Source organism: Tympanuchus pallidicinctus, unplaced genomic scaffold (assembly GCF_026119805.1).
Source record: "Tympanuchus pallidicinctus isolate F22 unplaced genomic scaffold, pur_lepc_1.0 scaffold3, whole genome shotgun sequence".
NCBI classification, from domain to species: Eukaryota; Metazoa; Chordata; class Aves; order Galliformes; family Phasianidae; genus Tympanuchus; species Tympanuchus pallidicinctus.
The window spans coordinates 85,435,234-85,507,322 of NW_026294747.1; the positions used below are offsets into that span (position 1 = coordinate 85,435,234).

Here is a 72,089-nt window from a genome sequence, read left to right on the forward strand (position 1 = left end):
CCCTGGTAAGGCCTCATCTGGAATACTGTGTCCAGTTCTGGGCTCCCCAGTACAAAAAAGACAAGGATCTCTTGGAAAGAGTCCAGCAGAGGACCACAAAGATGGTGAAAGGCCTGGAGCATCTCCCCTATGAAGAAAGGCTGAGTGAACTGGGTCTGTTTAGCCTTGAGAAAAGAAGTCTGAGAGGGGACCTGATCCAGGTCTATAAATATCTAAGGTGTGGGGAGCAGATTGGCAAGGCCAGACTTTTTCAGTGGTGTGTGGAGACAGGACAAGGGGAAACAGCCAGAAACTGCAGCATAGGAAGTTCAGTGCAAATGTGTGCAAGAACTTCTTTACAGTGAGGATGATGGAGCACTGGAACAGGCTGCCCAGGGAGGTTGTGGAGTCTCCTCTCTGGAGATATTCAAGACCCACCTGGACACCTACTTGTGTGACCTGGTGTAGGGAATCTGCTTTGGCAGGGGAGGTTGGACTTGATGATCTTGGGAGGTCCCTTCTAACCCCTACGATTCTGTGATTCTGTGATACTTTTTTTCAGTGAGAGTATTGGAGAGATTCCAGATGTGCAGAATTTAACCCAGGTTATAATTTGAATTTTTTAAAAATATTTCCTCTTTGCTTGTCACAATCCAATACACATTCTATAAATTAGCATCTATCAGCAGTTCTGTTCAACTGGAGAGGTTCCAGATGACTGGAGACTAGTTAATGTGACACCCATCTACAAGAAAGGTCATAAGGAGAATCTGGGAAACTACAGTCTGTCAGCCTGACCTCAGTGCCAGACAAGGTTTTTCAGAACAGACTATCTTGAGTGCCACTACATGGCAGGTGTGGGACATCCAGGCCCAGCCAGCATGAAAGATCCTGCTTTACCAACCTGATCTCCTTCTATGATCGAGTGATCATAGTGATGAGGACAGGCTGAGGGAGTTGGGCTTGTTCAGCCTGGAGAAGAGAAGGCTGCGGGGCGACCTCATTGCAGCCTATCAATACCTGAAGGGAACCTACACCCAGGAGGGGAGTAAACTCTTCAGAAGGGCTGACAACAGCAGGACTAGGGGAAATGGATCAAAGTTGAAGGAGGAAAGATTTAGGTTGGATGTTAGGGGGAAGTTCTTCACAAGGAGAGTGGTTAGGCCCTGGAACGGGCTGCCCAGGGAGGTTGTGGATACCCCATCCTTGGACGTGTTCAAGGCCAGGTTGGACGGGGTCCTGGGCAACCTGATCTGAATGTGGATGTTTGGTGGCCCTGCTAGGCAGGGGGGTTGGAACTACATGATCCTTGAGGTCCCTTCCAACCCAGGTGATTCTGTGATTCTGTGATTCTGTGATTCTGTGATTCTGTGATCCACCTGTTGGGTAAGGGAAAGGCTGTTCCCATAGTCTCTACCTAGATTTCAGCAGTCTTTAACACTGTCTCTAACAGTATTCTCTTGGAGAAGCTGGCAGCCCACGGCTTGGACAGGTACACACTTTTGGATAGAAAACTGGATGGATGGCTGAGCCCAGAGAGTGATGGTGAATGGAGTTAAATCCAGCTGATAAACAGTCACAAGTGGTCTTCCGCAGGGGTCAGTATTGGAGCCCACCTTGTTCAATATCTTTATTGATGACCTGGATGAGGGTATTGAGTGCACCCTCATTAAGTTTGCAGAGGACACCAACTTGGCAGGAAGACTCAATCTGTTTAAGGGTAGGAAAACCCTACAGAGGGATCTAGACAGGTTGGATCAATGGGCTGTGAACAGTGGGATGAAGTTCAACAAGATCAAGGTCTGGGTCCTGCATTTTGGCCTCAATAAACCCTTGCATTACTTCAGACTTGGGACAAAGTGTCTGCAAAGTGGAGAGGAAAAGGATCTGGGTGTGTTGATTGATGATTGGCTGAACATGAGCCAGCAGTATGCTCAGGTAGCCAAGAAGGCCAAGGGCGTCCTGGCTTGCATCAGAAATGATGCAGCCAGTGGGAGCAAAGAGATGTTCATCCAACTGTACTCTGATTTGGTGAAGCTGCACCTTGAGTACAGTTTTCAGTTTTGGGTCCCTCACTACAAGACATCGAGGTCCTGGTATTTGTCCAGAAAAGAGTAATGAAATTGATGAGGGGTCTGGAGAAAAAGCTTTATGAGGAGCAGCTAAGGTAGTTGTGATTGTTTAGTCCGGAGAAGAGGAGGCTAAGGAGAGACCTCACCTCTCTCTACAACAACCTGAAAAGAGATTGTTGCGAGGTGGGTGTTGGCCTCTTCTCCCAAGTAACAGTGATAGGACTAGAGGGAATGGACTCAAGTTCTGTCAGGAGACATCCATGTTGGATATTATGAGAAATTTATTCTCTGAAAGAGGGAATAGACTTTGGAACAGGTTGCCCAGGGAAATGGTGGAGTCACCATCTGTGGAGGAGTGTAGAGCAGCAGAAATTGCAACTGTGAAGAGAAAATTGAGAGAGTTCACTTCCGATAAGGAGTTATTACATTTTATTCAGATTGCCTAGTTCCAAATAAACAGCATAAGTTTAAATTCAGCACTACACAGTCCTTTCAAACATAGATTATGAACTGCATGAAATGAGCCCAGCCCAGGGAAGTTATGGGCCTGGAAGTCTCTGGGATTGCTTGCATTAGAAGTCCCTCCCCTGTCTCTTTTCTATTGAGTAGCATAATTGTCGGCATTGAGAGAAAGAGAGATCTGCCTGGACTATAAATCTGTTTGCATTGTGTACATGTTGCTGGTCTTTAAGTAATGCTCTTGTATTATGTTTTTATATGTTGTATATTATTTAAACAAAGCTGTCATGTAAATATAATAAATGTTACACATTACAAGAATAGAAAGGACAGAGACTAGGAGATGACCTAAAGGATGATTGAAAGCATTTATCTTCAAAAGGTCTTAGCAATAGAAATGATTTTAATGTGAAATTTCTTGTTTGTGTTTTCCCTCTGCCATAAAATGTGCAACAGGGCTTTGCATGAAAGGTGACAACCGTACCAGTTTGAAGCATGTTTCAATACTGCTACTGGAAGAATGTAAAATTTAGAAAAGCAGAATTGGGTTTACAGGCTGATTTTTTTCCAATTAATGCTAAGTAATTTCAAAATAAAATTAACAACTGATATCTGACGTAACTGATTATCCTGCAGTATGTCTTAAGGGATGACAAGGCTACTGATGCTTTCTTGCAGACTATTTATTTATCAGGTGTCGACAGTTTGCTTTCTTAAACTTTTGTGTATTTAACACAACACTGTCTGAGGCAGACTGGACATCAGTCTGATAGGATGGTTCTTGTTTTCTTCACAACAAGCACTAACTTTTGGCTGGCCTCTTTGTTCCCCTTTGCTATTCCATTTGGGATTCCAAGGCATGGCATGAAATGAAATACAGAAAAAAACTACCAGATTTATTATTTTTATAAACTAGAAAAATAAAACAAAAATTCCTCTTATTAAGAACTATGTATTAATTGAGTACCTAATTATTCTATGAACAAAAGTGCTTTCTACTTCCTAAATTCTCACTGTTTATACTTGATTTGTTCAGTTGCACTATATTTGATTTCATCTTAAATTTTCTAATAATTTTATCTCTTCAGGTCAGAGGCTGGGTTTGTCTGTGGTTTGGAGATCCCAGAGAAATAAGGCTGAGAACCACCAAGTTCTGCAGTATAGGAAGCAATTGATTGGGCTGAAATCAGGTCAGTGCTTTACTCCCGATCAAGGGAGAATTCCTTGTGTTCTCATGTTAAGCTTCAATGATGTATAGGAGACCTTAATCAGTAAATAACTTTGCATTTCATACTTACTGGAAATAATACTAGATGTTGCAAGGAAAAAACAGAGAGAAGTACTCTGTTAATCCCTTTCCTTTGCAGCAATTTTAAATATTTACAAATTTTCTGTTATCATCTTGAAGAATGTTTTAGTCCAGCAAATGATGCTCATCCTTTCTACTTTATACAGGTTTTATAAGTAGTTCCTTCTTTTCTATTTTCTACCAAACACCTAAGTGACATAAATCATTGTGCTGTGCTTCTAACAATCACTTCTAATGCTTTAATAACAAATGTATACACTGATTAAAATGACATGGTAATTCAGAATTAAAGCAGAGAGTTCCTCAGAGATAAAACCCATTAATACCTAATCTCTGGCTGACTTACAGCAGGAGACAGAATGGCTAACACTATGCAGTATGCTGCTGTGTTGTGAGAAGGCAGACAACTCAGGGTATATTCATATCAAGATTGTTCAAATATTCATAAAATTATTTGAAAATTATCTGAGCACTAAAAAGTTGAGTTATTTCCCCCTTCTTTGTGCAGGTGTATTCTTAACAAGAAACCTTTGACAGGTTTGTAGCAAAAGACCCACAGCAACTAAGCTTTCTGTATCCTATTCTTGTTCACTGACCTTATGTAAATGTAATCATTGATACCCATTTTTTAATACTAATTTATTGAATGTAGACTTGATATTGTCAGACATACAACAGAATAAGCTCCAGGAAACCATCCATCCAGTGGGAAGGTGACAAATGAAAAGGAAAATAAAAATGGATTTTGCAATTTAAAACATGGTGTGCTCAGCAAATAATGCATGGCCACCAATAATGTGATATGATTCATTTCTATATATGCATAGAAGGGTTTTGCACAAAAGATTTATGGGAGTTATGCAGAATATTTAAAGTAACATGAACACTGTTCTGCATAGCGGGACTTGTTTAATCTATAACCAGCTAGAAGTAATCTTTGAATACTTTGTGTTTGCCCTCTCATCTTTCAGTACAATGTCACACTATGCCTTGTCCCATTACCTATTTAATCATCCTTGGTTGTGAGTTACGCATGTATGTTAGTAGGGACAGTTTTAAAAACCCACCTGTCATCTAGGTGATTATGTAGGGTGGAAATTGTATGAAAACTCCTGGGTGTTTTCATTACTGGGGACATGGCTTGGAACAGTTCTGTTGTTAATAGTGACATGAAGTGGTAAAAAATGACTCAATTTGTCCCTTTCTTGCTCTACAGCTAATGACACAAAGATTTCACATTTAGGACCATCACAGGCATGGTTTTTCCTCCGTAAGACCTTCTCCATAGGTTAAGCCTGAATGTAATTAGTAGTATTCAGAGTTTTCTGAACATTATTTTAGCTTCATTGAGTTTCTTTGCGTGATAAAAAAGTCACAGTTTCCCCAGTAAAGAGACTGAAACATAGATATATTGAGCGGATGGGTAGGAGTGCTTGATACTTTTTCACTCACCATTCCTCTCAGTAAGTTGGATTCGCCTTCCAAAGACTCCTGATCTCTCTTTGAATTGCATGGGGAGCTGAAATCCCTGTATTTTGCCTAATGAATTGCAAAAACAGTTTCCATGTAGTCAGTGAAGCTCACCCAGTGAGCTTCTAATCCAGAAGGAAAAAGAACCCAGAACCCCTGGTTTCCCCTGGTTTCTAAATCTGAGCTTTAATTTTGAGACCAGATCAAGCTGTCTTTGTAATCTTCCCAGTCTCTACTGGCTGGATTTAAAATATGGCATACGTCAGTGGGTTGGGTCTTGTGCTTTTTGAAGCATTTCTGTTATAATGTATTGTACTGATTGTTGTTGGGACATTTAGAGCACAGCAAATGACTAAATCTGATTATATAATTTACTATTACATATTAAGCTTTTAAACTGATTTTTCATCATCTGAGAGTACACAAATTGCATTACTGAATTTGGGGGTTGAACCCCTAGGGTGTGACTAGCAGCCATGACCAGATATATTCTTAAATGTGTTGAATAAATCATTAAAACTAATGACAATGCACTCTCTATGCAGGATGGGAATTTCATACTAATGGAAGTTACAATCACTTGTTGTATCCTCAATTAGTGCTGCTGGATATACATCAGCCAAGGCAGGCAACAGTGAGTGAGAAACACTGTCTCTCAATTCTCTGCTGTGAGGGTGACTGGAACAGGCTGCTCAGAGAATTGTGGGATCTCCAACCCTGGAGATATTCAAAAGACATCTGGACACAATTCTGGGCACTGTGCTCTAAGTTACCTTATTTGAGCAGGGAGGTTGGACTTCTATTATCTCCAGAGATTCCAACCTCAACGATTCTGTGATTCAGTGACCTGAAACTTGAAATATCTCCTGAAATATTTCTTAATATTCCAGACTGTGGAGGGTGGAAGTGATCTCTTTTGTATCTTGTTGAGTCCATGTAGCCTCATGGAGATATTTTTTTGTTATATGAATCCTGAGTCCATCATTATAAAATTATGGTTATGGTAGTGAGTTAGAGGATGAGCAGCAGAGATTGTGATATGCTGGAATATCACACTGAGACAATGAAACATTGAGGCTCTCAAGTGTGTCTAGAGAAAGGCAACAAAGCTGGTGAGGGGTCTGGGACACAATATAAATGGAGCGTCTGAGGGAGCTGGGATTGTTCAATCAGGAAAGGAGGAGGCTCAGGGGTGAGCTTATTGCTCTCTACAACTACTGGAAGGGAGGCTGTGGTGAGGTGGGAGTCAGCCTCTTCTCCCACATAACTGGTGATAGGACTAGGAAAATCTTCTCTGAAAGAGTGGTCAGGCACTGAAGCAGGCTGCCCTGGGAGGTGGAGATAACCTACACAACCATTACGAGGGTTCAACTTCCCTAATATTTCTGTTATATGTTGGGCAAATATACTTGATCCTGGAAAGCACACAAATGGAAACTCCTAAGACAGATAATTCAGATAATTCTGAATGGATGAATATACTTTGCATTACAGCAAATTTGATTATGCTTCTTCATCACCACCGAGAGACAAAACAAAGAACAAGTACTTTGGTGTTACATAAATGTTGTGTCCTGATTCTTTTCTGCCAAGAGCACTTCAGAGTAAGTGCATAGCTATACATTAGGTTTGAAACTCCCACTCAATTTGCAATTTTTATACTTCAGTGCATCTGTATATGAACACAGTTTGTGCTTGCTCTTTGCTGGACAGTGTACCAAGCTGGGATATGGCTCTTAATACAATTGATTCAGTTTTTCTTTAAAAGGCAACAACAAGGATGCCCAGAGCAGTCTTTGGCTTTCTGTGAGTTGTATAAAGCCTGAAAGACATCTTCTGCTCAGTTGCACAGGATAAATTCATCTTCCTCGAACTTGATTTTTAAGACTATTATTTACCCTGAGAATTCCTTTTGCTCATTCCATACTCCTTCTATGAATAGAAATTTAATCAATCTCAGTAGGATTTCTGTGTTTTAGGCATCATCAGAGTATACTGCAGAGACCAATTATACAGATAAGAGATGCACGGTGCCAACTGGAGAAAAATATTCATCCGAAGATTACTCATCATGAACATTTATCTAACTTTATACATGGAGAGTGGCACTGAGCAGCTTAGTTTATGCCTCATATCACATTCAAGCTCCATTCATCTATGCTTCTGTGCATACTTAAGGTCCCCTTCTGCTTCCTTCAAGCGTTGGTTCTCTGTTTAACATCTGCTGAGACAAGTATCTAAGGCTGTGTGCTGTTTAAGCGTGTAGTAAGGCTTATGAAATTTGTTGTAGAGACAGAAAGGGACATTCCATATGTGCTTTAATATATGTGAAAAACATTTATATTCTTGGGTCATCATATTCTGAAGATAGTATCATGTGAAGCTACTGTGTATGCCTGTGCTGTTCCAGTACTGCTATGTAAAAGACTTTATAATTAGCTTTGCATCAGTGCAAGTAGATATATGTTTTTTTAAGCACAAATAAATGAGAATAGGGAAATTTAGTTTGTAAATTGAAGATGAAATAGTGGCTCTCTGCAGTATTATTTCAGACAAAGCATCTCATACTCTGCAATGTCTGAAGTATTTTGATGTGATTATTTTGCTTTACTTGTGTTTAAAGAATAATCCATTCTCTTTCCACTGTCTTTGTTCATCCACAAAAAACTGTTTAATAGAGAAAGATCAAAGGAGCTATTAGGGATCACTTTAGTGTTGTGGTGTTAGTCTCCAAGTCTTCTCTCATGTAGAGTTTATCTCTCATTAAGGTCTTTTTTCTTCTAAAAATATTTTTTTTTTATCTCGTTTTGCCACATGAGATAACATATCAGCAAGAAAAGCCATTCCTAAGAATACAGACCATTAATTGAGACAAAAATTGATCTCTCCATAGCTGCTGCTTGTAAAGCTCCCCAGTATGAGAAAGGCACTAAATAGAAGGTAATATACTTTCCATCTCTCAAGCATTTTTACATTCTGAAAAATGCTGGTTTTGGATTTTTGTTTTCATTAACTGCTTACTGTTTAAGAAAACATTAGAAATATGTTTCTCCCACTTTCTTTTTCAGTGCCAGATTTTAGAAACTTGCACAGTTACTGGGAGTCATCATTCCCTCTAATCAGCAGTGTTGTTGCCTTGAAATAATCTCTAGAGTGGTAGAAAAAAAAAATCTTTTATTATGAGCTTAACTGTAATGATTGTCCTTTACAGTTCACTCTGAACTGTACCATTACCATTGACTTACCATATTTCCTGCTGTGTTAATTGTTGTTACAAGTACAGCTCAGAGAAGTTGGATAAGTCACCATACCGATTATCACAAAAAAAATATCCCAAATCAAGCCTCAAAAACAGTTGAAGAAATTGATCAGTCTGATTTCTGTTACTATTTCTATTTCTCACTTGTCCACATGGTGAGGATAGTTTACATGGAACAAAACAGACCAATCAAAAACAAATAATCAAACTCTTTTTAAGTTCCTCTGTTTTGCAAAGTAGAAAAGGCTGAAAATAGTCTTTCATTTTGAGTGTTCGTACATCACCATGTCAGAAAGACACCTGTTAAATAATAAATTAATCTAACAGTTGTATAACCCAAATGAAGAAGAGAATGTCCTTGTATATAAGCACTTTCAAATAATATAAAAGAAAGCTGATAAACATACATAGACCTGCTCTTGCTAACACACAGATGCACATGAATGCACGTGTGCAGATCTGGTCTTATTACAGTAGGGCAACTTGACACGATATTGGCAGCATGTGCTGTAGGCCTTAGTATGAATCAATAGCTTCAACTCCTGCCATAGGAGCAAACTCCTGCAAGCAGCAAAAAAATCAGTTTTTCTTGATAAGAATCATCAACTTCTATGTGCAAATCATTATATCCTACTTTTATAATTGATTTTATGATTTAACTTTCCCTTTTTCTTTTCTACCTATTTTTGACAAGATCAGTATGTTCAGTAAATTGAAATCTTGACAGTGTTGACATTTAAAAGGATTAGGAAAGATCATTTCTCACTTATTTTCCATGAACACCTCTATGAATAATAGTTCTCGTCTTCAGACCAACTGACTGAATTTAGTCACCACACTGAATGTAGAATGTAGACCACCTGGTCTCCTCTTTCAATTAAGAGAGAAATAGACACTTTCAATTGGTTGTTCATCATGTCCTGGGATAGGCTTTTTTTTTTTTACCCTTGATTTTTTATAAATGAATCTCAAGAAGATTAGTTCACGTTTGTATGACTAAATGTGAAAGAAATCTACCACAAAAGTAGAAGTTCAGTAATATGAGGAGATCTTGTTTAGTAACCATGGAATTCATGTTAAAAGACATCTTTATTTTTGGTGTGGCTCTATCATTTACTCTGTAAGAGTTTAGCTCTGAGAGGGCATCATCACTCAGAAAGTGAGTGTATGAATGTAATAGAAAACATGATTTTTCTAGGTGCGAAGCATGCTCAGAGATTGAAAGTCCATCTGCCATTCATCTTCAACAGTTGTTTCTAAATCTACTTAATTTTGTTTAGGCAGAGTCCAGCAGAAGTGGGCAGTCATAATTTCTGTAACAATGAGTATTGTCTAGAGAAACCAGCCTGAAACAACTCATTAAAGAAAATGAACTCATTGATTTGCTATGCTAAGTATTGCACTGGTATTCAAAGAGTGTTACTCTAAAAAAAGATATCGTTCTTATTGCATAGAGCCAGGTTAGTAACATCTTTTCCAACCTTTGTGATTCTATGATTATTTTTGCCAGGTATCTTAAAAAATATCCTGGGAGCTAACCTGCCAGTGCCTGAAAAGTAACTCATTTTAATATTAAGACTATAAACTGAGTGGAGTGAAACTTAAGAAATTATTACAATTCAGACTGGTACAGCAAAATTTTTTATTATGTCCTTAATCGTAATAATGGTCCCTAATGGTTCATTTTGGCAAAATAATGAAATCCTCCCTTTTCCTCCTCAAGAAATCCAAAGCACAGATAAACATGCTGAGCATAGTCTAATGTCACAGTTTATAACAAAATATACAATAACATGGCATACTCGGCTTGGAGTTGGCAGATTTTCAGTAATTAGTACTATTTACTTACAAAGAATACAAAAGCCTTGGACTGAATGGTAGTGTACTGTTATGGTAATATGCTACTGGTTCTAGACCAGCCTCATTTCTCTCTTGCTGCTACCAAATATATACTATAAGCAGAAATAAACACATACATAGAATGTCTTTGCATTAATATAGTGGAATAATAAACAACTTTTTTTCTTACTTGGTAGGATGTGCCAGTATAGAGGACTTACCAGAAAAATACTGCAAATTGTTTATATTAAATATATGTTATTTTCTATCAATTTATTTGCAGATGTGCAATTCAAAGGCTGTATTCTTTTCTCAGAATATTGCCTCCTGAATGAAAACAATGGTTTCTGAACCATCACCAAAAAATGAAACCTCAGTGTTTCTCAGAGGAGAAAAGTAGAAAATTTGGATTTTGTTTAATTGTAATTCCTTTTATTAATATATATATATTTATTTTGATGAAGTTTTACTTTAATAAAGTAATACTAGCCTGAGATAGTGGAACTGAGGGAATAGGTTTCTATGTATGTAATATTCACTCATAACTGTACACAAGTGAATGAGCTTCCCTTAGGGCAATCAAAAATAAGTTTCACATTTGCCAGAAATACTACGTTTCCAAAAAGTGTCTAGAGAAAAACACAGGGAAAAATAGTGCTTAGAAGAAGAGTGTTGCATGAGAAAATATACAGAATCTCGACAATCTCTTTTTGGTAAGATACTTCAGAGATTTGAGATGCTTGTGCTCTTTTTCAGAAAGCAAAACATCACTTCAGAAATGCTAAAAATTCTATTTGCTCACCTACCCATTGATTACTTGATTAAATCAGATCTCTTTCAGCTATAGCCAGAAGGTTGAATTCTATTTAAAAAACTGGTCTTTTCACTGCAGTTTACTGCCAGATTTTTATCAAGAAAGAGCTCCCTTTAGAATATCACCACTGTGATATTGGTACTAATCTGTGGGAATTTCCTTGACCTTATGTGCATAAAAGTACCCCAAATTGTGGTTTATTATTGAGTGTGTTCCTAAACAATAGAACAAACATATGTAATACTTTGTATTTACTTACCAAACTGAAAAATACTGAGGTCCAGTCATCTTGATATGGAAACAAAGTAATGGAAATTTCTAAGTACGTTTAATTCCGCTATACTGACTCTTTGATTATTCAAATCCTGCTAGAATATTTTAATGTTTAAAAATATAAAGTAAATGAAATATATGTCTTCTCAAAATGAATTGTCAGTGGTAAATATATACTTCTTTCCTTACCTATTATCTTTTTTTTTTTTTTTTTGTCAAAAAAGTTTTCTTTGTGCAGTTGAAAAGCATGTAAAAGAAAGAAGAAAAAAAAAAGTCAGTGCTGTCTTCTGAAAGAAGACTAATTTGTACTTATGTAAAGGGAAAAATAACCAAAGCTAAAATAACCCAAAGCCACCCCCTTTCTTATTTTTCAAAAATACCTAAAGCAAATATTTTGCTGGCTTATGTATGTGAGAAAGTACAAAGTCCTGCTGGTTTAAGATAAAAAAAAGAAAGAAGAAAGCCCAAGAACTTAAACTATTAGAAATATTTTCTTAAGATTTATGTTCTGGATCTTTTCTATTTCTCATCCCAAGCAATGTTTTCTAATGTAACTTGCCTTTTTTCCAATATATTCTCAGTACTTCTGCTTAGAGTAATCTCTGGAAAACAATCATTTCTTTTTTTTTCCTCCACGTATACATGCTTAACAGAGCGATTCTGAACCCTTGGCAGTAAGATCAAAAAGATTTTCTACAATTCAGCTCTCTCGCTTAACAAATAACAAGTTCACAGTAACTTCTGAAGGTTAAGTACTAGCTCTGCCTAATAAAAGTACAGACATAGAGAAAAGGAGACTGAGAGTAAATAAACTTGGTTCTGTTTTTTTCTCTTAATTTTCACAGTGAGAGAGAGCTGCTAACAAAGTTATCAGGTTTTGCCTTTCCAGAAAAAATACTTAGCTAAAATATGTTCACATTATTATCTTTCCATCTTCCTTCTTATCCTCTCTCTCCCTTATTTTGCAGTAAGAACACAAAGTAGTTTGTGTTTTGTTAAATGCAGCTCAGAAGTGGCTTGTGTTCTCATGTCTATTTCTTGCCTTAAAGAAAATTGCAAGCAGTCTTCTATTTTGCTTCTTGTTCTTTGTCACATTTATTTTATTCTCCTTAAGAGTTGAAAGTAATTTCTGTTGCCCACTGTCATATTCTCTATTAAGTACTTTTTCTGATAAAATATGTCATTCCTCTGTTATCAGCTATATCAAATCTTTTTATTGATCTCATTAAACTAGTTAAGTTAACTAATTAAGAAGCCTCTGTTATATGGAACCTGAATTTTGGTATTATGGGATGGAGTTGATTAAAATCCTTGAATTTTTGTCAATTTCAGAAGCTTAAAGTAGTGTTTGAGTACCTCCTTTAGATATTAGACTCCACAGTGTCTGATTTATTACTATACTGCAACTTGGAAATCCTAAAAACCTGTATAGATTGGATGCCAAATGTCATGGCAAGGTTGCACATAACGCAATTCTTTTTCTTCTTTTGCACTATGGTGCAGCTTTAATGGGACAAAAAAATTGACTGTGTCTTCTTCAAAAGATCTCGTGTTTTAAGGTACCAACATCTATAGAGGGTGGGATACAAAAGCATCTGTGTTTAACAGCATTTGTTTCTGATAATGATAGTTATTTGCTTCAAGAAAATGCTCATTATCAGCTCCTGATTGACAAGCCCAAAGAGCAAATGAGAGCTCATTCAGTAGTTATAAGTATTCTAGGAAGCCTAGAATTCTCTTACTGTACAATTTTTTGCCTAGCTCCTCAAGTGCTATCTACCTGATTCTTAGTTTTTTACAAAATGGCTCTCTGCCATAGGATTTTGAACAACTTCTGTTAGTTGCATTCTGGTCTAGGCTGTATTCTAATAGTAATGTATTTGGGAGTCATGTATCATAGTGTCTGAAAAGATGCATATACCGCAAAAATATAGTTGAAATTGCAGTAGAATAGTAAGTAACGACACATTCCACTTAAGTTTTGGTTCCAGTCTAGAACTAGATAAACTCTATCAAATTTTACACAGCAAAAATTAGAAATTTGATCAAGTTTGTTACAAAAACTAACTTTGTAGTCGTAGTTGGAGAAACCTGGAGAGAGTGCTTTGTCTTAAGATTGTCTAAATTACTAACTGGAGTCAGTTGCAGAGTCTAAACACAGACAGATGTTGCTCTGAAGTGGCCTGGGCTCCTGATCTCCTGTTTGTCTAAATAGATGATTTTGTCAGAGAATTTTATCTCTCTCTTTCAGTGCCCACACTTGAGTATATACCCTGTGGAAACAGCATAAAAGGTGTGACGACAGAGATACAGACCTTATCCTAATCAAGAATTAGGGCACAGAAAAGTGGTGCATCCAGTCATGTTGATTATGTTTGACCAGTCTCTGTTACCTATACTACTTTGGTTTAGAATAGATAGTTTTTAAATCTTTAAACCTATGTAAAGTTAACATTATTCTAAATAGTAATCTCATGATGTCTTTTCCTTTGAGTTATGATTAAAATTTGGAGCTAGGATGTATGTTGTACTCTTTTTGCCTTATTATGTATGAGTATGAGAAAAGCTCTCTTGAAGATCTGACATCTGATTTCAACTCTCAGTGTAATCAAAGTAGATTCAGATCTCATTGTAGTGAGTCCCACCTTTGGGGTCCTTCAATGAAAAGCTTGGTTTCTGGTTCAGCTGTCTGATTAATTCTGTAATCACTTCATCCAGACGATTATGATCCTTGTTTCTTCAGGTTATGCAATACAGTTGTCATGATTTTTTGTACTTAGCTTTTAAATACTTGAGTGTTAGGTGTTATCTCTGTACTGGTGGGTGGGTTGATTAAATATGTTCCGAAGTAAGTATCCACTTAGCTGGCCATTTCCCTCCTTCAGAAACAATAGCTATGAAATATTCTCCAAAGCAGTTGCATACAAAGGGGAAATATAGTAATAATAAATAATTACCTTTTCCAACTCAATTTCTTTGTCTAATTTCTGTGCCAGTTCCTTTTGCTTTATGTCCCAGGTTTGAATATAATTATTTAAATTTCTGTATATGCTGTATTGAAAAATTCAGTTTATTTCATGAAAGGATTCTAAAGAATGACCTTCTATTGTTATTTTCCCCAACAAAGGAGGATATCTTTTTTTTCACCTTTCTCTCACCACTGTTTACCATGATTTTAGTTGTCTCATTGTTTTCCATGTTTCTCTCCATTTTTTTTTTTTCTGTCATATTTGGCATTTATTTCATGCCGTATTTCCTTTTTATTTACATGCTACCTGTTGCAATTTCTTGAACATCTCTGTCTCCTGTTCTCGAGGCATACTACACCGAAGACAGATTTGATTTTTTTTTGATATATGTTGTTTTATATTTTCCTGTGGATGTGGCCTAACATTTACTCTCAAAGTTCAAAGGCCACATATGGCAGCCTCATAAAGTAGCTTACAGGTTTATTTGGAGATGGCAAAAACCCCATGAATTTTTTTAAAAATTATTTTGCATAAGAAAACATATGACTGAAAATGACTGTGTGAAGAAAGTGGCTACTTCATGTGTTTTTATATGACTGTGTGAAGAAAGTGGCTACTTCATGTGCTGATTTAGTGACTGTGTCATTTGCAAGAAAAAATGTGACCTCTACTACTCTTTTTCTTCTTTTTTTTTTCATCATCTTGGGTAAATATTAAGGAAAGGTTTTCTTCCTCCAATTATCTATCTTTCTAATCTAATTTCAAAAGTGAAATGTTTGGGGCATTAAGACAGTTTCCCAGTTTCCTTTGCACAATAAGGTAAAATAAATTTTAATAACATTCACTAGAAAATGGCTATTCAGCTTCACTGTATCTTATTTTAGATTGCCAATTATTATCCACCAGTTCTTATCCAATGTTACCATGACCTGCAGCTGACTTTCCTTCTTTTTATTTATTTAATTTTTTTGGGTGTGTGTGGTCTGTGTAGTGAGCCGAGTCTATTAACTTCTAATTACTGTTCAGAGTCCCAAATACAACAGTGCAAACCCTGTTTTTATTCTGTACTTGTAGGAACAGAACACGCTTCTCCTACCTGTACATCTAACTAGAATTTAATTCTGAGATAAAGAACATACAATGTAAATAATCACTTCATTTTGTTGACTGCTCCTGAAGTTTACTATCATCCGATGTTTACATGCAGCTCATAGCTTCATGTTCATTTCTGCTACTCTTCTGTAGAATTACATATTGAAGAGAAAAGAAAAAAAATTGTTGTTTTTATGTAAATTTCTCTTTCCCGTCTCCATATCTTTTTATACTCTTCTCTATGTAAAGATGGATTTGAGATTTAGCTCTTTTTTATTTCTCTGTATGTGTGTGCCGTCCAAACCACTGTCTTTCTGCCTGTCTTTGTCATTCTATCTGTCTGTCTTTCTTCCTGTCTTGTTTTGCTGTTTGTTTTGTTATTCTTTTGCAAGTCCAGTCTTTTCATGTCACAGAATGTCAAATATGCATCTATTACCTCCATATACTAGAAATAATATTCTTCGCAGCTGAGTCAAGAATGACAAATAGCAACCAAGCACTTCATTCTCTTGGGATTCAAACATAATATATTTCCTTACTTTGCTGTACTCTGATGAATAAAGTGAGTTGGTCCTGCATACTGTGCATGTAATAGTCATAGAATATTGAATCAAGCAATTTGAAGGAGTCTCTGCGTAGATTCCAACATATGTGATTTCTGTATGAAAAAATATTTGAAGATAAAAAGATTTGAGGGCCTCTAAAAGAATGAACATAGTCTGCATTGCACAAATAATCCTGTCTTAGTTGTTCGCTAGAAACAGGTAGTGCAGTCTAATGAAGAACTTTATGCTGTTACTTGCTAACAAACACTCTAAGCTATCCACTTAGTCAAGTTGAAGTGATCAATAAATATCTACCTACCAAATATTGAACATTTCTTGATTTAGGCTTAAACTACTAGAGAACCATTAGACTGCTAAAGCTAAGAAGTCTACAGACAAAACCAATTCTTTGATTATATTTGAATTAACTTCTCCCAGAAGTTCATTTTTCTTAATTTCGCTATTCTTACATGCATGAAATTAATAACACTTTTATGTGCATCTTAGAGGTAGTGCTATCCATAATTTCTCAAATGATAGGTGAGATGCTTGAAATTCAGCACAGAATGATTGCAGAGCATGAATTTATAAGCGACTCTATCCAGCTATCTGTCTTTGTTTTAAAGAATCAAAGCAAAACAAAACAAAAAAACAAACAAACAAGTCCTTCAGAACACTTAACTTAGGAAGAGTCTACCTAATGAAGAGTATTTATATTCTAGACACGAATGGTTTCATTAAATTTTCTATGATGTGATGCTAAAGAAAAAAACATGTCTTACTAAAATAGTGAGTGAGTATGCAAAGGTCTTGTATACTACGTCATGTTTGCAATGTTAAAATGAACTTCTGCAGGTATGTAGAAATGATGAAATAACACTGGAGCTATTGGAAAAGCATATTGTGAGTTTTCAAAAGCAATATTATGAAGTCTAAAACGCTGGAGTAGTTTCTAATTTCATTGCAAAATCATGAAATAGCTGAAGTACAGTTTGCATAGAAACTTTGGAGAACATAAAGGAAAGGGTCTTTGCGGGGGTGGAAAGGAAGTCTATCCCATCTTAAAAAAGAAAAAAAAGAGAAGGTTAGGATTGGAATTTAAAAAAATAGTGCAATTTTGATGTGAATTATGTTTGCAAGAAAATATAAATAAGTTGTGTTAATAGAGATTTTTACAGCATTCAAAAAATATATTAATCTCGAATTAGGACCTTGGCTTGGCCCCTCTGTTTTCAAAGGAAACATCCACCTACATTATTTTGTATTTCCTTATTCATCTTACCAATTTATATTTTCTTGACTTGAAAGTAATTTTTTAAAAAGTGAAGTTACCTTTGTTTATTCATGTAGGCATCTATGACCCTGAAAACTTGAAAGACTGGGGATGAATTTTGAAAAGAAATAGGAAAAATAATAATATTAATAGATGAATTTTTAGGTGAAACAGTGCCTGGAACGCAGTGCTCAGAGCAGTATTCTGATGCAAAACTTAAATAGAATTTTCTCCCAAAAAGGACCTGTGTCTTGCCAAATTTCCTGTTATACATCATAGGAGTCCAAGCTAATTTTTTTTATACTTCACTTTTGTATGACTAGGATAGAAAACAGTTTAAAAAGCCTGTAGCCATTTCCTTCTACACACTTGCTTCTTGTGTCTGTGACCATTTCCAGGGACACCTTTCACCTATATATAATACGAATTGATGCTTTGTTCTCCAAGCCTGAGATCTGCATTTATTTTTTGTCCCAGTGAGAAACACAGATGTTCTCAGCGGATTATCATAAATGTAGTCTAAACTGCTCTAAATCTTAATCCAAAAAATACTTGGATCATTATGAACAGCACCGATGCCCATATTTAGAGTAGCATGGTTCCCACATTCAAAGTATCCTTTTTCCATTTTCCGCTGCAAAAAGCTCTTGTATTCAATTAAAGAATAGGCACATTTGAGGCTTAAAATGTGCTTTCTTGCTTTATAAATTCAGGGAGGAAAAAGTTGTTATTCATTAACTTCAAGTTGCTAACAGACTTTTGGCCAGTTCTCTTTGAAATAAATAATTGGTTGAGGAATCATGCTCCTTTGCTTTGAAGCAGAGACTTAAATTTTAACTTAGTTAATTTTCAGAATTTTGATTGTACTGATCTCAAAACATAGTCCCTGAAAAATCAGAATTGTCAAAGTGGGATTCTTGAATTATATTAAGTACTAGATTTGCACTCAGTTGCCAATAATAACTTTTTTGGTTGTTATTATTATATTTATGGGCATAATGTCTCTTTACCTTCCTTGTGATGTAACCATATCTTAAAAGAAAAAAATTAATACAAAAATAATTAACTTCAGCTGCAATGAATGTTTGAATTGTTTGCTATAAGTTAAGGTTGCACAGCATGTAAACAAAATTTGAGATAGGCACCCAACTAAATACAATTCACCTCACCTGCACAATGAATGAGGCAGACCCATGAAATATTTTGTGGTCACCTAAATAAAACTTATTCAGTCTAATACAAACAAAAAAAATTAATTGATTGTTTTCTCAGTTTCCCCCATTTGCTAAAGTTGTGCCTGTTTTTTTTTTAAACTTAATTTCTTGTAATAAAACTTGGCTGATTTATACAATCTCTCTCTCTCTACATATGCAGATCTGTATACATATTGAGATCCTGTACATATATGTCCTCCTAATGCAGATTTATATTTACATAATGGAGATTTATAAAATGAATATGATTTTATAGTTTATGATTAGTGTGATAAATATTTTGAGCATACAGTGTGTTCTTTCTATCTCATAGCCATATGAAGATAATTAGCATTTTACCTTAGCAATATCACAAATTTACTTTGGATTTTGTGAATTTAAATGTAGAAGTAGTATTAGTTTTACTAGAATTTTATACAACTTAATATATGTGAATGGGAACATGATACACCACTCTTGCATAAAACATTTGCTTTCAAATATATTTCATTAGATTCTATGAATCTGAATTTTGGAAAAAGAATTCTGCTGGAGTATAAAGTGCTTCAGTTTCTATAGGGAAAATGCAGTTCCCCAGTTCACGTAAATCTATTGACATATGCATCAGTATAGTAATTAACCTAGTAAAGTAAATCTAAGAGTTAGTCTTTTTTAAAAAAAAAAAAAGAAAAAAATTGCTGTTGGAGGGCAGACCCCTCTTTCCTCCAGTAGATTGTAAAAACCCATGTACTGTTTTGGAACATGATGGAAAAAATCCTCAGCTTATGTAGTCAGATTTAAGCTCTCTCAATTCCTCCACTTGATTTGATAAAGACTGAAAGAGTAGCATGAACTGTTGAATAGTCATTATGCTGACTAAAGAGGAGGGAAATTTTTTTGTATTTTTGATTTAGATATTTCAGCTTACCTGTGGCTGGAATTCAGGTCTCCCATATGCAGGATGAGTGATCTTAATACCATCTGTCTCAGCTCTTTGGTTGGAAGGACTCTTCATCATAAACACGTGTTTATTGGGTGAGATCTTATTCGACTTGTGTAGGCTTGTATGTTGAACGTGCATTGTATTCAGTAGACACAATTTAGACTCAACTTTTTGAACATCAAAGAGTAGGTTGGAAAAGATACAGATGGCTATTTGGGGAACAGAAAGATTTAAAGCATGCTAACCTTTTGTTGTTGTTTAAAAAATATACATAATTTTCTAGAAGGAAAATATAGTTGTACACTGACAACTATATTTATATGTTTTATATTTGTTTTTATATTTGGTTTCCTTCATTTGTGTTAAGGATGGGGTTGGAATGTATTCAGTCGGATGCTCAGATCTTTCGGTCACTAGCAGTGTTTATAACTAGCTTCTTCAGTACCTAGATTTCTTTCTTCACAAGAAAACCCTTAAATCAAAAAGTCCAAAAGAATTAATTACCATACAATTAAGATCAAATCTGTCACTTATTTTTTTCTTCAGAATTTAGAGTTATTTGTTCTTCAGCCTGTTAAGTAACTGTTCTTGAATGTATTCCAGATTTAAAGGGCTATTCTTAGGAATGTATTCAATATTTACTTGAATAAAAAGATGTTAGACCTGGTTCTTTTAAAAAATGTTTTTTTCATATCCTCATACTTTTGAAAAATTCCAATGAAAATAAGCCACTAAGATACAGGGCAAAGTCTTGTTCTATAAACAGATTTGACCAGTGAGCCAAATGATCAATTGGAGGGAGAAGAGTCTGAGTTTGTTTGCTGTTCTCTGTTTTCATAATGAAATGATGGATCACACACTGAAATAGAGGTTCACATCAAAATCAAGGAATATCAGTTCCTGTTATTTGGTCAGCATTCTATTTGTCTATGTATATTAATTCTTTCCAGTTTCTTTTTTGCTTTATTCCATTACATTTTATTATTGAAAAAAAATAAAAACTGGAACTGGATATGTGAAAAAGTTTTTTATGATGAGAGTAGTGAAGCACCGGATGCTCAGAGGATAGGGAATGCCCAAACCTTGGAGATGTTCAAGGCCGGGCTGGAGGGGGCTATGAGCATCTGATCCAGTTGTATAAGCCCCTGTTTGCTGTTGAGGAGTTAGACTAGATGACCTTTAAAGGTCCCTTCCAATTCAAATGGTTCTATGATAGTCAGCTATCAATGGAGAGACCAGAGAAATCAATGAAATTTTCTTGCCTCTAGGCTGGATGAAGATCTAAGTGCCAAGAAAGTCACAGGTGTTAAGCTACTACAGAAACTAACTATGGCACATACCAGGGGTGTTGGAGCCAAATGATCATTGTGGTCCTTTTCAACCCAGGCCATTCTATGATGATGATTCTATGTATCTTCTGCTTTGTAGTAGCTTTCTGGTCCAGGAGTAAATTAAAGAGAGCTTTGTTTTTTTCCAGTAGTAGGCTGCCTTGTATTATCTTGCAGGATGGAAAAGGATAATTCAAAAATTACAGAGTTTCCTTCTAGACATAAATTCCCTTTTTTTTTTGTTAAGCCCCTGTTCAGCATGCTCAGTGTTTAAGTGCATCTCTCCTAAATATACACTTTGAGATACTTTGGGTTCTTTCATCATCAATCTGTACAAATATCTTCATATTCCATCTGCGAAAGTATTAACATTTCTTGATCTATTTCAATCTGAGTTGAAGGTTCATTAAAGGGAGAGAATTTGGACTCGTGAAAAAAAGACAAGCAAAAAATATCTCCAAAAAAAGGACAATGATGATGAAGTAATTATTCTCGAGTATAATTCACTATTAAGAAAACTCTGTACACAGGACATCACTGTGCTTAAAAGCTATGGAAAAATTCTTGTGGCCTAATCTGTTTTTGAGAAATCATAGTGAAATTTGTGTCTGTGAGGTCTTACACTCATGACTTTGAAAGAAACTGCATGGTGTTTTTTTTTTTTTTTAATTTCTTTGGTTTTGTGATAGAAAAACAAACTTTTAAATTGCTATGGGGAAAAGCTCTGTTTATTTATAATTGCACCTGTTCTTGCATAATAGGAAATACGGTTTGAGCCATGCTTTCCTGGAATTGTTGTCTGACTGGTGCAGTTGTTCACTAAATCTGATACTCTTGTGCTGTCTTTCAAGGGATGTTTTATTTCTTCTACTATATTTATTTATTTAAAACCTCTGGCATGTTCTTCTTTACATTAGTATCCTACTTATGTTTCCTGATCTTCCTTTGTGGGTGTCCTTCATGCCTGGACAGTAACATCCCAAGTCCTCAAATTTGCATGCCTTTATAATGCTGTCTTAACAGACAAAGGGATGTTATTGTTGGCCGACTTGAAGGTAATGAAAACAGTGCTGTGCTTTTTTGGTTATTTAGCCTCTTTAGAATATTTTGTTTACTTTCAATCATAAGATCTGTAAATCAACCACATCATTTTAAACATTTACAATAATATACCCTTGCCTAATAGCATTTCCTTCCCTCACCCAGGATGTTTCAGTTTTGGAAGGTTTCAAGAAATATTAAATATAGTTCATGATGTATATTGCCATGACCAAATAAACTGAATTTAAATGTTCAACATTTAACTTTTAAATCTAGAAACTTTAATGCATTTACCTCTGCATGGGAGAACTGCCCATGTTTATTCAAACTCTTATTTAATTCCATTAGTAAGAACTCATCGAGTCGCGTTGCAGAGAATTACTTCTAAGTCCTGGTGGATAGAAAGCTGGACACGAGCCAGCTTGCAGCCCAAAAAGCCAACTGTATCCTGGGCTGCATCCATCCATAGAGGAGTGACCAGCAGAGAGACGGAGGTGACTGTATCTTTATCTGTATCTATGCAGTATCTGGAGTTACTACATCCAGACCTGGACTCTATCCCCCGCACCCCTGCTTCCCCAGGAAAGGCACAAGCAATTACAGTGGGTCCAGAGAAGGAGCACAAAGATAATCAGAGGGCTGGAGCACCCATCCTATGAAGAAAGGTTGAGGGAGCTGGTCTTGTTTAGTCTGGAGAAGAGGAGGCTCTGAGGAAACCTCAGTGTGGCATTCCACTACTTGAGGGGAGCTTATAATTAGGAGGGAAATTTTTTTCAGGGGCAGATTTGTTGTGACTTGGGTTGTAACAAAATCAAATTTATTAGTGTAGAACAAAAGCAGCATTACCTATTGGTCAGGCCTTTGAACTTCTTTGTCAGGGAGATGAACACTGTTCTTATATTGCACAACAGCTGCTAAGTGAAGTTTCTTGACATCTTTACTAGGCAAGCTTCTTGACATCTCTTAACATAGCATGTAATGATCTTTATCTCCTTTAAAAGACAATTTGATGAAATTCTACTGATGAATAGATTTACTATTTTTATTTAATGTTATATTAATATTAATAAAGGATAGTATTTTCTTCTCTTTAATTAAAAAATAAGTTGCATTATTCTTGATGTTTTCTTTGAAAATCTGTTTCGCTGTAAAGTAACACAATATTTAGCTTTTTGCACCTTTGTAGGTTTAGGGGGGAAAAGTGTACACTAAACCATTAATTTAATCTCCATTAACTAGACAGTCAGACAGACCAAATGGAGGATAAATATGGAGGATAGTTAATAGGAGGAGTATAGACTAAATAATTAATGTTAAGCAATGCAATATGCATTAATGCAATGCAATGCCTAATTTAGCATTGAAAGACTGCATTTGCTACTATACTGAAAAAGCCAAAGTACTTTCTGTTTTGTAACCAAATTGCTATATTGTTGAATGAGGAGCATGTTCCCTGATGTGCTCCCTCAAACAGCATCCAGTTGGAGAGGAGAGATACATGACAGTTAGAATTCCCCCCAAAAAACTTGGAAGTTGCAATAGTACTCTGGGAAAAAGCTAATAAAAACTATCATGTTGCTTTAAAGTTTATGCCATACTTCATATCCAAAGTTATTTGACTAACACCATCTGCCTACTATATATCCAGCTCATCAGAATTTCATGCTTATGATACCAACATTTATATGGATTTATTTGCTGCTTAGAAAGAGTCCACAACACTATGTTGCTGTCAAAGAAATGAATTCTCTTCCTATTAGGGATAAGGGTGTGTATGGGAACTGTTGAGTCTTAGCCTGAACTCCTGATTGATCACTTGAGGCAAGGACTCTACCACGGGAGCACAGGTGAAGGCAATTCAAATGTGTGACCAGAAGAGGTGGAGCCTGGCTGCACTTGTCCTTGACCCCATTTAAGGTCTGACTGTCAGCAGGGAAGGATCTCTTTCTGGAGATCCCTTCTTTTGGAGTTTCCTACTGTGAGCCTAGGATGTGGGTGAGCATTTCATTTCTGATTGTCTCTTTCCACCATGGTAATCTTTCTAACAATAAATCTGTAAAATACTGTCCTAACCACGCCGCTTTTCTAACTGTACATTTGTTAATCGAGCAGTGTGTTTTAGAGTGTGAAATGTTAATTGGTAAAGTGAGTCCAGTCTTAACAGCGAGGTATAGCTGAACAGTACCTCACAAGGCTAAATCACAAGTACATAAACTTTGCTTAATTTTATTTGCTCATTGCTGTTCCATTGATTCTATCTGGCCAGGAGGGCAAATGATCTCAAAAATGACAAAGTAAATGAGAAGCAGTGATTTTCGTGTCAAGGTGAAACTTAAGAGTTTTGTGATCTGCTATTATGGGCTCTACTATCCTATCTGGAGACAATATTGCTACAGAATATATTTCTAGAGAGGGAAAATACCTAAAAGGCATATCCCCTGTAAAAAAGGCATATCCCTTGTAAGTGCTGGAGAACTTTGCCTGTGTAGATCTTTACCATTTAGCTATGATCTCTGGACAGCTGTTACCTGCTGGTCTACTAACCAGTGAGTCAGTGGTAGAATTCAAGCAAGTCTGGAGCTACTGTGGACTCTCAGTAAGTTCAGTGTTCTCAAAAGAAAATTCTCTGATCTTTGATCACAGTAAGTGAATGGCTGTCACTCTGTGAAGCTGGCTAACAATGTACTACAGAGAGTTTTTTGCTGGGTTTTGGCAAGGGTAGCCCAAACTCACTAGACCCACCGTCTTGAAACAGCTGCTTAGGCCTATCTTTATTTCTGGATTTTTTTTTTTTTCCCTCTACTTCCTAAAAAGAAACCCTTTTTCTCCTTCATCTGAATTAGGTGCTGTCTAAAATCTTGACCTAGAATCCAGAGTGATTCACTGCAGAACAGTACTGTTCTCTATTGCAAAGTGTACTTAGCCCTTTCCTCCAGGGCTAAGTACAAGAGCTGTGAAGTTGATTTTCACATAGCTAGTAGTCATATGTAAAGAATTTCTGAACATATAGTGTCCTTTTTTGTAGGTATGATGAGGCTTAAAAATCTTTGCTAAATAGCTCCAAACCTTAAACTATACCTGCGTAACATTTTCGCTAGAAAAAATATAAATATTCAGGAAAATTGAAAACCAAGTGCATTAAATTTCTTTAGCTTCCTAAGCTGAATCTCTCATTGGAACATAAGAACAAACTGATTCTTATAAGACTGTAAGTCTACATACCAGAGGGAAGAGGATTTTCAGAATGATGTCTTGGCTCAGGACAAATCTGCATCAATTTTTTCTTTTTCTAATATAAACACAAGTTGTACCTCAAACGTCTGTTGAGCGAGGAATTTGCTGTAACCTCAGGCAGGGAATTTTATCTTGGTTTACATAATGTTCAGAAGCTCTGCACTGAAGTGCCTTGAATAAGTATTGCAGCAGTTCCCATGTCTTTGAAATATTGTGGCTTTTCTTCGTGAAGGAAGTAGACTGAAATTAGTAAGAAACTGCTGAAGGCAAAAACATATCTTCAAATTGCATTACAGTTTTCTGAAACAAGCCCCCTCTCCCCTCTGCTCCCTCCCACAGCCCTAAAAATGTTACAGCAATAATTCTTTTTAAATGGGAACATTTTCTTATAATCAGATTATTTTACTCCTTAGCACTTAAAGTTTAGTTGACCATATTGGGCCTTGTTTTCTCCTGATGCAATCAGGCTTTAATGTGATACTGTAGCTAGTGAAGTACAAAGTCCCCTGCATTGCACACTGAATACATGCTGAAATGTTAAATTGTCATGTCTGAAGTGTGAGATGAAACATTGTGTTGAAGTGCTATAGGTTTGAGGAGAAATGACGCCATAAGACAAATTCAAGCAAGAATGTAGAAGTTATGCATTTCTTGAATTTGTGTGATATTTGTGGTATTTCAAAATGTGTGGCCATATCTTTAGGCATCATCCCTTTATCAGGGCTATTGGATACTAATTGAGAGTCTGCTTATTTGAAGAAGCGGGAGAAGAGAAAGAACAGTGCACAGAAAAAAGAGTTCTTGTATTACTACTGGAAAACATTATATCACAATGTGCCTTCAGCTCTTGCATTATCTGAGATGGTGGTTTTCCTGTTTGGTGGTTTTCGGATTTTAAAAACTTGTAATCTTGGAGAGAACTAAGAAAATTTGAAGAGTGATCAGTTTTGTCATGTTGATCTGAAGAGAACCAATGAAAGATGGAGCTGCAGGTATAAAATGAAATAAGGGTTCTATTTTCAGCAAATAGTGCTGAATTACAAGCATGATGTCATAAGCCAGTACCAGTTTCAGAATCTAACTATTCAGTATCACATCACAGATCATTTGTAGTGTTTACTATAGCATTCAAAGCAACAGAGTAGTTTTTTTTTTTGTTTGTTTGTTTGTTTGTTTTTTGCCTTGTCATCATTATGTAGATGTGTTTCTAACAGCTGAGGAAAGCCAAGTCATTAGAGTTCAAGATGTCATAGGCTTGAATTATAAAAACAAACAAACAAAAAAAACCCCAAATAACAACAACAACAAACCAACAAAACAAAAATCCTATTTTCTTTATTCTTCAGGAAAGACTATTCTTTTAAGTTATAAACAGATTTGAAATTGTATTTTCTCATCTAATGAGAAAATCATAGTAAAATACATTTCATTGACTTGAGGTGTACTGGCTTTTCTTAGATTGTCTTAGAATTAAGTCCTTGGAGAGAATCCAATCTTTCTTAACATGAATACTCTGGAAATAATACCTGTTTCTTCCCTATACATTTAGCTTTTAAATTGTGATGTACTTTCTGTCTGTGAAGTAAATTATAAATGTTCTTTTGTAGGGATATTTCTGAATAGATTGTCCTTAGATCTTTTATGAATGTCAAAAGATTCACTGGCTTTTCTATACAACATTACTTGAATAAGAGACTCTTAACAAGCTGAATTCAAACAGACTGAGTCTTCAGAGTATTCATGGCATTACACAATTACCAGGAATTTCCAAGATCTTTTTACTTTGCAACTTCAACTAATATGCAAAAACAGTGTAGAATTCACAAAAAACATAAATTAATTTCACTACTGAATAAAGTTGCATTACTTTAGAGTATTAGTAGTTAGAAGTTAGCCAGGCATCAACTATGTGCTATTCTCATGCAGTCCAGTCGCTCCTGTGATTAAAATATATCAGATAAAATAAATGCAGTCATGAAAAAGGTGGAGAGAAATATTATTGTATAAAAGCCAGACATAAGACAAACAGTTGTCAGAGCATGCAAAAGCATCCTGATTCCTGTCTGCTTGGCACAAGTCATAGCGAAGGTGGGAGAAGCCTAATGGTGTGATGTAGTGCCATAGAGATGCCAGTCAGAGCTGTGGGTAGATAAAAAAGGGAAGGGGGAAATGAAACAAGGAGAATCAGCTGTGCTAGGAGGAAGATTGTCTGAGTGTTGCAACGAGCTGTAGATATCAGATGCAGGATGGGGTGTCTGATGTCAAACATGAAAGTAAGGCTTGAAAGAATGATCAAGGGAGAAATGCACTTCTGATCACTGCTGATCTGTGTCCTGCTCAGTGCTGTAATCAGATGTCTGTAAGAGAAGACAGAGTGAAGTCTGGACTTCTCACATTTTATAGGTCACTACAGCTTGTTTCAAAGGGCTGGAGAAGACTAATAAAATGTGTTGGTGCTGTTTTTGTGCTAGTGGCTGGAGCAGATGGAAGATGTGCTGTGCTTTGGAGATAAGAGATAAAGGAAAGAACAAATAGCTTCTGTGAAATGAAATATTTTATGTTCTTGCATCTGATCCTATGCTGATGCATTGTATCATGAATAATTTTGCCAAAAAAACAAACAAACAAAAAAAAAAAAAAACAAAACAAAAAAACACCAAACAGTTCCAATTGTAACTTGAGTTTCCATATAAATTTCCATGTAAAAGTGCTGGTTTCTGCGTCTGCCAGAATGTCTCAGATTAAAGATGTAATTTCGGTCAAATCCAAAAATCGTATGCCTGAGAATAGTAATGAGAAAGTTGAGAGAGTTAGCTCTACTATTAAACTCCTGGCTTGAATCCAGCATTGTGAAAAATGAAATCCAACTTTATTTTATAAGAAGTACTTTGACAAGTGATGTAATCACCTACTCAAGGATGGGATTTCCTTGCTTTCTGTTTCAGGAAACAGCAATCTCAGATTTGTGCAATGCAGCATGGAAATGCTCCTTTCACTGTTTTTGCACAAAATGTAGAATTAAGCAACAATTCCAACAGAAATAAACAGGACAAAGAAATGTGAGAAGCCTATTATTATTTGAAAGGTAGGAAGTAGCCTACCAGCTTCTCTAACTCTTTTTGAAAGAAGTACCTTGTAGACATGTATATTCAATAATAGATGAAGAAATCACTAAAAAATGAGTTTTCGATAACTTTAAGTAGCAGAAAATTTCAGTATTAGAATCTGTCTGGCTTTGCCTGATTTTCCTGCTTAACCTATCTGCAAATTTAAATAAGAGTCTGCCAGTTACTAACATTTTCATGTGTTCAGTCATCATGATGTAGCTTTTATTTCGCAATGCAACATTGAAATATGTAGTTTAAAAAATAAAAAGCAAGCTCTGAAAACTTCCTTGCTCCACTCTTGTTGTCCAAGGTGACAGGATAATCATGATGAGACCTGCTGATACCTGAAAACTCATTTTCATTTTTATTCGTGCATTAGGCTTCTGGGGAAAACATAAGAGATGTGATGATCCTAAGTAAATCTGACACCAATTTCTGATGGTGCAGATAGCAATTCTTCTCATTATTATACCCTTATATGCCTATAATGTCCCTGAGGAATGTCAACAACAAAATTTTTAGAACATTCTGGGAAAGAAACACTGTCTTTTGAGCAGTTAAGATTGTAGAAAATTCCTGCAAAGCAAATGTTTCTAGCAATCTTCAAAAGGGTTTGTGAATGTGCTAGAAATCTCCACTGTTTGTTATGAAGTACAAGATGCAGCATTTCCATTCCATTACTTAGCCTTTGCCTACCTCTTCATCCTGAACAATCTTTATTCTCTCTCTCCAAGCCTTAGTCAGTGATATGTCATTATGTTTTGAGGGGAATATCTTAAATCACATTTACTAGAAGTGATTTTATATTTCCTTACTGAACTGTTACAATGCTGAATGTCTTCCAAACATCTTTTTTTTTTTTTTTTTTTTTTTTTTTTTTTTTTTTTTATGAAGCAAATAAAACTTTTGCAGCCAGATACTGTCATTTCTGTTATGAGGATTAAAGAGAAAAGTTTTACAGGTTGGCCAACAAATATATGTTGATGAACTATTTTGAAAATAAGGGATTCAGATTTCTTTGCAGTATCAAGGTTTGTCATCCAAGGAAGCACAGACTAGAAGACAGTTTAACGAGCTTCTGCTAGTAATGACAATGGGAGTCAAGTAAGTCTACTGAAAAGTTAGATCACTGTATCATTGTTTCACCATTGGAGTACAAAACACAGTTCAATGGTCTCATGACCATTCAAGACAAGTGAGGAAGTATATGGTTAGAAAATACTGCAACCCCTCCCATCCCTAGCTTTATACCATTTTTAATTCTGAAAAGACCTTACTTTTAGCCCTACTTACATATTTTATCTTACTGTTGTTTTAAGTTTGCTGCAAACAGTAAGGGAGCTCAAACTAATTTTTAATGAAAATAAGAGAAACTTTAAGGGAAAATTAGCAAGAAATTTAGTAAGAATAAATGAGAAGACAAAATATTTTGTCAGAAAAATCCAATTCCTTTGTAATCATGCCTAGTTATTAATTTACACAATATCAAAATATATGAAGGAAAAAGAGGATTGTCTATGCACATGACTGAGTCCCTTTAATGACTTGTTTTGTCTATAACCCATATAGCAGCAACAGAGACTTGGAAATTCCCAAATGTTGAGGGGAAAGGATGTATTGGAAAGAGGTGAATTATCCTATTTATATTTTATAATCAATGTTGGACTTCAGTTATATAGAGTATTAATATCTCACATTCCTTCAAATCCCTAAGCAGAACTAATAAACCAATTAACTCAAATCATTCTGAATACTAGAATAATCAGTGCTCCAACACTTTGAAAATAAAGACTTTCACTTCTGTCTTGTGCATTTTTTTTTTGTGTGTGTGTGTGTGTGTGTGTGTGTGTGTGTGTATGCATGTGCATGCAGAACAACTTTAATATAGGATCCCTGCTGACTTCATTTTTTAATTTTAGGAACTGCTAGAATCCAGCAAACAAATCATGCTGGTATACCTCCTAGAGGTATCAAATCACTGATTTCTTTATAGTCACAGGCTATGGAATTGGTCCTGATCATTACCTATTGACTTAAGATTTGAAGTGGGATTGTCTTGTCTGCCATCGTTATGACAAAAAGTGAAAAAACAGAAGGTGTATGTACATTTCATAAAGATTACAACTTCTTTAAAAGCAGGAAAATAATAAGGAAAATGGCTGTCATGAAGTGCTGTGGAAATAGCACAGGAAGGGAGGCAAAGGCTGGAAAAGCAGGAGAAGGGTCTGATTACTCTCTGAAATGAGTTTAAGTCTTGCATTAATCAGCGTCTTTATAGCAATTTTTCACTGAATGTTGCATTGAAGTGCTTCAAGATTATACTTTTGCCTAGTGATTGTCATGATATGGATTGCTAAATCAAATTTGAATTACTGCCTACTTTACCCCATCTGTAAAGCCAGTGAGCTACACACCAACTTTTTTAGCAAAACCCTGGAACTCTGTTAACTAGTCTCAGAGTTCCTCTCATTGCTACTCCTAGTCATATGTAAACTACTTTTTGTGGCTGTTGTCTTCTGAAAAATGTTGAGATAAGAATCTTGGTGAAAAGGACTAATTAACCTTATTCTAATTAGTCAAGAAAACACAGATTTTCTCATTTGCTAGCAGGCAGCACACTCATTTCTTTAACTCAGAATTACAAAGCTAAAAATACTATGCTCTTCTGCTTGTCCATCCTGTTCTAGCTGCTCCTGGGTCTCTCCACTCTGTAGTGGCAGGTTTCATACATACAGGGGGCTTCCTGGCTCTGCCCCTGTGATATCAGAATGCTGTTGCCACGTGGAGCAAAATGGCACCATGCAGCTTCTTCCTGTCAGGGCTACCCCTCACCCAGCCCAAGCAATTGCCTACTTCAGCATGGCATGCATCTACTTCACTACGGAGCTTTGAAATGCAATTTAATCCATGAGCAATATCAAGAAAAATGAGCAGCCACACCAATGAGGATATGGAGCAGAGGAAACACTGGAAGATATGGAGATATGTTAAATTAGTATGTCATCAATAATTTTAATTAAATTTGAGGAAGAAACCACTCAGTAGCCAGCAACTGTTGTTAGTTGTCTTGTCCACGATCTCTATTTGTATCTAAAAAAATTAATTAAAAATCCTGACAACAGTTTTGTAAAGCTTTAAAACATTTAACCACATGCACATGCAGAATTCCATATATATATATATATATATATGTACAGTGCATGTGAGATAAACAATCAATTGCTAAATGTTTTCAGTGCTCTGAAGAATCATAAATAATATACTGATTAAAAAAATAAAAATAAGTAGATTGACCACAAATATTGTTGAAATATATTACCTCTGGGACTTCTAAGAAAATCACTGATATTATTTTATAGACCATAAACTGTAAATTACTTTCTCCTTTGGGCAAGAGTTTTATCTTTTTTCATTATTATCAATTAAAACTAACAATATTTTTGGAGGAAAAAAAAAAAAATATGTGGGCAAACTATGAAATACCATTTCCTTGGAGAGGATTGTATAAAAATACTGCCTGAGTTATTTCCCTTGAGAAGCATTTTACATATATGAGAAAAGCCAATGATTAGAAATCAGTGACTTTATTAACTCTTAAAATGTATTTTATAATAACAGCTTGAGAAAATGTGTACATATGCATGTATGAATAGTCTTGTTTTTCTTTTAGCGGACTTGAGACTTGACTGGGCCAAGTCAAGCTTTGATCAGCAGGCTGTGTTCCTGTGGAGCTTCTCCTGAGATAATACAGTTCCAGAGAAAGAGAGTATATATTAGGATATGTTCAGTGATACACTGATATGGTTATATGCCTTGAACTGCCACCTGATAAAATGAACTCTGTGAACTCTAAACTCATCTGTGGAGTCTTGCTGTTGAAGTCCAAGTTAGATCAGATGCCCTATTACATGGGTTATGTGATGCTTAAGCATTGTAAGTTAGGGAAGGTACTAGTATATGCTCTGTACTTATTACAATCTTTACCATTTGGTAAATGTTAGATTACCCTGTCTGGGAAACAATGAATTAAGGTATTATTTTAATAGGAAGAGAATTTTTAACTGTAGGCCTTTAATTTTCTGGACTGAAGGTGAACTTTAAATTCTGCAGGTGATCTGAAGGGATCCTCTGCAATGGAGCAAGGTATAAGTTTGGTATAGGCATTTTCCATCAGTTTTTTTTTTTTTTTTATAATTAATCTCTGACTTTACAGAAGACTTCTGTGGGGGAATTGTTATTGGTGATCTTTATACCATTTTGGTCACTTGTTAAAATCTGATAAAATCTGAGCATATTACTTTTTTGGCTATGCAGAAATTTTCTGCTCAGGAAGCATATTTTGGAGAGTAAACAGATACAGCCAGACGTAGTGGTGTTAATTGTATGTCTTTGAACTTGGAGAATCTCCTTGCCTCCTCTATGAGATCAAGGAATGTGATTCTATGATTCTGTGTTCAATGACTAGTGCAGCAGCACACAAGGGTTATTTGGGCGTTAAATAGGTCCCATTCAACACGTGAAAATTTATTCAAACAAATCCCTGTATTTACTGCAAGTAAGCAGCAGAGCAGGGCAAATGCCAAATTAAGGGCTATCACTTGAATATTAATTATTTACTTATTTAAACTCACTTTATATTTTATATGGTATAGTGGACTTGATGTCGGACAGTTTTTATACATGGTTTATTGAAAATGGTCAATTTTCCATGGACATGTGTTTCCTAAATACCACAGGCTAAATCTACATTCTGATTCACTGTTTCTTTAATAGCACAATGAGTACTCACCTATTTCTTATGTATATACACTTTGACAGTCTAATCAGAACTTGAAACCTTATTCCTATTTTACCTCAGTGCTTTGTGCTTTTAGTATTCCATGCCCTGTGTTTTGAACTGGATGATGTCTTCGTTATTGGATGGTATTACATTATGGTTATGGTATTGCTTTTACGTGCTTTTTCCTCTTTTCTAAACCTTGGTTTTCTGCCTTTGATTGGTAGATGCCTTCAAAGAAGAAATTTGTAAAAGGTTACTAAGGAATGGTTTATATTGGATCTTTAAACAGGAAGAGGTTAAAAACTTCTCTAATCATTTGAGTAAAGAATGAATGCTAACAATTGTTAGTATCTTTTTTGTTTGTTTTTCATTGGTTTAGTTAGTAGGGGAAACATCATGCAATTTTGATCAATCTGTATTGAATAGTAGATGAACTGAAGAAAATAGTTTCAGGAAACATTTTGTACTCAAAATAGAAATACATTCAAATATTTTAGTTCATTGTAGTTTTGCTGGTTTTGTTAAAACACATTTCAAGAAAAATATTTTAAGAAGACTCACTTACAAACTTCTTTATTAGCAAATCAGTGAATCCAGGATGATTTTGTCAAAATTTTGCTGGCCTCCAGCTCCACTTTTTTTTTTTTTTTTTTTTTTTTTAATTTGGTTAAGCTATTTAACCCTCATTCTTGCTTCTCTGAATCTCAGTTCAGAAAGTAAAGACCAGTGGGTGGATCATTATAAAGATCATTAACCTGGATTGTCACATACCATATGACTTCATGCTTTTATGTATCTCAAAATTCCTTTCAAGTCAGTTCTGAATCTGTTCAGGAGAATACATAAAAATATTGCAGTTTAAAATCTGGTGTGCTATGTGGAAATCTACCATTCATCACCCATGCAAGCTAGGAATCATGGCAAGATATTGATGCCTCATTCAACGTTTAGCATATGTAACTCTGGAAATAATTAGACTATGTACCGATACAGAAGGTGATAGAAATATTTTTTTTTTATATAAGGAAAAGTATTTGACATACTTGTAAGTCTCAGATATATTTTTGCAGTCTCAGTGGGGATTTATCTTTCGTTGGGGTAAATTATCATTTAATTGACCTCTTATTCCAACTTTATTCTCTGTAAGACCATAGAAAACTTTCTATTGATGAATATTTTCTAGACTGATTTTTTTCCATTCTTGCATGCTGTTCCTTTCTTGCCCTGGACAAGTGTGGGCCCAATAGTATAAATAGCACTACTGATATATATGTAACATTCCAGTAAAAACTTTTGTCCAAAATCAAAAACCAGATGTGGATAGTAGCATAAATTTCTCATTATAAAAAAAAAAAAACTGATGGGTTCCTATAAAGAAAGAGTAAATCCCTTCACTGTGAAAAATAAGATGCAAAGTTGTACTCTGCATGCTAATCCTTACTTTACTCGGCACGTGAGGAATGTCTCCATGCTTTTTCCAGTACATATGGGGCGATTTGGATAAAGGCCATCTGCCCTTTTTATGCCCTGTGGCATAAAAAAAAAAATAAAGACTGCTGCTGCACTCAACAATACACACAACTAAAAGAATTTGAGCCCCTTGAGACCTACTTGGAAATGTGACTGTAAGGAAATTGGATTTCTTTGCAGTTATTAACCATTGCAGAGAAAAAGCAATGGAGAACATATGATCAAAATACAGATTGATAAGATTACTGTAGAACTCAGAAGTTGGAAAATGTTTTTATTTAACTTTTTATTTAGTTAGTTAATTAGTTCTCTGTGTATTGCATTTTGTAAAAATGCTCACTGTATTTGTTTATGAGGTGGTTCAGACCCATTGTGTGCAACTAAGTGTTGTGGATGGGCGCTCCCTCAATGGAGTAGACAGCACTGTTTCATTGTCAGTCTGCACCTCTTAGCTCTTCCTTTAGGTTTGTGATATCTTGGCTGCTTTCTTCTGTGGCATACATAATATGAAGTGTATCATAAGACTGGCTGTGTTGTCCTCAAAAAAAAGGGCTCCTGTACTTGAAAGTGTACAGAAATCATAATTTTGCTCATAGCTTTAACGGACCTTGTATTCTAAAAGAGACTAAAAAGACTAATGGATTAAAAAGACTGCCCTGATTCAGTCAATACTTTGCATTGGGATGGTGTCTCAATCATTCTTTCTATACCACTACACCTCTTTCTGTTTTTCATTGAATTTATACTGCAAAGATGTAATAGGCTTGGATGCTCTGACTATGATTGTACTAGTAAAACAAACATGCCAGGGTGCTCACTGTTGCAGAAGGCAGATGGTATGTATCAGACCACATCTACACTAGTAAATTTTCAAGTGTGTGCTTGTACCAACAGAAGGTTTGCTAGCAGAGTTCATGGAAGGGAACAAGTATTTGTGCCTAATCACCTATTTGACTGGCTGTCATATATGCCTTTTACCTTTACAGAATTGTAGAATCATGTGAATAGGAAGGGATCTTTAAAGATAATGTTATTCCACTGCCCTTGGAATGATCAAAGACATTCACTGCTAGATTAGGTTGCTCAGAGCCCCTTCTAGTCTGTTCTTGAATGTCTCCAAGGATGGGGCATCCACCCTCTCTCCAGCCAACCTTTTCTAATGCCTCCTTATTGTAAAACAGTTCTTCCTTACAGACAGTATAAAACTACTCTCTTTTCGTTTGAAACCATTTCCCCTTGTTCTGTCACAGCAGACCCTGTTATAGCCTGTCCTTTAGGTAATGAGATAACATAGGAAAATTCTACATGAAATGACTGGATTTCTCAAAGTGATTGTAATAAGAAGGTAGACTGGATTTTTTCACTGACAGCCCTAACAAAAAAGCTGAGGAAAGAAAAAGCAAAAAAGCAATTTTCCTAGATTTAAATGGGAACTGTCAGTCTGCAAAAATCTTGGACACTGTAGAGACGCATTACTTGTAATTAAGAATACAAAGAAACAGCATAACAACACAATTCTTTCACTGTAGCTGGGTTCATATTCATCTAGTCAGAGAGTGAGAACAAAAAAACTGATTGTTGATAAACTTCCCTCTTTATTTAATGATGAATATTTAGTGCTTGTAGATAGGAAGATGTGATGATATACCCACCACACACATTTTTTTTGTTTTGTTTTGCATGTCCAACTATGTAATCTTAAAGTAAATTAAAGCAAATCCAAATCTTCTTTCCTTTTTCGTTTTAGAAGATAATATTCACGTCCTTTCAAGGCTTTCGGGATAAGGCATACATAGAAAATATATCAAAGTGGATTTGAAACCATATTAAAGGGTGAGAAAGAGTAGTGCCTAGAAGGTATTGTCTCCTGCAAAAGGATATATTGCTGTGGTCACAAGCAGCTGACATTCTGAAAGGGTGCTAAGCTTTGTGGACTATTCAGTTTCCTATTAAGTGGTTTCATGACAGGTTAAAACGTGAAAAATTACTTCTGGTATGCTTCTAGTCATAGTGTTGTAGCTAATCTTGTGATGATACTGCTACAGGAGTGTCTCAGTACTCCATTTAACATGATCCAATAACATATAGATTGTATAGGTTAAGCATGCATGTTCACCCCAGTCAGCCTCTGGGTAAGTGCTTTGAGAGATTCCAGTAGCACTCATTAACAAAGTACTGGGGAGGTCATTAAAAAATGTGGTATGTATGAAAATAGCAGAGAGTTTTTAATCTAATCTTAGCACAAAAGCTTGAGTTAGAGAGGAGTCTAAAATGCTTGCAGACAAAAAATGTTGAGGAGAGAGGCAGGCATTGGGAGCAAATAGGTACCTTCTGTCTTCAAAGAGAAGCAGCTGGCACAGTCACCTTGGCTGGTGAAATGGATTATTCAGACATCCTTATGACAGAGTCAGGTAATATCACTGTATATTAATTAATTACATTTTTAACAGGTAAAGTGCCATGCAAAGCTATTTTTTCAGAGTTTAAATTTCTGATATAAAGAAATGAACAAGCAAATGGCATCTACTAGCTTATTTTGTAGTTAAGAAATCTCAAGTTTAAAGGCAATATTAGCTTATTTATTTTTGTTTGATGTGATACACTTGAATTCAACAGTCAGTTTTTCTGATAAGGATGTTTATCTTGATTTTGTTTTAGTCTGTTGGAAATTTGGTGATATTGATCATAAAAAGTTTTGAAGTACAGGTATCAGTGGTATAGTTTATAAATAACTTCAGTGGAATTTGGGTGGCAGATTGCTCAGTTTTTTATCCATTCAGTTATTTGAATGTCTTTCTCTTAAATAGGTGCTAAATTAATTGAATGTTACTAGTTTAACATAAAAATTCTCTTGCAATATCCAGTTCTGCCTCAAAAATATATTCTTTAAAATTATGAATTAGATATGAATGATAATAACAATTTAGATTTTTTTTAAACTGTCTTTTTTTCTTTCTCTAAAAGAAAAATAATAATCAATGCCTCAAATAGTGTATTAATTTTATCTGAGACTTCCCTTATCCCTTCTTTTAGCACTTTGTGTTTGATGTTACAGACCAAGGACAAAATACAAAATATACACTCATAGCACATGTTTCAGGAAGGTTGATTTGATGTTTTCAATTAGTTTGTTTTTATCAAAATATTACTGTGCCATAATGTTGTCTAAATGCTCGGGACTACAAAGTGTCAAATGTTCTGCTTCTCCACATTTTGAACTCCAAATAAAACCAGTAAAAACCCATGGCATGCCACAGGTGAGCTTTGTGAACTCATGGCCTGAGCATGAGTAGGGCAAAGGTTTTGAGTCAAACCTGCTGGAAGTGACAAGGTCTGCCCTGAGATCCAAAAAATGCGAAATGGAATTCATAGGTGACAGTGCTGCTACTCCATAAATGTGTGTGTGCTTTCAGAGATGTTCTTGATCTGCGCTGTTCTTAGCTTTATTTTTTTTTAATTTATTTTTTTTTGTCTGGAAAGATCAGAGAAAATGACTGTACAGTAGCTATGGCTTCACCAACTGAAGATAATACCTCCTGATTTTACATACTGAACTATATAGTAGCTGCAGAAAGGGTTTATAGAAAAAAACGTCACAGGAGGTTTGAGAAAGCATTGAGAGAACACTGTGAAAGAGCATAAAATATGAAGCACTGACCTAGTATCTGCAAAGCTGAGATTTGTCATCTCTGTCAGAGAGACAAATGAAACTGTTATTGTGGAATCAGGTCTCACTTTTTCTCTGGCTTTTCCCAAGAATTTCTACTTGACAAAAATGATATGACCACTACTGTGAAAACCAGTAGATATTCCAAACAGATATAATGAAAACAGATATTCTGCCTGTCAGCTTGCATACACAGCTGGGGCCTTCACTCATTATGTGCCTTTCATAGTTTAAATCTGTAACAACTATCGGAACTAGTGTCAAATATGGTGTCAGCAGAGATTTTTGTCTAGGAGCTAAATGAGCTATAGTCCTTCAAACAATGTTAGCTGATACAAATATGTTCATAATCACTGGCTAAATCTTTACAAGGAGGGTGTCATGACATGTCACTGTTGTCATGCTGTTAAGTGAAAGCCATATGTTTTAATACAACTGAGTTCTGGGATGTTTACCAATATAAGCACCATACTTTGGATTTGATCTCTTTTCCACAGCTGTATGTAAGGCCTTGGTTATTTTGCAGCATACCGCTATGTGTATTCTGAAAGTTTGCTGAGCTGTTTTAAATTCCTTAGCATAAAGAGCATGCAGCTGTACATAGTCCTACATCTGTGATATCCCATCAGGGTAAAGGCATTCCTGAATACCATGTTCTGCATGTTGTACTTCTCAACAAAATGATTAAAAATAAATAAATAAATAATAAATTAAAGATCATTTTCTATCTCTAATAATAAAGTTCAAAATATGCCAGCAAAAAGAAAAAAATAAATAAATTGAAGAGAGGATGGAGGACTACTCTTTAAATAGGCATGAAAAGATTTTTCAATAATTCTTAAAACTGTTTCAAAAGGCATTTATTATATTCCCTTTTCTAACCCCTGACTAACCTCCCAAGTGCATATATATACACAAGAGATAATCTGGCTAATCTACACCTGTCATTCTGTTGTAGTCATACTTTGTATATTGTAATGAAGTAAATAATTACCCAATATCTGTACCCTGCACTGTTTCTATACTTATAAAACAGACATAATTCCCAGTTATATATTCCTTGTATTTCTCCCTGGCTTCAGCTCAAGATAAAGTTATTATTATGTCTGCATTTGGGTGGAGGGAGTCATTTTAAAGTGTTAATAGCATGAAGTAACATGAGAACTGTGTGAAACTCAGAATGCATGAAATATATCATGGGGTGTGGCATGCAGGCATATGGAAATATTTAAGGTATTAAATCCTACTGGAATACTGTTGGAGGATTATGCAGAGAGAAGCCTAAATTTGGTGTTTCCTTTTATATATTGATTTCTGGGGGTTGCCTTTAGCATATGGTATCGCATATGTGCCTGAGCATTGTTATGGAGGAAATCTTGTTGAGACAGGCCAGTATGATGTAGGAAAGCAAGATACCAGTTGAAGCTCAGGAGTTGAGAGAGTCCTGGTGATCCAGCTTGCCACCTAGCTACATATGTAATGAGACCAGTTATCTCTCATACAGAAAGTATAATGATAGATCTAGATAAAGCCTGATATTTTAACAGTGATCGTGAGACTATATGTGCTCAGGTGGTACAATCTGCCAACATAAAAACTCGAGGTAACTCTTTGAGTATCTTGTTGGACTAGGTCTTGCGATTACAGCTATGGGGTCTCTGATAGATAGATTAAACTCTCACTTTTAATGTGAAGTGGAAGTATTCAAGGCCAGAATAGATGAGGCCGTAGACAACCGCATCTAGTGTGTGGTAACCCTGCCCATGGAAAGCTGTTGGAAATAAACGATCTTTAAGGACCTTTCCATCCCAAGCCATTCTATGATTATATGGATTCTATGATTTTGCTGTGGTGTCCAAGAATAAAAACCCTTTGATCAAATATGAAAATTTCTCGTACTGTTGAAGTTTTTTTTTTTTTTTTTTAAATAAAAAAATAGATAAGCTATAATAAATAAGCTATAATAAAGCCTCATTCTGAAGCTTCTGTAATCTTCATGAGTTGATGCTTCATATAACCTTTGGATAAACAGAACTGAAGTCTGAAATTGCAATGTTGCTATTTTTTCCAAACTAGAAGTGTATAATTTTGAAAAGCTCTTGCTCTTTTATTTTCTACGTGTTCTACAGATTTCTTGCTGGGATAATAGGCTCTCTGAAAACTCCAGAACTGAAAAGTGCCCAGTTCTTTTTCCTTTGAGAATAAGCTTTTTTGGATAAAACATGTATTGTGTGACTCATGAGAATCTTTCTGATCGGATAATAAAATAATGTGATTTTCAATCAAGAGACTGTGTTTTTTTAAATATTATATGTGGTGGTGGTTTTGGTTTGTATTTTTTTTTTTTCTGTGATTTAAAAACATTTTTTACACCTAATATGATCAGTAGTGAAGGCTGGTGACAAATAGGAACTATTAGGTGTGACTAACAGTTCTCCATTGCTACTTTTTTAGGCCACAGCCAGCATAATTTGTATATTTTTTAATATTGTGTTTCTGTATCCATACCGTTATTGAAGTCAACGGTGGCCTCAGACTATTAGCAAAATATTCTTGGAGCAAGGTTAAGGGTCTAAATTGAGCATACTATAGTTTTGTGGTAGCAAGATTATTGTGTGGATAGTGTGAAAACATACTGAGACATATTCATACACTTAAAATGAGTTTTAAGTGGAACTGAGCCATGGTACCTACGTAGATGCCACAGCCATCACAGATTGCTTCAAAGCAGTCTAACTGGAAACAAAATGCTCTCATCTGTTTTTTTAGTCTGAGACTAAGTCATCTGACTCTTCATAAATGAACTCCATTTAAGATATTTTATAATTGTGATTTTTCAAGTTGTTCTAGGTAGTATATTAGAAAATTTTATGACTCTTTTAATTGGAGTCTGTTTTGTAATGTCTTGTAAATCAATATTATACTAAATCTGGAGGAAACCAGGTTCCTTGGCTGGTATCAGAAGTTGGAGCCCTGTTTCTCAGGGTTAATAATTCAAAAAGCTTTCAAAATGGATTTCAGCAGCATAAAGGGAAAACAACTATTGAGCTATAACAAACATAAAATATAGGAATATTGATTCCTCAAGCTTTAAGCCTCAGTGGGCCAACAAAGCAATTTCTTTTTATGCCTTTTATTTAAAAATAAATGTTTTATCAATAGTATTTTGCTAAGATAAGAATAGATCTTTCCTCTGAAGAGGCTTCAGCAATAGGATTAGATTTTGAACCATATAATCTTTTTGGTGGTGGTGGTTTCTTTTTTCCTTATAAGCCCATTCATGTTAACCAGTTCTAATTGAATGACTGCAGGGTTCTCAAAAATGTGAATCATTTCAACATGTGAAGTGGTTTAGATTTCCAGAGTAGCAAATGTAATGACCAGCTTAGGAAGGTAGGCTAAGAGATAATCAATAACCCCCTAGGAATGTGTGCTCAGGCTTAATAGATAAAAACAATATATCTTTTTTAGTATTTATAGTTGCTCTTCACAAGGTGCTAAAGAAAATGTGTGCTGTCTCACTGAGGCAAACAAAGAACTCTTGCAGTCTTATTTATCAAATTATTCATGATAACAGTTCTAGCTTTCTCAAGCAAGTGTGTTTTTTAACATATTTCCACAACACACTCTTAAAAATACATGAGACTTTTAGGAGGCTTTACCTAATGCAGAATACCTTCAAATGTGACTCTTTCAGCACTTGTAACCTTTCCTCCATTTATTTCCCTTCCCAAAGAAAATTTTAGTCTTGACTGACATGTCCATCTACTGATGGGAGCAATATCTTTCTTTGCATGTGCTAACTGAAAGTTTGATCCTTCTACTACAGAGGCAATAGGTATCCTTATCTGTTAGGTATGTTGCATACTGTTGCTACAAATTAAGTACAGAATATCCGGTAATATTCTACAGAGAAGATGTAATGTGATTCGGAAACAGTCTTTTGTGTCCCAATGATTAAACTTATACTAATGCAATTGTATCCCTGAAAAACACCGTTGGTAAATTTCTGAAACTTTCTGTAATGGCTTAGCACCGAATCATGCTTGGAGCATTTTAAGAGTGGCTTGATTGCTGCAGTATGGATGAAGCTGTAGGGCTGTGCAAATCTTTGAATCTCAGGACGTATTTGTAGACAGTCTAGGTGAAATGGCAGTATAGAGCACCCCAGTATTGACTGACTTTAGATTCCAGTCCCAGGATGGATAATGCAGACAAACCACAGGAGCTACAATGATAGTAAAAGGACTTTGTCAAAGACGTTGAAATGGTTTATGGGTGAGTGGCACAGCTAAGGCTCTATGAATGAGCATATATCAAATGCCTCTCAGGTATACTTAGATGTGGACACAAATAGATGTGGACAGCATACTGGGACAGATAAGTTCTTAGAATCTGGAGGATACTAGCAGAATTAGATCAAATATTCAGGACTCTCAAATGAAAGAAAAATCATGGCAGTTAGATTTTCAAGGAATGAACATTTTCCCATTCATTCCTTTACAGACTATTACTATTAAAAATAAATTACTATACTATTTCTCAGTAATAGGTCCAAAGAATGTTACTGTAAGCTGCTTTTTTTTTTTTTTTTAGTTTAGTTTCATGCTCCTCTTTACGAGTAGTTTTCCTTCTATGATCTTTATTACTATTTATTCCTTTATATTAACTCTTCTGCCACTGATGTATTGGCTTGCTCTTTTCAAATTTAGACAAGTCAACTTTATAAAGGGTACAAAAAATTCAAATAATTCCAACAGCAGAAGGAATCTTTAAATGTTTTGACAGTCCTGATTTTATTGGTGTTTCTGACTTATGTTTCTCAACTGGGTTCATTCTGATATGTTCCAGTAAAAGGAAATCTTGAGAGGTAATGTCCTCCGTTTTGTTTAAATTTGTTCTCTGTCCCCTTCTGAATGTTGTTCTATTTTGTCCTGACCTAAAGCAGGATAAGGGATTGCAATGCATTGACTTTTGCTAAATGTTTTCTAATCTCTGGCTCTCTCCTAAGAGTTTTCTACTTGGCCTAGAGGAAAAAATCTAATACCTTGGGTTAAAACTTTGCATTAAACATTTTAATTTTTTTTAAAAATAAGCAAATGCAAAATATTACAAAAGCACTGGTAGAACCTGTAATTCCTAATGTTATCATGTTTCCATTATGAAACCCCCTGGTTATTTTCTTTCTTGTTATGACTTTGATATACCTAAAGAAACAAAGCTTGCATGGCACTGAATGAGAGTTCACACAGAACTCTTCTCATTACAAATGTACATAGCATGGTTACATCTTTCAAATAAATCAGCCATTCAGTGAAGTCTTTCATATTGTCATATATGATTCCTTTGCATCCTAAAAGAAATGCATTACAGGTGAACAGAGGCCAGAATAGCAATGAGCAGACATAAAAGATATTAATCTTCATGAAGTCTGTTGTTCATTTTCTGCAATTACTCCACAGGAGGTAAAGACTCAGTAAAAAAAACAGCATAGGCTGTAGAATATTTAGAATGTGCAGTCAGTTTTCTGTGTAGATGCAGGCTAGATGCAGAACCATGATTTTATTTATTGCATTTGGTGGTTTTTTGTTTTTGTTTTTGTTTTATACTTTTTAACAGACAAACCAGTAGACCCGAATTTTGTTTCATTCAAAGTAGGATAATTGTTATTAGTGTGAAAACCACAGAATTCAAACCCAGGAGCTTACTGTTGAGTTTTTCTCACTTATTCCTTTTAAATGCAAAATACATACTCAGAATACACAATGAAAGAAGAGATATGGCTAGAAACTGAAAATATCCGGATCCTTTTATTAAAAAAATATATATATGGATATATATATATATTTTAACTGAAACTTAGAAACAAATTTTATTCTGTTTTTTCTTTTTTTTTTTTTTTTTTCAGCTTAAATGGTTATCGGAAAAATGGAAAATATAGAGGAAAAAAGCAACAAAATAAGCTGAAAGCGATTCTTTTTCTATGTAACTTTTCGTTCAAAAATAATTTGATTTGATATTTCTATGAATTATTTTTCTAGCTTTACCTTGAAAAAAGGGTTCTCCCTTTTAACTGTCTCTATTTTTGAGTATCAGCAGAATTCAAAAGTGATAGAGTCATTCTCCAATGTGATCCCTGAATCACTAATATCACTCTTGCTTATGACTGTTTAATAGTACCTCTGCTGCAGCAGAACTGTTCAGAGGATGGCATATCAATCATAGAACAGATTAGAGTTGATCATTTTATTCACCTTAAGTCAATGCGTTTAAGTGACTCATCTTTATTAACTATGATGTTTCTTGGATTTCTGTTGCACCCTTTTTCTGCTGTGCAGTATAAATATGTTCAGAATTATATCTTTGACACTGATTGTTGATTTTTTTGAAAATAATTAAAAGAGATGTTTCCAAGATATACATTTTTATTAACAAATTATAGCAAATTTTCATTTTTCTTGTTAGTCAAATCTTTTAGAAAACATACTTTCTTGTTCTCAAACACTGATCAGGCACTAAAAGACCTTCTATATAATAGATATTGACATTTAACTATAATTGAAGCTATGCATATGAAGTTTAGAATTGAGTTAGTAAGATCTCACTGGGATATTTGAGAGAGGAAAATATCCTTGCAGACCTCAAAATGACTCATCTAAATGAGAAACTGTGGTCTGTAAATTCCTCATGTTTTATGCTAATAGCACTTAACCCTATATATGATTTTGGATTAAACATGATAATATGAACTTAGCTTTGCCTTTTCAAATTTACCAGTTTCAGTTTCACTTGGAAGGATTTTTCGGAGATAAATTGTGGTTTTAACAGATGACTTGCTTATTAAATACGAGCTGCCTTTCTCATTATGAACTAATTTAGGGATATGCATGCAATTAATCATGACAATAATGTACTTTTCCTTAAATTTTACTGGCTACTGCTACATCTTTTATTAACCGTAGATTTGATAATAGATAATGGATTTTCAGATAATACAAGTAGTGTTCTCCTTTAACAAATGTGCCTGGTTAAGGAAAGATAGAAGCTAGACTGTTCATATTTTAGACAACTTTATTTTCTTTATTTCTCTCTACAGTCAATGAAGAGAAGAAGATTCCTTCAGGAAGCAGTGAAGCATAGGTTTGAACTCTGGTGAAATCTCTCCATGAAATCTCTCCTTTCAGTGTTGATGTGGACGTGGGGAGGCAAGCCTAATGCTAGCCTTTGTGTTTGCTTCTCAAGGCATCAAACTGACTTTAGCAAGTAAGCATAGTTTTTTTTAAAGCTAGTTAGAATTTCTCATAATTATAGCAGTAGTGTGTTTGACCAAGTATCTGAGAAACAGAAGGCATTAGATCTAGCAAATGGAGTTCTGCTGGCTGCCTAGCTCTATCTCTACCCTTGGGAAATACTTTTAACATGTAAATGAGCTATTAGATCTATCATCTCTCTCAACAGAAGTACATTGTGCACTTATGAAAAAAAGATGATGCATCAGAGATCTGCAACAGTGCTATTATTTAATTATTAGAATGATTAGAAACTAGCTAACATTTCTGACTGAATTTCTACTCTACATGTATAGAAGAAAAGTGAAAAAGCTTTCATATTCATCAATATTTGTGAGTTTTTTTTAACATTAATACTTGCAGTGATAATTTGGTATCAGACAAATACATTTTCCAGACACAGATACACATCTCTGTATACTTTACTAGCACATTTCAAAAAAAAACAATTGCAAGCATGATGAGAAATTCTTCTTTTCCATTGTCAGAAATTTCAAGGGCTGCTGCATCTCTTTTTACAGATCAGCACTTAAAAAAAACAATCCAAAGTTATCCCAATTTTTCAGTTCCAATTTTACGAAGTGCTTTGAGCATCCATTATGTTGTGCATGTAGAATTTAAAGGATTACTGATAGCATATAGATTACCTAGAGAGGATATAGATGATAATATAGGGTATAATTATCTTATAATACCATATAGTTCCTTGTCATTATGATTTTAGTACTGCTTGCGTAAAAAAAGTGCTACTTATTGCTGAAAAGTTCAGTTTTTCTCACTTCCTTTTATTGTTCAGTTACATAAGCAGTTTTCTTAAGTGACATGATCTCCATGGCAAATAATCATAATATTATAAGGACATACTTTATGTGGCTTCACTATCTGAAACTTGTGTTATGCATGGAACTTATGTGCTCTGATAGGATCTTTTCAAAAGCAGGAACTTATTTTCCTTGAAAAATGCTTTGGGTTAATTTTACCCTTGCTGGTGTTTTATTATTCTAAGAATTGTCACGATGAATGAATCCACTGCAGATTGCTGGTAGCCAATGAGAGCATATAAGTATCTGAGCTTTAATTTAAAAAAAAGAAAAAAGAAAAAAAAAAAAAAAAAAAAAAAAAAAAAGGCAAACATAAGAAGTATAGAGAGGACAAAACTAACTGGTTTCCATTCCACTTTTGTGAACATAACATGCCCATGTCGATAAAGATACTCAGAACTTACATTAAAATGCCTGTTAGTATATTTAATAAGAAGCAGTGTTTGTGTATAATACAAAATAAATGAGTAGAAATTCTAATTTTCAGTGTATCATTTTAGCTAATCATTTTCATATAGTAATATTTATTTTAAGTTTTGGAAAAGAATGAACTAAAACAAAAAAAACACATATTCCAGACATCTTATTGCAGTTGTGTGGGCGCACTGTTGATCTGCAAAATAGCTCAATCACTTTTAATGCCTAAATTTGTTAGTGCCAGGTAGTAAAATTAAGTACTTTTCAGCCTCCTTTTTTAAAAAACAAAAACAAAAACAAAAACAAAAACAATTGTGCATATATACAAATATGAAAATTCCGATGGAAAGGTTGTCCAGCCCTAGAGACCAATGTGCTTGCTTGCTTTAACTCCAGACTACTTTCTCCCACTTACATCATTTACAGAGAAAGTTAATGTTTTCCAGTCCTCATTTGTGATCACTCTCCACTGGTCAGGTCTTCCGAGTAGATTAAGTGCTGCATTAAATTGTTAAAAAAAAACAATTTTACCTGTTCTCGAGAGCAGAAGTATCTAATGCTTATGGTTGCTGTCTGCTGTGTGTCAAGCTGCATTGGGAGCTCCAGGCCAATAATGGCAGCAAATATAGAATAATCTCTGGGGGAGAATGCTGCTAAGAACTTTTACAAATCTTTGAAGTATCTGCCTAGGGCAGTAGTATATTGGAGTGTGTCACACTCATAGGAGAGAGGCCAAAGGGCAAGGCTGAATCGAGGAATCACCCTGAAGACTCTGATGTCCCATGGAATCAATGCTGCATCCCAGCTTCTCCCTCGCTCTCTTTAATACAGCATGCCAGGCAGCTACCCTTCCGTCCAAACAACTTGGACTGGTAAGGCAAGGGACAGAGGTCCAGGGACTGATTTGCAGATAGGGCTGAAATTTTGTACTGTGAACTCCATGGGCTGAGACTCAAAGACAACGACCTTGCTAACTCAAAAATAGAAAGCAGCTTGACCCCATCCAGTTACTCTCATGTTATTTGTTGGTTTACACTAGTGTCTGAACTGTACATTCAGAACTCATGCAGTACAAATACACAAATAACTGCCATTTTCATGTTTCCTGCAAGCTGTATATGTATTTTTTTGGTAACCCCCACAGAGGAGCCACTGTGAAGACAGTCTAGATGCCATCTTTCTGTTTTCATCTTTGTAGTTCCCTCTAGCAAACAACCATAAGCTTTGTCATAAGTGACGTAAGGTTGGAGGAAAGATTCTAGTTTGGACTCTTTTTTTTTTTTTTTTTTTTTTTTTTTATTCCAATAGTGTAGTGTAGTCTACATCTTTGACCATGCTGAGATCAGTGGCTTCTGAGAATCAGGGCATTTCCTGAAAGCAGCAGTTTGACCCTCAGTGACTTTGAGCAGGAGGGCTCTAGCTGAGCATGTCTTCCCAGAGGAAAGAGCCACTGCAGTCAGCATTGTCAGGATTAGACCTTAGATAATTGTCTAATAGCCTGGAGGTTTGTGTCACATTTTGATACTGTTCCTACTGATTTCCTTGACCTCATTGCTCTCTTTTTGTAGAAACACCAAATGTGCAATTTGGCTCATTTACTTACGAAGTATAACAGGGACTGATGATAGAAAGGTCCTATTTTCTTCTGTAAAAACAGCAGCTGGAAAGTAGGTAAATGCTCCATAGAGTGTATACAATTACACAGCTGAAAAGCACTGCTGGCCCTTGCATCAGTCCAGTGGTCACAGCTGTATCCCCCTGCTAATGAAAAAAAACAAATGCTCTTTCCTTCCTTTGTTGTTCTTCTGGAATCAGAGAAGAATATTGGAGATAGTGTTAAAACAACTACTGTGTTTTTCAAGTTTTTGTGATGTTGAAAGCCGATGAGTGTTTGCAATTCCAAAGAGCTTTTAGAGTGTCTAAACAGTGAAACACAGATTTTTTTCCTTCTACATTTAGTACGCAAAGCCTGCCTAAGCAATTTAGTTCTTTTCACAGCTTTTCTGAAAAATGGTTGCAATCTGTGTGATGGGTGGGTGGGAAACAAGAAAAGTGATTGGGGAATTTTGCTGTTACAGCTCTGCCTGTTTTGTAGTCTTTGATTTCAGTTTATTGCAGAGACAAATATCCAAGATTTAATAAGAGAAGATTAATTGATATTTAATATAGCAGTTGCTATATTCACCCATGCTGAATTCTAAAGATTTCTTGAGAATTCTAGCCCCTGAGCTGTTGCCAACTAATTAATTCCCCATGGAGAGCATTGGGTATTGATGTCTATTGGAAAGATTTGGCTCATGAGAGTAACGTAGGGAAGGAATTATACCTAGCTGAGCAATTTTCACAAGTTTCTGACCTCAGGGGAGACCCCTATTAGTATTTTCTTGTTGACTTTCAGAATATTAAAGAAGGCCAAATATTAAGAATTGAAACAAAGATCCCCATTTTAGAAATTACTGAGTATGGAAATAGGCAGCAATGCAATAGCTTGTCTTGGCTGGTCTATGCCAGGATACTCATGGTGTCATATCCTCTGGAAGAACAGTTGTCAAACCAAGCTAGGATTTTCAACACTAGAGATTAATTACTTCCACTGTATGAATCAACCTGCTGCAAGATGGGTGTACAAGAGCTGTCTAAACTTGCTAGCTTGGGCTGCAGATGACTCAGCAAAGAGAACTAATGCAAGATGCAGAACTTGTTTGCGAAGAAGATTTGGGGAGATAGAATGAGCAGTCATCAGAGTTGTGTCAGCTGCACTGTAAAAATGAGCAGAGCATGCCAAAGATTCAATTTGTTTGATGTCTATTCATACCTATTGGCCAAAATTTTTAAAGACAGATCATAGATAAAGAGAGGTTTGTTGTTTTTCCAAGCTGAGGATCTCTAATATGCTTAGATGTTTGTCATTCTGATGCTGCTTCATACATGTGATAAGCTGCCATATTGCCTTCTATGCAACTGTTTGAAATGGAGATCAGAGCTGCATTTTGCAAGATTTTTATACAACACAGATTTTGCATTGTAGCAAAATATATGTGGAATAGTTACAGTTCACCACTTCAGTTTCTCTTTAGATCAAAAAGTAGCCTGCAATGCAAGCCTTTTATTTCAAAGGTGAGAATAATTTGTCTCTATGTTCATATAATTTTACATTAGGGATACTAACAGGCTGAGAATCTCTGTAGCATCAACTGCAGACCATGAAATGGATGAGAACAGATTGCACACTTCTCAATGAATTATATTAGGAGGGAAAAATGTTCTCCATGATTATTTTTGTGTATTATGCATAAATCTTGCAGAATATGTTGGTATTCTTGAAGCTGCTTTGCAACGGAATACTGTGTCTTTGTAGAACCAAACACTATTTCTAAGCACTTGTTTGAAGTTTTCATCCATGAACATGTTTAACATCGCAAATAGCTGCAGATTTTAATCACTACCTATTTCTTAAAAATGTATTTGAATTATCCTGTTAACACAGATAAGTAGCAGATCTGGATGTGGTAGAGCTCTAGCTAGGCTTTCATAGTATCAGAAGATATTTTTTGCTATAATTTTACAGAGATTTGCTCTGTCATAACAGGATAATTTCTAGCTCTCCACCCTATGCAAGCAGATAGCAGCATTTCTGAGAGTAAATATTTACAAGTTAGTTTCACATGGATATATGACTGTATGCAAACATTTTTATGAATTCCTTCTGATACAAAGGTCTTCAAATTCACAAGGAAATAGCTGTTTTACTATGGTTCTTTTACATTGGATCACTAGAGACAGTGGATTACATTGATAGAATTTTCTTACACTAGATGAGTGTTCTAAAGTTCTGTTATCACTTACTCCTCTTTTCTTTTCTTTTGTGCTAGGGAAAATGAAGTTATTCTAGGTAAAGCAATGTATAGTCGGCTTATTCCATGGCTGATGCTCTACTGATAGCTCATAATTATTGAAATTGGTTCACTGTCATTGGCTGGAGCTTTTTAAGGAAAAGCCCTGCCTAATGTTAATTGCTTTTCAGAAAGTAGACTGTTTTCTGCTCTAGATGCCAAAAGACAAAAATGAATGTTCGCATGTGTTAGGTCTGATTGGAAGACAGGAGATCTGAAGGAACTCTATTTTAAAACTCCATTCTTGTGCTATTTTTAATCCTCTGATTAGCTGGTTAATAGAGTTGGCTGACCAAGGAGGCAGGTGGCCCAAGTCCATTTCCTAATGGTTTTCTTATTGTTTGGTTAGCTTGACCTATTTCTTTTATCCTTTTTACAACAGTTTAAGCTTGACTAATTGGATGGCAGTATTAGCCACCAGCATTATATAGGAGCTTTTAAGATTTTTCTTTGCTTGTACTTGGTTTCTTAGGCAATTGGGTTTGATTTGTGTGGAGTAATTTTGATGGCTGACTCTTCTGTCTGCATAGATACAAAGAATGGATGAGATCTTAGATAATACAAAGGCATATTTTTATGAAAAGAAAACATAAGAATTAGAAATGTGAAATTACTAACAATATTCAACAAAATTCTTTTCTAGCAATGCAAATTATAAAATAATTGTAATATAATTTTCTGTTTCCTTAGTGGAAAATGTAATACCATCTCAGTGAAGTGATTCCTCAGTATTGCATGTCTTTAGTTACTGCTTGAATAGAACACTGAGTCATATTCAAACAATTATATTTGAAACAACGAGATTTGATAATTCAACCAAAAGCCTCTAGCTTTTAACTAAATACCGTAATTTTGATTCTCCAGCAATAACTATAAATATTGCAGCACAGTTTAGACTACAAAAGGTCTTGTCAGGAAAGAATTACAAAAGGCCAGCTTGAGATTTAGCCTCATTAAATGGAGTGAAACTATGCCACTGATGTTTTTGGCTGAGGATTAGTCTGAAGTTCAAGTCAAAATACTAAGTGTGCAACTGTTTCTATACATTTAAGAAGAAAATAGTGTGGGGGCATTACTATAAACGTTCAAAGTCTTATGATTGCAATAGAAACCCAAAAATCATCCACTGAAATAGGCTGAATATTCTAGATTTCACAGTTATTTTTCCTTCAGATTTCCTTGCATCATGCAGATTTCCACACTCATAGCTGTCATGACAGGCAGGGGAGATGTAAGTTTGTATTTTGTGATTGAATGTACACTCCCCTGTTTTGCCAGCAGATTCCTTTAAGTCTCTGCACAAGTCCAGGAGTTGTTACAGCTCTAACACTGCAGTCTTAGAAATCTGGAACAATTACAGATTTCAGTGCTAGAGGAATGCTTGCCAGAGGAGAGTGAATAAAAATATTTTTTTCCATTATTAGATAGAGTGAGTCTAGAACTTGCCTAGAAAGTTGGAAGATTAAGAAAGCCTTTTGGCTGCGGAATTCGTAGATGAAGTATTTCTCCATTTGTTTTAGTTGAAAATGAAAAAGGGATGATTTGATGGTATGTTCATGAAACACCTATTGAAGCGTGCACGGACAGTTATGATCACATATTTTTTTTTTTTTTTTTTTCCAGTAAGCACATAAGGAAATGGACATGCTAATTTCTCTTTCTTACATAGCATGAGTAGTCATTCTCTACCAGGCTGGATGGGTGTGCCAGAGTAACAACATTAAAAGCTTAAGGATACAAACAGAAAGGTGTCAGATCATCCACAGAACTTGCTGCTGAACCCTGGAGAAGGTTGACAAGTTTGCAGTCTGTTCTGTGGTGCCTTTTGCTGCAGATTATTCAGGGCATCAGATGAAAACTATGGATGATGCTGTGTTTCTAGGATCATAAAACATAGATGCATCTAACCACAGCTTCTAAGTTCCTCTGTGAAGCTGTGCCAAAATGTAAATAGGAACCAAAGTTTTGGAACATCGGATATAATGAATGTGCTAATCAGCTTATTGAGTGTATTTTAGGAGCTATCCTTGAGTGACCAGGAACAATAAGCAATTGAGTTTTATTAGAGATTTTAGGAGTTCTGAACTCCAGTAGAATATTTCACACGGACTACGCTTTTATTCTATGTGTGCTTTTAATTTGAATACTCACTGTTTCCTTGCGGTAATGTAATTATGCCTAGTGAGGAGTAAAAAAAAATAATAATAATGAAACTACATACTTTGTGGGGAATATTAATTGCATGAAAAAGATAGCTTGGTAGGAATTTCTTGGATTAAGCAGCTGAATGTTCTTGCTATATCTCTAATTGCAGGGTATTGATTATTTCAGGAAATATGGCTTATGTGAGATTGTAACTTTTCCTCCCAAAAGCCTCAAATATTTTTATTATGTTTAACCATCTGTCCTTATATCCATATATTAACAGGTCACCAGTTTGAAAGTTGATCTAAGTCTTAGCATGACTGTATTTTCTAAATTCAGTTCAGACTCTTCTGCTGTAGCACCAACATCTGCCTCTGATATCATGGGCCAATGACAGCAGAGAATAGCAGTCAAACAACTGCAAGACCCACTGGATGAGAATGGGAATAAAGAGCACTTACTGTTTACGAAGTGTCAGAGCAGAAATTTTGATATCTACTAAAGGTAAAGAAATACTTACATTTAGTTGTGGGGAATGCATTTGCTGTTATATATTCTCATATTTTCACTTATCTTCAAAGGAGCTCTGAAACCTCAGTTCACTGCCACTTAGCTTCTGACTTGCTGTATGCAATTTCAGGTTCCTGTTTGTTTCTGTTTAAGCATGTACTCAGGCATTCCTCTGTACTGACACTGAATCTTACTCTTTACATGCCAGAGGCCTGTCTGTACACAAAGACTGAGTATCTGAGGACCCTCATCGTTAAAAGTCTGAAAGCCTGGTCAAATTTCCAGAGCATTCTAACATACTGCAAGATTGTAATACAGTTCCTTTAAATATGTAGAAAAATAACCTTTTACATCAATGCCTTTTAAGCAGCAGTGTCAGAGAACAAACCTTGGCAGGTGTATTCATTATGAATGGAAACCTTTGGAGGACTTGTAGTGGGAAGAGTTCAGTATTCTACAGTTCCTGGGTTCAGCAAGTCCTATGTAAAAGACTGCTGTCAGCCCAATAGCCTGTTCAGACATTGGTAATTTGTGCAGCATGTGCAGGAACATTTTCAGCCACCCAGGGAATTTCAGTCCAAGCTAAGAAGCATGCAGGTATCTTAATTGCTTGGATTCATGAGTTGGAACAATTTACACTGCACCAGTTGGCCAAATTGCTATTTTCTGCCTTTTCATCAGGTGCACAGCTCACTGAATTTCTTCCTAACTCCCATAGTTTACTCTCCAACATCTTAAGATAAATCATAACTCATATTGTGTATGGTCCAGAAATACATGCTTTATTTCAGGCATTTGACTAAACAATCATTACACAACAAAGCAGTTAAATGTGTGTTCGTGTCCTCAAAGTTAGTGGGGGGGGGGGGGGGGGGGGGGTTGTTGAGAATAGATAAAATGTGCACCTGAACGCTTTGTAAAAGCAAAGTTCCTGTTGCGTAGTCTAACCTGTGAGGTAATTCTATTTTGATGATAAAAGCATATATTATTATTCTCAGGTGTAAAATGTGTTGGTTTTTAAAATCAAAATGTAGTAACTAGTATTGTCTTCACAGTGTTTAAAAGGGAGGTGAAAGAAAAAACAAATTTGTTCTTACTTGCATAAAAATAAAGCTAACTTTGTGTTTACAATGTCAGATTTAGCTAATCTATAGTGAAGGCCTTAAATAATTCACATAGAACTTTCAGCCTCTTAAATATAGGATTTCTTAACTTTTTTTTATTTACAAATAAAAGAATTATCCCCAGTTTTCCCTCAACAAACAGATGTGAATTTGTGTAGTTTTGATTTTTTGCATGAATTCATAGTATGGCATCTGTTGTGCAATAGTATTTCTGTATCATTAACGTATTTAAACATCAGATACTAAGATACTTATGTACAAAATGCATATACATAATAATTGAAATTCAACATTGATGATTTAGCTGTATGTTAGTACTCATCATTCACCTTCGAGCTGAAGTTAATGGAGTTGCAATGTGCCTTTATTTTGAATACTTGTAATTAAAGTGCAATTGCACATTTTTCTGTTTTCCCATTGAAATGAATCTCCATGGCAATGATATATTCAATGGAGACCCTTCTTTGATGACCTGAATGTAAGATAATCAACACTTTTATCTACCATGCCTGAAAAATGACTATATCATACTAGTAATTAAAAATGGACTTAAGGCCCAAACTGTACTAGATTACAAAATAATTCCCTCTTAGTGGGAGAGAGTGTGGTGAAGCCATGGCTACCATATTTTAGTCAGTTTAGGATTTTTGAAGGCAATTATTTTCTACAAGTTAAAAGGGCATTGTTTTCATCTTGGCAATTAATGAAGTACAGTGGAAGCAATATCTTAGTATTATTGGTGATAAAAGAATCCAGTCCAGCTATTAGTTTCTGACTAGATTTACATTGTTTTAGCAGAAAGAAAATATAATGGCGTTATAAAATAGGGCTACTAAATATTTTAACTTAATTCAAATATTCAAAGAAATTGGCATAAATTAATACTGTTTCTTATAAAACATTTATCTTAGTGGGTTCAGCTTTCTGCTGAATATTTGCAACATCTAGAGAATTTTAGATTGACGAATCTAATTTTTGGGTTTAAATCACATTAAAATCTAAGTTGTGCCAGGGTTTATACTTAATAATCACTTAATAATTTCAGTTATTGGTGTTGTAGCGCTGTAACCAAATGTGAGGTTTTCAATATTTTGTATTCTCTTTATTCAATATATCTGTTTATGCTACAGATACTGCCTCTGGATTTCCAGGGCAATGAAATCATCTGAAAAGGTCTAAAGGTCTTGTAAGAGGAATTTCAATTAGCTATTTTCTCCCTTCTGTTTTATTTAGTTATTTATTTACATTCAAAATCTAGCAAGTTAGTCTAAGTCATATCATTTTATTCAAAAACACATGAAATTTCTTGCTACCAACTCATAATGATTACCAGTCTGTGCTTTTTCACCAATCATCTCCACAGCAAATGTTGTCACATCATGACAACAAGAAAGTGAGTTAGTTTATTATACAGTCCTTCTGACTACTTCCTGACTATGAATTGTGTTTCTGAGGTTGGGATCATTTAGAAAACTGTCAAATAACTGAGAAATCAAGAGTAACTGTCTATAGTGTCATATTGTTGAGGATTTTACATAAAAACTTCTTCAACTTCAAGCCCATCTTCAAACTGCTAGCCTGTTGCTATAATATACATAATTATAAAATACTTACCAATTTATTTATTTATTTATTTTCACTCTTGACTTTGTTTAAATGTCTATTTGTGCATATTGAAAATTTCATTTACAAATTGCAGGGCAAGTAACAGGAAACAACAGGGAGTGCAGAAAGCCAGAAACACGATTTTAGATCAAGTACTTTTTTTCATCAACTTGGCATAAGGACTGCTCTCAAAAGTAAGACCTCCTATATATACATATTTTTTTTTCCCATACTGTTCCAAGACATCAGAGGCAGATGTTGGTGGTATGGCTGTAGAAGTTGAAACTTCCAGCCAAATCCTGCTACATTCTGTTGCTGTGTAACAATGACAGCAAAGGGGGTCTGACGGAATTACGTCTGACATGAATATGAAGTATATGAAGCAATACTGTGAGATTGAATTGCTCCATGAAAAAAGAAACTGCAGTTACCCTTTGTGCTTCATCTGTCATTTGCTCATTTATGCGATCTTTGAATCTTTGTTTTTCTTAAAAAAACAAAACAAAACAAAAAAACACAACTAAAGTATGTGTAATTCTACAGTAGTAACTGACATGCAGACCAGATGCATGCAAACTTGCTTTTTAGTGCTGTTGTAAAATTATCTATTGCAATATATATGTTTCTTCCAGATTCATTCACATATCAGTATCCTCTCTTAAGCTTATGAATATTGGCTAATACTATTAGAAAACAGTACACCAAAGACATTAAAAAACGAGAATTAAAATTTCTGTAGTCAGAAATTCTGGTGAGTTTTATGGGTTTGCTGCCTCTGGTATCACTAACCAATGCTTTTCAATACTCTAACTATATTTAACACAACTACTCTCCAATTGTGATAATATTATAAGCTGATATTAAAACAGAAAGAGAAGAGAAATCCTCATACGTAGAACATTACAGCTTCAATAATTCCACTGTTTTTCAAGTAGGCGAATGGATTGATAAATATGTCTCAAAAATGACACTTTCTTTTAAAGCTAGAATTTTAATTCCAGCTTCAGGCTGCAAAGGGAAAAGCCTTCAGTCATGCATCGTTCCAGGGAATAAAACATAAATATTTAATAAAAACTAACTAAAGTTTATAGATGGCTCTGTGCTGTTATCTGTCATTGTACATATTTCAAAATCCACAATACTCCAGTGGTCCACTGCAGTCTATTTTGAGTCCAGGTTATTACCAAAATGTTTCTTCTAGTGAGTGTGGTTGATATTTCTTTGATTTTGAAAATATTTTAGGTAAGCACAACATACATTTAGTTGGAAAACCAATAATACTAACTTATTTCCCTGAAACAACTTGACAATATGATTACATGATGTTATGGAAGAAATGTATTGAGCAGTTACAAAATTAGATGAGATAGATTGCAGATATTTCAGATTCTTCACAAGATTATTAATTCAGAATGCGACAAAGGTACTTTCATGAGTTGTATAAAAAATATTTGAAGATCCTAAGCGCTTTGGAATTATAGTCCATAAAACATTTCTTAACAGATGTTACAATATTTTTAAGTTTAAAATACTGGAAACAGAAAGCTATAATTTAAAATGTGTTGTGTGCTCCCCCTAAAAGAAAAAGCAACAAAAAAAACACAACCTTCTAAATCTTTTTCTAAATCACGTAGGAATACTAGCCCTAGTGACAAAGTTGATATGATGACTTTAGCACTGTATTGTGTGCTTTCCAAGTAAAACTAGTGAGCTCTGCTTCTCACCACAGGAAATTCAAATAGGAACACACTTGTCTTAGTATGTCTGTATAGACTGTCATTCTGGAGATAACTCACAAGATAACTCTTTTGTGTTGAGTCCTTTGTGCCAGTTTGTGTTAATTGCTTCTTTTCAGCTGTGGGCACTACTGGGCACCACTGAAAAGACTGTGGTTGTGTCCTCTTTGCACTCTTACTTAGATATTCATATACTCTGAGATCTTCCCTGACCTTACCTTCCCTAGGCTCAATAGTCCCAGTTCTCTCAGCTTTTTCATCTAGGAAAGGTGCTCTGGTCTCATCACCCTCTTCATGGTCCTTCACTGGACTCTCTCCAGTATGTCCATATCTCTCTTGTACTGGAAGTGCCAGAACTAGACCCTGTACTCCAGGTGTGGCCTCACCAGTACTAAATAGTGTGGAAGGATCACTTCCTTCAGCTTGCTGGCAACACTCCTCCTTATGCAGTTATGAATACTGTTATCATACTTTGCAGTGAATGCACACTGCTTGCTCAAATTCATTTATGTCCATCAGAATCCTCAGATCCTTTTCTCCAAAGCTGTTTTTCAGATGGGTGGCCCCCAGAATAAAATGGCTCTCAAAGTTTTTCCTTCTCAGGTGGAAAAACTCCATGTTGAACTTCATTTGGTTGCTGCCAGCCCAGTTCTTCAGCCTATCCAAGACCCTCTGGATGGCAGAGGAGCCTTCTGGTTATCAGCAGGTCCTTCCAGCTTTATGTCATCTAATTCTTTTGTACTTCTGCTTTATCTGACGAAGGAATCAACAGAACTCTAAAAATTCATAGAATATTCCTCTAATTTGGGCAAGGGGCAATAATTTTGGCATGATCTTTGTATATACTGCACAAATTATGTACATGATATTACTTCATATGTTTGGAGTCTGTACAGGATGTGGACAAAAAGCCTGAGAGCACCAACATAAATATGTAATGAGTTCATGCATTTGAATCAATAAAAAAGGCTGTAGCAGCATGAAATTAACTTTATTATGTACATAGACAATAATCTTGGCAAATGAAATGCTGAATAAGTAAACTATTAGGAACCATTCTGGACTACTTTACTATTTTTATTTTTTATTTTTATTTTATGTGAGTGTGAAACGTTTTTTTTTCTAAATCATTTTAAATTCATTTCTAAAGTGACCTGCTGTGCTGTCCAACTGGCTAAGTGATTTCTGTTACTATATCAAACAGTGTAATGACATTTAGACAGGAAAAGGAAACTGTGTGCCAGTGCTACTTTACTCCCTCCTGGAGCCTTGCAAAATGTCATTTGTGGCATACTGTGTGGTGTTTATTTTAGGGTAAGAGAGATTTACAGGTTTCATTTCTAAAGTACTTGGAGACAGCTTACTAAAGAGGTAAAAACAAAAAAATAAATAGAAGAATTGCATGATTTTAATGAAGCCTAACTAGCTTCAAGCAGCTGCAGAAGGACTTGTTTGTATTTCCTAATACTTGAGAAGACTGTTTGAGAGTGTAAGATGTTTTTCTGTGGTTGAGTATGTGGTTTCAAAATAAGTTAAAGCAGAGCTAAGATTTTGATCCTTTCTTAAAGGGCCATTTTAGCTGCATGATGCCGCTGCTCTACCTGAACCTGTTAAAATGATTGTGTATAGTAGGCTTGAACCACAACTCTTCAGTAAAATATAAATCAGATTTCAGTGGGATCAGTGAGTATATTCAACTTCCTTGGCAGCGGTAGAAAACTCCTTTCTACCCAGCAATAATGCCCCAAGAATACTACTTCCTAAACACTATCATATATTTTTAATTGGAAAAATCAATATCAATAGCCTGCAAATGCAGTGTGTGGTTTTTTTGGCGGGGAGAGAACTAGGGGGGTTAGGGAGGTAAAGGGGATGATTGTTTTTTTGTTTTGGTCTGAGTTTAGCTTGCACTTCTATTTTTTTTGCATTATTTTCAGTAAGAAATATATTTTATATATTTATATATATATTATATTTCATGAAGATTTCAACTGGGAAAGCATCAAACTGGAAGAGCTGATAGATCTGACCTTTTTTTTTTTCTTTCTTTTTTTCATACTTCATAGGATTACATTTTATGTTCAAAAAAATCAAGAAATTGCATTGCTCTCTATGCAGTCAGTAAGTCTCAGCATCTGAAGAAACATTTTTGCTCTGTTATAAAGCATATAATTGGTAACAAAAAAATCCCACTGTTTTTACCATCCTATAGAACCAAGCAAAAAATGATAACCCCTTCCAAACTCATGGCTTTTCAGGAACTTCTTATAGACAATGACAAATTTTATTCTCCACTGAATTATTTCTATCTATTCACAGCTAATTTTATTTGTAGAAATCTATGAATATCTCACTGAGATTATTCTACTCATACGTTTTCCCCTTAAACATAGTCGTCACTTAGTTTCTAAATGAGATCAAAGTGTTACACATCTGTGGCTTTGTAGGGAAACTCAGAAAAAGCTCTATTACCTGTGTGTTTTCTTTGTGTCTGTGTTAATTATTTGTTTTTGATCATGAAGTGTTGCTTAGCACCACGTGGAGGTGAAAGCATTTAATTCAAAGCATCACTGCTTAGTATGGAACTGATTGTAACCCTCTGGTTGTCCAGCTATACTCATCCCATGTTATGGTCAGCTTCAGGCATGATTTAATTGACTTAAGATATAGTATTCCTAATTGCTTATTGAGGAATTACGCTTACATTTAAGAGCCGTATTTTTTCAGAATCTGTACTACTTCCACTTCAGGATCATTTCTCTGCTCAGTATTCACTGGCTTTTGCTGTTCAGTATTGTTATCAGTGTAAGCAATATGAGTGGAGTGGTAGGACTGATTCTCCTATTTATAGCCTTGAGCTGTAATTCACTGCAAACTCGTAATGACTTTAAACACCCATGGTGTCTCTTAACTGTTCTATCCTCTGATTTACTTGCCGAGTTTTAATCACGTGTTGCCATGTTTCTTTGCAAACTATATGCTGCATAGCTTTAATGGGGTTTGAAAATATCTGACTGTTGATTTCCTTCTGGAAGAACATGAACATTGTCAGAACCAAGTCTCAGCAGACAGCATTTTATAATGTAATAGCTGTAGTTCTTAGGAAGGATTATGGGGTAAAATGTTCACAGTTTTTTAATATTACTTGAGTAGTATGTCTTTAACTGATTAAGTTTATTTTCTGAATGAGAAGGGAAAGGAAAATTTGTTTCCCTATTCATGACTTTATTACTATTTAATATATGCTGTGTAGTCACAGTTACTATGTATAAAGAGTGTTGTGGAAAAAAAAATGGTTTGTAATGAACAAATTCTATTTAGGTTCTATTCGATATTTCATATAGAAATTGTGCTTAAGTTGGAGAGGAAGTTGATATTATAGAAAACTTCATCAAAATCCTATTCTCAACTCATGATCCCAGTGATCTTTTAAATAGTAGTAATATTTGAATTACAACAGTCCTGTTTTTTGGTTTGGATAGAAGAGACATTCTTCAAAGAGGTTTAAATCATGGTATGGTTTGAGTTTGTGGTGAAAATACTGGTAACTTACTCAGTTGCTGCTAAGCAGTGTTTAGACAGATCCACAAATATTTCTGCTTCTCACACTGCTCTACCAGCAATCAACTGGAGGTGTACAGAAAGCTGTGAGGAGACACAACCAGGACAGCTGACCCAGACTGTGTAACACACGGTGTCATGTTCAGTGATAAAAGCTGGAGCAAAGAAAGAGAAAAAGGAGGAACTTTGGGAGCATTGGAGTTTATATTCCCAAGAACATATTTTGTGTGGTGTATGAATTCCATGTTTTGTTCAGCTTACTCACGTTGCTACTGTTATCAGGTAAAATGCTGTCATCTCAATGTATGAGTTCTTGTAATTTTGCCTTTCCAATTCTCTCCCCTATCCCAGTGTAAGGAAAGTGAGTGAGTAGCTGTTTAGTGTTTATCTGTTTGCTGTAATGAAATCACAAGGCAATTGTAATTATTTATATGGCTATACATGTATCATTGTGGGTACAAAACAACCTTGCATTTTTTTTCACGTGGATCTTGGTACATCCCCTCATTCTCAAATAACAGGTTGCTCTATAACTGCATTACACAATACTTTCTTCAGTCTGCCAGTGTAGAAATTTGAACCCTGGATGAATTTGTTCCACCACAACTGGCCCTCACTTTCCTCTGCCTTTCAGAAATGTGGAGCTACCACTCAATGCTTACTTGAGTGTATCCTGCTATTGAAGGTGCTATCTCACAAAACAAATCCCACTGAAGGTACATGTGCAACCCGAATGCAAGGATAACAGAGCACTGTGCTGAGATTCTTTAACTGGCAGTTATGGGAAGGGACTTCCAGATGCAGTGGCCTTAATCCATTTCATCCAAGAAATGGAAAAAAATGAGATCATTCTCATAGCATACAAAGAGAGGTGAACTTCTCCATCAGTAAGTAAAAAGCAGGTGGGTTAAGATTTTATTCTCAAGCAGGCTCCATAGAAAACTCTTTTCTATTAAACGGAATGATTTCTTAATATTCAAACTTCTGTCTTGCCATTCAGAGTATTTAGACATGCATCTATAGTATTGGTTTGTGTTATCTTTACAAGTCAGTGGATTGATTTTTGCCTCTTCAATCTCAGAAACTTGGATGTCTATGTTGATACATAGATATTTCTCATTTCTTCAACAGAAGAATCAATACACATAAATAATTCTGGATGGGGATGTATGTGTAAGTTACATATCTTACACAACATGTGCTGTGCGAATGTGTTTAAAATTTTCCATCTTTTCATTATGCGTTTTGCATATAAAAACAAGGATGATGAGGTCTCCTGCACAACCCCCTGAGATACTTTCCTGTATTTAAAAATACTTCTTGGGAGTAGAAACTACTGAGAAAACAGTTATGTGGGTAGACCTAATCTATTTTTTTTTCTGAACGTTATAATTGACAAGAGTTGTTCTAAGGTTTTTATTTTTTCTTTACAAAACAGCATTCTGGGACATCTGTGACTACATTTATTATTTGTGATTGTGTCTAAGAACAAAAAGTGAAATACTACTTCAGCATATTCTCATCTTATATTTCTGTTGACTGAAAGAGAATATGAATCCAAATGAATCTCTCACATATTAAGAGTTAAAAGGTGTCTCAGAATGTATTTGCAGAGCTGAAATAAAAGGAGAAATATTGTGAGTGTGCTGTATTGCCTAAAAGATAAAGATTATTTCTGTGGTTGTTCCTAAGTTTATATTCAGTCTTACTAGACTGATATTGATTTCTGTAGCGTTCAGTTTTGTAATCACATAGCATGAGTTAGACAGACATTAAGATGGATGTGCACATTTTGCTGAAATACAAGAATTCAAGTTACCAGAGATAGGAAGTCTTAAAATATGAGAGACAGTTGCCTGCATCATAAGGTAATCTGTCCTCCCTTGCATTTTTTTTAGATTTTAATAAGGTGATGTTTCTTGGTGATGTAATTTCCTTAACAAGATTGTTGTATTTATACTGAGAAGAAAGTCATACATCTTGTGAAAAAGAATTATGAATATACATGCTTTTTTTTTTTTTTTTTTTTTTTTTTTTTTTTTTAATAAGGAAAATATATTAGGAACAAATAAAATAATGTTCTCACATCAGAAAGCATCTTATATATTAAACAGTAGCTGACAGATAGTACATGGTATAGTACACAGTACTGACTCTTTCTGTGTCACGGAGAGTAATACAAATGGAATAAATTCATGCATATAATCACAGTTGTTTCAACAAGTAAGTCACTGTTATTGAAACAGAGGAAAAAATAATTAAATGAAAATGACAGTGGATAATGTTATATTCACATTTCAATTACAGATCTCATTTTGGGATGACTTATACATCTTCTATAGTATTACCCTCATTTGAAGAAAAGATGTTGGGAGACCATTTAGTGCCTTGTATTCATTTGATTTTTTTTTTTTTTTTTAATTTGTGCTAAATGAAAGGTCTTTTTTTCCTCCAAAGGTACCTGCTTAATTAGATTAATTAGATAACTGCATAATAAACTGTAGCAGTTACCATAATTCCATCAGAGAATTAATGTGCTGAAAGTCGGAAATTCTTTGGACCCTGGAGATGATTTCTTCAATCTACAGTAGTGGCAAATGGAGAAATCGTAAGGGAGATATCTGCAGTGCTACTGCCTGTACTCTATTTCTCAAGTGAGTATATTTTTTTCCATTGTGCTGGAAAGCATTTTGTCATGATAGGTTATCAGTACAATTACTTCTAAGGCCAGAATGGTGCTTTTTGGACACTGCGTACAGCAGAGTTTTCTTCGTGACGTTAGAAAACAAAGAAATCCTCATTCAAAAGAGAAATAAGGAGAAAGAGGGGAATAACAACTTTTCCTGCTATCTGTGTGTAAACAACAATGACTGTTATACATTTCTAAGGTGTGTGCTCTCTCTCTACTATAAAGCATACTGGGTTAATGGAATGGTGTGTGAATCTGACCTCCTTTTTCTGTATCTTTAAGACAACGCTGTTTGACTAGATAGTGAAGATACAGTAGTCACCAATGCACTAAGCATGAATAATTCAAGATGGGTTGCATTTTAAAACACTGATGGTATTCTTGGAAGATAGATAAGCAGAGACAGAGGCACAGAACAAGCCCATGGCACTGTGATACCAAACCTGAGGCAAATAGAAATATCATGGCATTAATTGCTTTTTCTGTGTCAAGAATGACATGCACCTTTATCCACAAAATGGACAAGAGCAATCAAGGTAGAGCAGATACTGGAAGTATGAAAGAAGTCTTATAGGATATACAGAACTATCCATACTGAGTCTCAGGAAGACCAAACAGCTCCCATCTCTTCTGTCTCCTTTCCCACTGATATCTAGCGTGTACCCCAAGTTTTATTTTTCCCAAAATATATGAGAATCTCTCCAATTTGGGGACAAAAGAAGGAAAAAAGTGATCTCTTCTTGGCAAAGTGCTTTCCAGATAAAACATTCTTAATGTTTTCCCTCAAATGGAGACAAAGCATAGCAAAATACAATACAGTGCAATGTCAATACAATAAATCAGGAAAGCAGCCACTGATAGTACGTAAGTGACTCTCCAATGCATGCAGAAGACTAACAAAATACATTCATTTCAGCATATATCACTAAAAAACTATCAGAATAAAACAAAAGAATAAATCCCAGAGATCCCCAAAATAATATAATAGATTCAAAGTCTAAATTCACTCTCAATCTCTCAAAAAGCTTGAGAATTTGGAGACTTGTAAGTTTTCATCTGAAGTACTGGCTTTGGATTTTGATTGCTCTATCTCCTCTCCAAAAACAAAAAATGCAAACATTCTCCCCTAGGCAAAAACAGAAGGCTATGGAGATTTATTTTTTCATAACGCTTTGTAATACTGAAACATCTCAGTTATTTTAAACAGCAGAGTCAGTCTAGATGTTTTTCCTTCTACAAATATTGAACTACAGAACTCTCTGCCTTAGAAACAATAATTTTCTTCACTGTAGTAAGTTTTATTGCCAGATTTTTAAAGGGTGTAATAGCCACATTTATAAGAGCATAAAAGTATTAGTATCAAATGAGTAACTCCAGTTTTCTGAGAGACTGCTTAATATAAAGATATTCATCTGGTGACTGTGGAAAAAAAAGTGGTGCATATGTTTGTAAAGCACCTAATACATCTTGATTTTAATAATAACATGAAATCAGTGCATATCTTCCCACATATCTATACTTTTAATAGACAATTTAAAAATTCTTTTATAATTAGATAATATTTAGATTATTTTTAAGTATTCCAATACTTTCGAATACTGACCTTTAAAGAAGCAGTAGACATAAGAACTGTATTATTTAAGCACTACAGCCTTTGAGGCATCCCTACTACAGTCGTGTTATATTCCTTGAGATCAAAAGGCCAGCAGTTCTAGACTAAGCACATCCCTTGTGGATTAATTATAATGGAATTACTTTTTTGTAACACTGTACCAGAGCTTTGACACTATCCAAGCTGCAGTAAAAATTTCATGTGAGCTTTCTATGCAAGGAGAGAAATGCTGCAGTGACAAAAAATGTTTTATTTATAGCAACCCTGCCTCTACCAGAGAGAGAAGAGCTACTGCTCACATTTCAATCACCAATATTTTCACTGTAGCATGTAGCTATCTTTCAGCTACATTACAGATGTGATTCCTAAAGTATGCGTCAGTGTACATAGTAGGGAGAATAGAAATGTATTTAGTTATTATCTTCATAGCCATCAGCTGAGAGAAAGATCTCCTGAAATCTGGAAATTCCATTTTTAAAGAGCACTGGAGACATTTTTTTAGTTTCAGAAGTGAGAGGGAACAAAATATCTGAAAATTATAATATCTGGGCTTTCCACTGAACAATTGCATTCTTGAAGCTTTCCAAATCATCCCCAATCTGATAAACCTGTTGGGTATTGCAACATACCCAAGTGTACACATAAGCATCATTAGTATTTTTATGGGTTAGATAGTAGACTGCACTCCTTTAAATCTAAAGTCTTTGCTCTCAATTTGCAATACAGTTGAAGTCCAATTTAGCCTGTAAAGTTGTTTATGCAACTCAGCAAAGGGTCAAGAATGGAAAAAAAAAAAAAAAAAGAACTGGTTCAGACAAAGCACTTATTATTAGAATCGATGGATTGGGCTGACTGAGTCAAGCTAAGAGCAGCATTGAACTTGAACTGCATGACAAAATTAGTGCGTTAGAAATAAAATTTAGTTAAAGAAGCCCTGAACAAATGACTTGGTTTTACAATCTTTGGAGTTCTCTCATGCTGCATTGAAGATATTTCAGTATCTTGGAAACATATGCTGCTCTGCAAATTCCTGGGCTGCATGACACCCTCAGCCCATATCCCCTCAACTGAGGAAGACTGCCCCTGTGGTGGAAAGAAGAACCAGGTGACAAACCTGTGCAGACAAGTAAGAACATATCTGGTATGTGAGAGTTGTGTCATCCTTGGTCATACCTTGTCTTTCTTCTCTCACCACTGTTTTCTCTTTTGCTTTTTCTCTCCTTTTCCTCCTCTTCTCCTTCCCTCCCCCCCTGCCCCCCAACCATTTCCCTTTTCCCATCTTTTTCTTTTTTCCCTTTTCCCACCCTTTTCTTTTTTCCCCCTTCCCCTCCTTTTCCCCTCTTTTCTTCCCTCTCCCCCCTTTTCCTTTCTCCCTTTTTTCCATTTTCCCTCCCCAATTCCCTCACTCTACCCATTTCACTTTTTGTTCCCATTTCCCTCAAGGGAAGGATGAATTGTTTTTCTCTTTTACACTGTTCTCTAGGTAGGATGTGGATTGGCAAAAAAGAGAGTTATGAGAATGGTGCAGAAGAAGAGTCAAAGCAGCCTCAATTTTAGTGCACATTTGCAAACTTGGATAATATATCTGTGCTGTATTGTCCCTTCATGAGTAAGTCCTCAACGCAGGTCAGAGGACACACCAGGCCACCAGCACCAGAAAGGTGACATGCATTTTCTTTGAGTTTTCTGGTTAGCACTATTTTTGTTCTATTTTCCTAAAAGAAGGGAAGTTAAATCATTTTTAAAAGACACTCCAATTAATTTCAAATTCTCCAGGAGGGATAGTGTTGACTGTTAAAAGTCTCACCTGGTGCTTCTCCCTAAGGAGAATTCTACACAGCTGAAGTTGAAGATTAAAGAGGAGGAAAATGAATATAATGACTTATTACCTAAGCTATCAAATGTTTTGTCCATTCTCCAGTAAAAATACACCCCCAAAATATTCTTATTTATTGAGAAATTACTTTTTCAAAGCAATTTTTTTTTTTTTTTTCAAAGCAAAGAAGGCTCTAAGATTAAGTTAATTTGAAGGCATTTGTTGGCAGAAGCTCTAGACCTTTTTTTAACATACAGATGCACAGACACATTCTGGCTTTAGATGCTTTGCACCCATTTATTTTGTCCATGTTAACACATGATGATCTCAGTTAGATCAGATTTCAGGTCTAGGGATCCAGTTGAGACGTTGAACCTTTTTATTAACATCAATTGTTGCTTTAACGCTAACATTCGGATGAAAAATATTAAACCTCTAAACAACTACTGTAGTATTTTGTCTTTTTTTCTTCCATGTGGCTTCTGAGGCAGTATTATTGATGCTTCTACCTACTGTTGTTTTACTTCAAAGAAAAGCAATAAGGTATTCTAGACCCTCGGATTGCCTGATATTCTAGGAACTCCTAGCTGAACAGACATTCTGCCAAAATATTATTGTAGTCTCTTTGAAAAATTCATCTATTGAAAACAATACTCTATGAAGGAAATTCAGTTTAGTTCATCATGATCCCTGTGGGAAAATCATCAGTGAGTTTTGCTAATAGAAAGCCTTGGCTGGCTTGTTAAATCTGAAGTGGACTTTTGTTTTCTGGATAATAAAACAGAAAAAAAACAAAAAACAAAAAGTCAAACTAAAACAAAAGCATGCAAATAAGCAAACCCAAACAAATAAATAAACAACAGAATTGTTCTCCATAACATCCTTAGGAATTTATTAAAATCATTCATTGTTTAGTAACTTTATAATGATGAGCACTTCTGAGGCCCCATCTGGAGTACTGCATCCAGGTCTGGAGCCCCCAATACAAGAAAGACAGAGAGCTGTTGGAGTGGGTCCATAGGAGGGCTGCAAAGATGATCAGGGGACTGGAGCACTTCCCCTACCAAGACTGGATGAGAGAGCTTGGCTTGTTCAGCCTGGAGAAAAGAAGGCTACAGGGTGACCTAATTGCAGCCTTTCAGTAACTAAGGGGAGCCTACAACCAGCAGGGGAATCAACTCTTTGAAAGGGTTGATAACTGCAGGACAAGGGGAAAAGGTTTTAAGTTGAAGGAGGGAAGATTTAGGTTGGATGTCAGCGGGAAGTTCTTTACAGAGAGAGTGATGAGATGCTGGAACAGGGAGGTTGGGGATACCCCATCCCTGTAGGTGTTTGGACTGGGCCCTGGGCAGCCTGGTCTAGCATTAAATGGGGGGCTGGAGATTCATGATCTTGTATGTCTCTTCCAACCTGAGCCATTCTGTGATTCTGAAGTAGAACTCAGCTGCTTTGAACAGTAGTTATTTGCACACTGGTCCTGAAAGCAATCACATTATCAAATTGCTTCATTTAAAGTGGTTCTAATCTGTTTTTAAACCAAAAGATACCTCCTTTTTCCCAATACTACCCACTCCTCTTGCCATAAGCAAGAATTACAAAGAAGTACTTACACTTTAATTCTATGTGATTTTGATAAATGTGTTCTGAGAGTCATGCAAAGTTGATTTTATATCACTGTTTACTGGAGAACAGTATAAAAGCAACTCAGAAATCACCTGTGTTGATATATTCTTGGTGGAGCGCTAGAGTATGTGAAATGGGGAGTTTTAGATGCAAAGTAGAAGAAACTCATTACAGCAGACAAATAAGCACAGGATGTTTCACTGAGTTATCCCAGAACTGATCTAATGCTTCTCAGTATTGTTGGTAAAAGTTAATATTATTATACGTTTTGGGAAAAGGGTAGGGAAATAACAGGCCTGGAGTAGTTATAAGATCTTGGTTTAGGATGGGTTCAAGATGGAGAATGGCTGGAAGCTTTTGAAAATATTTGAAGTCCAATCACTTTGTCTCTTAATTCTTAGAATCACTTCTCTTTAGGACTCAGAATCTTCCTCCACTTTTTTGTATAGCTATCTTCCTTCTCACCTCTTTCAATGATTGTGCAAGAACCATCCCTCCAACTCTCATTTTCTTCTCAATTTGTAAAGAGTTAAGGGATAAATTTTGTCTGTCTTTCTGTTAGAATTAGAGAAAAGCCAGTGCAAAGAAAAAAAAAACCCAAAACCAGAGGACAGGATCCTCCTGGGTGAATGGATGCATAGAACTGGCATAAATTGAATGCAATGTTTTCTTTACTGCTACAGTTATTCTTGTGTGAAAACTGTGGTAATACCATGGCAAATAACATAGTTTTACTGGCATAGTTATATGCCAACAGGTTGTTGTATAGTATAAAGAGTACTAGCAAAGCATCACTTTCATAACCAAAGCTGTGGCAATGACACAAAGAGTATTTGAAGAAATCACGTTTAATGCTGCTAAGAAACTAGAATACTGAAGTCCCAGTCCCGAGGCAGCATATTAACTATCGTACTTAAACATGTTTTCTGTCTCAATTCAGGCCTTATAAAGGGAGTTGAATTGCAGTGGAGCCATACTGACACCTGGAGGTTATCAGCATTACTGGGCAGAGATGTGTGAGTACGGGATATCAGCATGTCACAAGAGCTTTTAAGAAGTGTAGTCAGTAATCAGAAGAGCAACGGAAAAAGACCTGAAACATCCATTTTCATGGTAATTTTTTCATCTTATGTTCTATTTTCAGGATAGGTATTTTTCTGTCCTTGGGGTTTTAGCTGGGGGACTTTTTAGCTAATTCTGCACACCATGTACTGTATGAATCAGGGTTAATCACTTCCTTTGACTGTCACAGAAAAGTGGGACGTATTAGTAGAAAAATCTCCACAAGGATAAATTTGTGGATCCATTCATACGAAGGAAAGTTGCAAGTGTGAAATTCTAAGTAAAAGGAATATGTATATTGTGAAGGACAGAAGAGGTTCTCTTCACTTCCAAGGTTTTCTTTTTTCTCTCCTGTTAATTCAGATATTTTTTGCAAGCTTCTAGCAAGTATATTGAGCTATTCTCTCTATTGGTAATACTAACTAACTTCCACAAGTTTGAGCTAATTAATTCCAGTGAGATGTAGGGTACTGTATGCATTGTCAGTTATTTATTGTCGTTTGTATACAAGAACCATATGCAAAAGTCTGCTGCTTCTTCCTCCTCCCTGAAGGCTGATGATGTAACTACTAAAAAATATTTCTTATTGATATCATCGTCTGTTGGCTGTTTTTCCTTTTCTCTTTCTTTCTTGATGCAGATATATAGATATAAATCAGGAAATGGTAATACTTCAGTTATTCTCATCCAATGTAATTATGAATGAAGTTTATGTCTGTGCTGTGTTCTGCTATTATTGTGTTGAATCTGAAAAATAATGTGTAAAGAATCCAAGCAACTGTCCATATAACAGATAAGAGTAAGAAGGAACAGCTTTATGCTATTGCTTGAGTGCTTTCGAGAGCACACTTACAAAGAGAAAACCTAATGTTGATTTAATATAATACTTACTTTTTAGCAAAAAAGGGAGGCTTATAGTAAGAATGACTGTTGAGAAGAAAATAACTGCTTTCTTCTAGAATAAGTAGTGTTTCAGTTTTAATCTTCCTGTTTTGTTTTCTTCTTTTCTGTTTTTTTTTTTGTTGTTGTTGTTGTTTTTTAATTATTATTATTCATCATACAGCCAAGAAACAGTGTTGTTGCTGTAAAAGAAATGCAATTCCAAATTCATGGATTTGCCAGTTCTTCTGTGCTGTTCTTGTACACCAAGTCTAACCTTATTGGTAGCAGGACAACACAAGTAGAACCTTCTGAGTTAGAAGGGATGTAAAAGGAACAGCCCAACCTGGCTTCACATAGGGCTAACTAAACATTAAACACTATGTCTGAGGCCATCATCCAAACGCTTCTTGAATTTCAACAGATTTGCGGCCATGACCACCACCCTGAGGAACCTGTTCTAACGCCTGATCACCCTGTCTACAAAGAACCTAGTCATAATATCTAATCTGACTCTTCCCTGATGCAGCTCCATGCTGTTACCTTGAGTCCTGCTGCTTTTACCAGAGAGCAGAGATCAACACCTGCTCCTTCACAGGATCTTATTTTAGACTTCTTAAATAGACTTAGGTAGATTTGTTCTAAAAGAGTAGTTAACTTTCATAAATCATTAGTGATAGTCCATTAATTTTCTCAAGTTCATTGAACAAAGGTTAAAGGCTGAAAATTTTTAGAATTTTCTGAACTTCTGTGGTTCTTTTTTTTTTTTTTTTTAGATCAATCTTAGCTGTCACTGTTTATGTCCTGCCATTTATTCTTACTTGTTTTTGATTAGCCTGTATTGACCGAAGTCTAACCAGTGAAAAAAAGTGGGTAGTATTCTCCTGTCTTCGCAGTCTGAACAAGATCTCTGAGAGGTCATTTCATCTGTAGTATGAGAACAAGAAGAAGTAGGAATGTTGTGAAGGATAAGAGGAACCAAATAGCACAAAAGCAGGGCAGATCAAGTTGAAATGATAATAAGATTGGAGCTCTGCACCCCCAGAAACCCCATTTTGGAAATGAAAATGGCACAGATGCCTCTGATGGTACACACTACCCAAAGTTCGATACAGAGAAAATACCTGGCACTCTCCAAAGGCAACTAGGCAGCTATTCAGACAGCTATGAAGACTGAAGCAGTGGCTGTCA

General features: G+C 35.4%; 1 long non-coding RNA gene across 1 annotated transcript; it reads left to right on the forward strand.

Annotated features, from left to right (window-relative positions):
• The first annotated feature begins 23,815 nt into the window (after positions 1 to 23,815).
• On the forward strand, positions 23,816 to 54,655 carry LOC128086605 (uncharacterized). Its single transcript, XR_008209433.1, has 3 exons — positions 23,816 to 23,853; positions 45,213 to 45,379; positions 53,026 to 54,655. It is a non-coding gene; the product is annotated as an uncharacterized LOC128086605 (long non-coding RNA).
• The last annotated feature ends 17,434 nt before the right edge of the window (positions 54,656 to 72,089 follow it).